Source organism: Panthera tigris, chromosome D2, assembly GCF_018350195.1.
Source record: "Panthera tigris isolate Pti1 chromosome D2, P.tigris_Pti1_mat1.1, whole genome shotgun sequence".
Lineage (NCBI taxonomy): Eukaryota > Metazoa > Chordata > Mammalia > Carnivora > Felidae > Panthera > Panthera tigris.
The window spans coordinates 21,943,063-22,013,634 of record NC_056670.1 but is presented as its reverse complement, the minus strand read 5'-3'; the positions used below and the strand labels follow the sequence as shown (position 1 = coordinate 22,013,634).

At 39.4% G+C, this 70,572-nt stretch overlaps 1 pseudogene; it reads right to left on the bottom strand.

The window, feature by feature from the left end:
* Positions 1 to 23,329: 23,329 nt before the first annotated feature.
* LOC122232179 lies at positions 23,330 to 23,496 on the bottom strand (annotated as a pseudogene).
* Between the last annotated feature and the right edge of the window lie 47,076 nt (positions 23,497 to 70,572).

Here is a 70,572-nt window from a genome sequence, read left to right as displayed (position 1 = left end):
CATGTTTGATGGACTGAAATTAATTCAGTATTGCTGGAACATAAATGGAGTTTAGGGGGTTGGAGAATAAGTCAGAAAAATGATGCTATGGAGTCAGGCAATATCCACACCTAGAAGGGTCTTTCAGGGTCCTGCTAAAGGATTTGGACAGAGGATGAAATTGAAAAAAACAAAATGTGAGTAGGGAGTGACATAGTCAGGATGAGGAACATGGGATTAGGAAGGAAAAAGTCACTGAAGAGGAGATCTGAGGAGGGACAATAAGGTAGCATCAGAACCAGACAAGTGGAGGCTCCACATCTATCCGAACAGGTGCTGAAACCAGGGGAGTGGTCAGTTTGAAGAGGTGGAAATAATGATGAGATACTGTAAGGAGCTAGGACAGTAAGACCTGAGGGATGAACTGGGTGTGTTGACCAAGGGAGAGAGGATCATCAGTGATGACCAGGGTATATGCTTGACAACGAGCTGAGCTGATGCCACTACCATTCTGGAGAGAGGCTAAGGGGCACTTACGGTTGGGGTAAGTGCTCATTTGGGCATGTTGATTATGAGATACCAATATGACATCCATGTAGCCTCAGATATCCAAAGGCAGATGCAAATTCCATGAGGCCTGAAGCAATATCATTTGGGGGAACTTTTAAAGGAAAAGAATGCTAGATTAAGTGTGATAGGGAATATTATGAGAATAAGAAACAGTAAAATTATAAAATTTTTAAAGTTTAAAAGTACCATAAAGTCACAAAATTCATAGAAAATTATATTTTTATTGATTGCCTGACACATCCTTATAATGCTTTTTGTCCTTACATTTCTGAGGGGCAACAATTTTTGGAATCCATATTTTCAACGTTTATTCATCCTTTCAGCTGGCAAATTCTTTATCTTTGTCTCTTTATACGAATCGCAATTTTGTAATATTTACTATGAACAGAAAGAAGATAACTCAGTCTCTCCTTTAACATGGTTAATCCAAACTGGCTTTTTATAATTAATTATTTCAAAATGGTTTTTATGACTTCTTATCTCATTATTGATAACATCATGTAGATTTTTAGACTTTCTATCAAATTTGAGAAAACACTTATCAAGTTTCTTTCACATCTGAGCTGTTCGTATGACTTCTCTAAGCTTATGCCCCACAAACACAAGTATTATGCTAAATTCTAATTTGCATGATTCTAAAGAATTCCAGATTCCAAAAACTTGTCTGATGCATTTATGATTGTTTATGCTGTGTTAATGAGTGTATTCCTGACACAAGGGAAGTTCCATTTGGATGACATAATGATGTAATTTTACAAATCTCCAGATTGGAAGAATTTCCCACAAGTTAGCTTCTCCTCTATGACCCGCTGCCCACTTACTTACCATTCTGACAAGATCTCTGACCCTATATCTTTATCTCCAGATGCCGACAGAGTCCACAGAAAGGGTAGAAGGAGTATTTCCAGAAGCTGTTGCTATGTTAGGATCGCTGGCAATGACTTGGAAGTGCTGGAGATAACTACATGCCCCTGAGCCTCAGCTAAATGTATCCTCCACTCAGCTTCCCCTGAGCTGAATCCCCATTATGTTCATGGTCCCGTCAGTGCTGCTGGCAGGTGGGGAGAAATGCAACTGGTGGGAGTTGAACTGGAAAGAAACAATAGCTTTACAGAACTGTGGCTAAACTACCTTATTCCATACATTTTTCAAAAACATATGATTATGTGAACACCCCTCTCAGAGCTCTGGGAAGGGCCTGTGCTAAGGCAGGATCTGAACACTTACGCTTCGTTAAATACATGGTGCGTCTGTTAAGCTGCAAACAATTTTAAACATAATTGGAGCCCAGAGAAGTGATCAGGGCTGTTGAAATGATCAGAGCAGTTGTTTTACTTGAACCTCTGAGGTGTTTTTAATATTTTTTTTATGGATTCTTTAAATTTTATCACAATACTGCTTATGCTTAAGATAGTCCCTTCTGCCAGAGGTAAAAGCTTACAGTACTTACAGTACTTCTTTAAATCTTTATCTTTTAAAATTATCCCCATGAACCAGGGCAATGGATTATGACTCGATGTCTAATCAGTAAGTTAAAGAATTAATACAAAAGTTTATTTTTTAATGGTGTTAAAAAATAGAACAGATGAAGTTCTATTTAAAAAAAATGTTTTTAGGGCGCCTGGGTGGCGCAGTCGGTTAAGCGTCCGACTTCAGCCAGGTCACGATCTCGCGGTCCGTGAGTTCGAGCCCCGCATCAGGCTCTGGGCTGATGGCTCGGAGCCTGGAGCCTGTTTCCGATTCTGTGTCTCCCTCTCTCTCTGCCCCTCCCCCGTTCATGCTCTGTCTCTCTCTGTCCCCAAAAAAAAAAAAAAAAAAAAAAGTAAAAAAAATGTTTTTAACGTTTATTTATTTTTGAGACAGAAAGAGTCAGAGCATGAATGGGGGGAGGGTCAGAGAGAGAGGGAGACACAGAATCAGAAACAGGCTCCAGGTTCTGAGCTGTCAGCACAGAGCCTGATGCGGGGCTCGAACTAACGGACCGCGAGATCACAACCTGAGCCGAAGTCGGACGCTCAACCGACTGAGCCACCCAGGCGCCCCTGAAGTTCTATTTTAATTCAATACACTGTCATCCAAAATTATACAGGTGTATAATGTGAAACCTGGGGTTTCACATTATAAAATACTCTGCTTCATTTTAAATGTTTCCTGTAATTGACAAATTCCAAAGAGCAGAGCTACAGTAACACACTGCTAATAGTAAAATAATACAGATGAAACGTAATTTACTCTTTCTTCAAAAACGAGACAGTCACTTTCAGGTACCACAGGAAATTAAGCTCTTTCGGTTCCACTCACCAAATACTTGAGTGTTTTCTGTTCACCTGACATGGTTTGGGGGCTACTAAAGACACAATGATGAATTAGACTATCTATCTTCCTTGAGCTTGAGAGGAGGGGTGAGATAAGAAAAATACACCAAATGACTATCCTTCCTTTAGGCTACCTAGTTAAATATCTTCCTTCAGCAGATACTTTGAACCAAGTACTAAGGGAATGCAAGTAAAGTGATGTCACATCCAGATAAGACAAAAAGGGAAAGATATCTGTTCTTCCCACATTTGATAACTTTATGGAGCCCTTATTTTATCCTAAGTACTGGCTCAAATAATGGGCAAACAAGAATGGGACCCAAGCCTGCCCTTCACAGTTTCAGAATGCAGATGGGGAAACATGGAAAAAGAAAACAAAAAAATTTCAAAGAGAAAAGTAGACCATTTTATTCAACAAGACAAAAGAAAAGCTTCTTCCTACTCCAGGGATCTTATTTGATTCTTTCCATGGCCAATTCCAAACCACGGATTCGAAATGAGAAGTGGGAGTGGAACCAATGAAGCCGCAAGGTCCCAACAAAAAGCCCACCAGGAATGGCTACACCATCACTGTAGGTAAAAGTTTAGGGAGGAGACTTCATGGCCTCTAAGCGTTTTAAATCCTGGTTCTCCCCCTTAATCTGTCTGTGGCTTCGGGCAAGTCACTTTATTTCTTTGTACCTCATTTACTCAAGTGCAGATGGTAATAGTACCTGGTTGTGTTAAAATGGGGGTAATCCATGCAACATCTCCTGAGATCCAGGCCTAACCTGCAGTAAAGCACTTCACATGTGTGATTTTCCCTAATCATACTGATCACTATCTCTCACAAGAATTGCTCTGGTGATGAGTAGTGGGACAGAGACTTGAATACATGGCTTGGGGTCACAAGAGAGGTGGGAGGGAAACTCTGGAGATGGCAGATAAGGCTTCATTAATGCTGTGACCTTTACATTGGGTTGGGAAGGGAAACTGATGTTTAAATGGGAATTGAAGGAGAGCAGCCTGGGCATATGCAATGGACAGCACAGTGTCAAAGAGGTATCTGGCGTGCAAGGGATTGACAGAGGGAGCTTGGTAAAGCTGAGCTAAGGGTGCATTTGAACCAGTTCTTGAAGTACAGGCCCAACTTTGGCAAAGGGAAATGAAAGAAGGGAGTTAGTGGGAATGACGGTGGGAAACGTTCTAGGCAGAAAGAGGAAAAATAGGGAGCCGATTTGGAGAACACCCAGCAGTGGGATTTGGCTGGAGGGATAGGAGGTAAAGGGATAGAAGAGGGGAAAGGAGAGTTGGATCCCTATTGTGAAGAGTTTTAGAAGTCACTGTGGGGAAGTTAACCTGCAGTATTTCAAACAGTCTAGAGGGAAGGACTAAAGGTTTTTTGGTTTAACTGAGCAGGGGAGTGATAGGATCCCATTTGCAATTGAAACAGATTAATCTGGCAGTACTGAGCAGAAAGGACTAGTGTGGCAAGAGAGAAGTGCAAGAATGCCAGCTGAAAGGTAATTACCTCCAGAAGTTGATTATATCTAATGCTGGGACCAACTCTATAAAGCTGAACTTTGTAAATCTCTATATACGTGGTGAATTTGTCATCTGGAGGCAATGCTGTAAAGACATTATGACTATGATTCCACTAGAGGGTAGTAGAGACAAATTGGTAAAATAGATGAAGTTGTTATCATTCCTACCTGCTATAAACCAAGTATTTTTCTTCTGGCCTATATTTTGTTATGGTTTCAGCTTAATTCAGTTAGCCCATGACTGAGAAAAATATGACAAGTACATTTAGTGGGTTGTAGTTCTAGGCAAGTTAATAAATTCAATGTATCCATTTTTAGAAGGCAAAAATAAAGCTACCTGGCCAGACCAAAAAACTAGTTGGCACTTAGACTTTTTACAATAACCAATATCTCATTATGGCCTTGATTGGAAACTCTTGTTTTGTTTATTTTTAATTTTTTTTAATGTTTATTTGTTTTTGAGAGAGAGAGCTGGGGAGGGGCAGAAAGAGAGGGAGACAGAATCTGAAGCAGACTCCAGGCTCTGAGCTGTCAGCACAGAGCCCAACTTGGGGCTCAAACCCATGAACCGTGAGATCATGATCTGAGTTGAAGTCAGACACTCAACCTACTGAGCCACCCAGGCACCCTGGAAACTCTTCTTTTAAACTGAATCCTGAACATTGCATCCAAGTTGATTGTGGTTTAAGAAAAAGATGACAATGGTAACAAAGACAAAAAAGTATGATTGGTAAAGTTAATTTGGATATGTACTCTTGGTTAGATAATTTAAGCTGAAAAGAAGCATATTTTTGGTATACTCATTTTCAGATAAAATCCTAAAATATTTTTCAGATAAAATCCTATATTTTATGCACACACACACACACACACACACACACACACACACACACACTTCCTTTTGGGAAGTAATTCAGTAAGGAAAAGTCATAATGTCCATACCATTTTTTTCTTATTCTTTATTTTTTTTAATTTTTTTTTAACGTTTATTTATTTTTGAGACAGAGAGAGAGCATGAACGGGGGAGGGTCAGAGAGAGGGAGACACAGAATGTGAAACAGGCTCCAGGCTCTGAGCTGTCAGCACAGAGCCCGACGCGGGGCTCGAACTCACAGGCTGCAAGATCATGACCTGAGCCGAAGTCGGAGGCTTAACCGACTGAGCCACCCAGGCGCCCCATATTTTTTTAAATGTTTATTTTTGAAACAGAGAGCACACACATGGATGGATGGGGGAGGGGCAGAGAGAGAGGGGACCAAGGATCTGAAGCAGGATCTGTGCTGACAACAGAGAGCTTGAAAGCAGAGCTGGATGCTGGGCTCAAACTCCCAAACTGTAAGATCATGACCTCAGCTGAAGTCAGCCGCTTAACCGAGTGAGCCACCCAGGTGCCCCCCAGTTTTTTAAACTTAATATTCCTCTAACGTTATTTTATCATAAGGAAATAATTCTATATGAATAAGTCATATACTTGAAAAACTTATTATGTTGTAATAACATTTTCTATAATAACAGAAATTTAGAGCCAACCTAGGAGTCTAACAGGAAAATGGTTAAATAGGTAAATTACGGTATTTCCCTTAATCAAATACCACATACTCAGACACATGCACTGTGATTGCAAATTTATAAGAGCGTGAACTTATACTAGAAGGAAATAGAAACAGATTGTTCTCTTAGTGTAATGGGATGTGTGGTCATTTAAAAGCATTTCCATTCAACTAGTTTTATGTTGTTTTTACAATCACCACACACCAAAAGGGAGAATATGCTGCCACTAACATTTTACTTATAATTTCAAGGTATTACCATTTAACTAATACTTTTCCAAGCTTCACAGTGTAAAGATCATTATATATTAAACCTTTAATCAGAATAACTCTCTTCAATTACCTTAAAAAAAAAAAAGGAAGGAAGGAAGAGAGGGAGAAAGGAGGGAACTAAAGTGAGATTTCTAGAATACACCTGCTAACATATTTACAAGCAAAATATCTCTGGAGTCAATTATAGTATTGTAAAAGATACATGAATACCTCCCTCAACAGCTTCAGAAAAGGAAAGCAAAGAGGCTAGCAGAGCAAACAAATTTTAAATGGAATTTGTCCATATTCCAAAGTCAGATAGACATGTTCAGTCATGAAAATGTCTAAGCTGAACCCCCTCTTCCATCTTTAAAAACATAAACTCCAAAACTAGAAATAAGCTCATCTTCACTTTAATGGCTTCTAAACACTTGGAAAGGCAATAATCAGAATTTATAAATTACACAGTGTTACAGTTGATGGAGCCTTAGAAATCATCTAATGAGAAATGAACAGTGTTAAAGCAATGTGTTTACATTTCCCCGATTTTCAGAGCTTCACATACTTATTTGTCTTGTTAAGTTCCTGATAATAAACAGTGCAACTTTGTCAGCATGTAGGAAATACATATATGTATAAATTAATAGATGTGTGTATAGATAAATAGAGAAAGTAAATCAATTTCAGTGTTTCAGTATGGTAATAACAGCTACTTTTTATAACATTCAGACATGTCATGAGCTGTGCTGAGAACTTTAAGGACTGTCTTTAAAGACGAAACAATGCTATTGTTCAGATGAGGAAACAGATCTAGAGGAGTTTAATAATCTGCCCAGTGTCAGACAGCTAATAAGAAGTGGAATGGAGCCTTGAACCCAGGATTTTCTGACTCCAAAGCCTAGCTTCTCTACCCCCATGCAATCTTCCACTTAGATGCAATAAAATAAATATATACTCTAACATGACAGATAATTGGAAATATTAACACTAATTTTGTTAAAAAGAAATTATATAGTCTTCTTATACTGTGTATCTTCATGACAATTTCATCCCCACTAGTGTCTTCTTAAAGAACAGAAGAAGTGTACCATTTTCTTTAAATAAGAATGTGATTAAACAAGTTTGAATCATTCACTAATGGTAGAGTATTCAAAATAGTTGTTCATTATTATTGGAACACCACAATTATTAGCTTCAGATGAAAGGGATGAAAACTTCAGAGCTCACTCTTGAATAGTTGTAGGTCTAGCTTTTCTCTCATCACTAGAATTTTCTGCTCGAGATAAATGGCTATTTTCAGTGTTTCCAGGGGAGCAGGCTGATGGTAGATTATGAACACAGAAGTGGAATAATGTAATCCTTGGTTCATGACAGTCTCACCCTTGGTGCATTTATGAGTACCTTTATTCATAGAATTATTAATTTATACAGTAATAATGTAATAAGCATCCATGAAAACCATAACTTTAAACCAAACTTTAAAACTGGGACCTTAACAATACTTTATATGGATGTGATCCTCTTTACACTCTTTTTTTTTTCTTCTACCAGTACTGAAAGCCTGGGTAACTGCTATCCTTTTTTTTTTTTTTTTTTTTAGTGTTTATTTATTTTTGACACAGAGAGACAGAGGGTGAGCAGGGGACGGACAGAGAGAGAGGGAGACAGAATCCAAAGCAGGCTCTAGGCTCTGAGCTGTCACTGCAGAGCCTGACGCGGGGCTCGAGCTCACAAACCGTGAGATCATGACCTGAGCCAAAGTCAGACGCTTAACTGACTGAGCCACCCAGGCACCACGGTAACTACTATCCTTAATCATCATTCCTTTGCTTGCATTTTTATTTGGTTTTATCTTCTCTATGTGGTGTTAAAAAGAATGTGTATGTGTGCTTCCCCCCAACTTCTTATTTAAAAATTTTAAACCTACAGGGGTGCCTGGGTGGCTCTCACAGCTGAGCATCTGACTCATGATTTCAGCTCAGGTCATGATCCCAGGGTTGTTGGATGGAGCCCCAAGTAGGGCTCTGTGCTAAGCGTGGAGCCTGCTTGGTATTCTCTCTGTTTCTGCCTCTGCCCCGCCTCTCTGCTCGTGCTCTGTCTCTCAAATAAAAATAAATAAATAATAAAAATTTTAAACCTACAAAAGAAGTTGAGAGTAGTAATAACAAAACCCATGAACCCTTCACCTAGATTCACCAATTGTTTTCATTTGGCCAAATTTGCTTTTCTTTTCTCTCTCTTCATCCCTCCCCCCCTTCCTGAATTATTCATTCTCTAGTAAATTACAGACACCATGACTTTACCCCAAATGCTTCACCATGCATCTAAGAATGACCTTTTCCTTCATAACCAAAACATCTAAAGAAAGTAACACTAATTCCATAATACTTTCTAATATTCTATATACTTTCAAATATCTGTAATTTTCCCCAAAATGTCTTTTCAAGATTTAAAACAAAAACCCTGAAATACAGTCAAAACATAGGAATTGTATTTATGTCTCTTTAGTCTATTTTAACACTGCTTTTTGTTTTGTTTTTGGTAATACTATTGTAAGCCACTTTTCCTGAGACAGTGTCCACATGGTACATGTGATTGGTTTTTCATGGTGTCGTTTACCTTGTTCCAATATTCCATGTACTATATACTTTCTTTAAATGTTAATTTATTTTTGAGAGAGACAGAGAGACAGAGTGTGAGAGGGGAAGGGACAGAAAGAGAGGAAGACATAGAATCAGAAGCAGGCTCCTGGCTCCAAGCTGTGAGCACAGAGCCCAACTCAGGGCTCAGACAGAGAAACTGAGCAATCATGACCTGAGCAGAAGTCGGACGCTTAACTGACTGAGCCACCCAAGCGTCCCTTCCCTGAATTATATAAAATACCTTCTGTCATTGGCAGTTAGGTCTAGAAGCTTGATTAAATTTGGGTGAAACGTTTTTGGCAAAGGATACTTCACAATGAGGTTGTGCACTTCACGCTGCATCAGGTCAAGAGGGACTTGGTGCAGGTTGCTTATTTCATTTAACCGGTAACTTCTAGCTGTTTCCATTTTAAAGATTTGTCCGCAAATTCTTTGATGCTCTTTTGCTCATGAGGTAGATCCTAATTCCCTGCCTCCAGCTGCTGTGCCATGGGGATATGGCTTACATACAACACCCAGTGCTCATCCCAACAAGTGACCTCCTCAATGCCCATCACCCACTTTCCCCTCTCTCCCACCACCCCCCCCCCAAACCCTCAGTTTGTTCTCTGTATTTAAGAGTCTCTTATGGTTTGCCTCTCTCTCTGTTTGAAACTTCCCTTCCCCCATGGTCCTCTGTTAAATTTCTCAAGTTCCACATATGAGTGAAAATACGTGATATCTGCCTTTCTCTGACTGATTTATTTCACTCAGCATAATACCTTCCAGTTCCATCCACATTGTTGCAAATGGCAGGATTTCATTCTTTGTCATTGCCAAGTAGTATTCCACTGTATATATAAACCACATCTTCTTTATCCACTCGTCAGTTGATGGACATTTAGGGTCTTTCCATACTTTGGCTTTTGTTGAAAGTGCTGCTATAAACATTGGGATACAAGTGCCCCTATGCACCAGCACTCCTGTATTCTTTGGATAAATTCCTAGTAGTGCTTTTTCTGGGTCATAAAGTAGTTCTGTTTTTAACTTTTTGAAGAACCTCCACACCGTTTTCCAGAGTGGCTGCACCAGTTTGCATTCCCACCTATTTTATTTGTTTTTGAAGAACTGATGTTTGGCATTCTATTTTTTTAAGTAATCTTTATACCCAATGTAGGACTCGAACTCAAGAGTCACATGCTCTACAGACTGAGCCAGCCAGGTGGCCTTGGCTTTAACATTCTTTATTAATTTTTGCTTTATTTTTTATTTTTGCTCTTATATTATTTTTTTCTTACTAACTCATTAAGTTTTAGCACCTGGCCTTTTTTTGTCTGTTTGTTTTTTAGAGATTGAGTGAGAGCACACAAGCAGGGGAGGGGCAGAGGGAGAAGGAGAGAATCTTAAGCAGGCCCCACACTGGGCTCAGTCTCACAACTGTGAGATCATGACCTGAGTCAAAATCAAGAGTCAGACATCCAGCCTCCTGAGCCACCCAGGCCCCCACACCTGATCTTTCCAATCCAAAAATTAATATCTAAAATGTCCCTCATAGGCGCCTGGCTAGCTCAGTCGGTAGAGCATGAGACTCTTAAAATGTCCCTCATATTGTATACCTGAAACTAATATAACACTGTATGTTAATTATACTGGAATTAAAAAAACAAAACAAAACAAAAAATCATCTCTCATGATATCATTATTTCTGTATCCTATAAACTTTGATTATAGTGTTTTAACTTTTTGAATATATGGAATACATTAAAAATAAGAACTTAAATGTCATTGTCTGCTAATTCTAATATCTGTGTCTGTCCTACTTTGTTTTCAGTTCATTTTTTTCTTCAATATTGGTTGTATTTTCCTGTTTCTTTGCCTGCTTGGTAATTTTTTACTATGTCAGACATTACGAATTTTACACTGCTAGGGCCTAGATATTTTTGTATTCCTATAACTATTTCTAAGCTTTGTTCTAGGGTGCAGGTAAGTTCCTTGGAAACGATTTAATCCTCTCTAGGACTGCTTTTATGATTTGTTAGGCAGGACCAGAGAAGTGCTTAGTCTAGGGCTAATTATTCCCTACTGCTGTGGCAAGGTCCCTCTGAGTATTCTTCCTGTTGTCCTAGAAATTATGAGGTTTTCTAGTCTGGCAGGGCCTGGGTGAGCACCTTTAACTCTAATCCTTTTGGGTGGTTGTGTTAGAGTTCTCCAGAGAGACAGAACCAATAGACTGTATGTATGTGTTATTGGACCCAATAATAATACAATTATATAATATAGAGTAATAATGTAATGATACTAGAACCAATAGAATGTGTATATGTACTATTATATATATTATTATTGTCAGGAATTATAACTATATTATTTAACTACATCATTATACTACATAACTATATTATTAATGTAAGGAATTGGCTCACATGATTATGGACACTGAGTAGCCTCAAGAGCTGTAGTCAGCAAGCTGGAGGCCCAGGAGATCCAATGGTGTAAATTCTAGTCTGAAAGCTGGCAAGCTCAAGACCCAAGGAGAGCCAGTGTTTCAGTTTGAGTCCAAAGCCAGAAGACCAATAGCTTGAAGGAAGTCAGACAATATGAATTTTCCCTTGGGGGAGGGTCCGACTTTTGTTCCATTCAGGCCTTCAACTGATTATGTGGTGTCCAATCACATTGGGGAGGACAATCTGCTTTATTTAGTCTACTGATTCAAATGTTAATCTCACCCAGAAACACCCTCACAGACACACCCAGAACAATGTTGTTTTTTTTAATTTAATTTTTTTTTTTAATTTACATCCAAGTAAGTTACCATATAGTGCAATAATGATTTCAGGCGTAGATTCCTTAATGCCCCTTACCCATTTAGCCCATTCCCCCCTCCCACAACCCTTACAGTAACCCTCTGTTTGTTCTCCATATTTAAGAGTCTCTTATGTTTTGTCCCCCTCCCTGTTTTTATGTTCTTTTTGCTTCCCTTCACTTGTGTTCATCTGTTCTGTGTCTTAAAGTCCTCATATGAAGTCATATGATATTTGTTTTTCTCTGACTAATTTTGCTTAGCATAATACCCTGCAGTTCCATCCACATAGTTGCAAATGGCAAGATTTCATTCTTTTTGATTGCCGAGTAATACTCCATTGTGTATGTATGTGTGTATATATATATATATATATATATATATATACCACATCTTCTTTATCCGTTCATCCATCGATGGACATTTGGGCTCTTTCCATACTTTGGCTATTGTCGATAGTGCTGTTATAAACATGGGGATGCACGTGTCCCTTCAAAACAACACACCTGTATCCCTTGGATAAATGCCTAGTGCAATTGCCAGGTCGTATGGTAGTTCTAATTTTAGTTTTTTGAGGAACCTCCATACTGTTTTCCAGAGTGGCTGTGCCAGTGTGCATCCCACCAAGAATTCAAAAGAGATCCTCTTTCTCCGCATCCTTGCCAGCATCTGTTGTTGCCTGAGTTGTTAATATTAGCCATTCTGATAAGCATGAGGTAGTATCTCATTTTGGTTTTGATTTGTATTTCCCTGATGATGAGTGATGTTGTGCATTTTTTCATGTGTCAGTTGGCCATCTGGATGTCTTCTTTGGAGAAGGGTCTATTCATGTCTTTCACCCATTTCTTCACTGGATTATTTGTTTTTCGGGTGTGGAGTTTGGTGAGTTCTTCATAGATTTTGGATACTAACCTTTTGTCTGATGTGTCATTTGCAAATATCTTCTCCCATTCCGTCAGTTGCCTTTTAGTTTTGCTGACTGTTTCCTTTGCTGTGCAGAAGCTTTTTATTTTGATGAGGTCCCAATAGTTCACTTTTGCTTTTAGAATAATGTTTGATCCAATACTGGCTACACACTCGTGCAGTCAAGTTAACACATGAAGTTAGCCATCATAGTGGTTCTTGTCCTGCCCTCTTAACGGTTTCCACACATGCATGAGCTGTCAAAACCCTCCTGAATCCTTCAGGGGGACCCTTTGCAGATTTCCAGGCTTCTCTGTGCATTTCTCCCCACCCTAGGATTCTGTCCTGTGAATGTTAGTTTGATTCCCTGGACCCTCAGCTTTGCATCTTCAGTTTGGGGAGTCCACCAGGCTCTACCTGTGTCTCCCCTCTCCTCACCACAGACTAGAAACTCAAGGCAGCAAACTGGAGCAATCATTCAATTCATCCCATTTGATTCCAGTCTCTCATGGATCACTGTCCTACGTTGCCTGATGGCCGGTGTTTTGAAAACTGGTGTTTCACGTATTTCATTTGTCTTATTATTCTTTTGGTGTTTGAGGTGGGAGAATAAATTCAGTGCCTTTTACTCCAAGTTTCAAAGCAGAAGGTCCTATAGTGTTCTAGGTTTTATTTTTAAATTTCCTGTGTGATTTTTCTGTTTAACCCAGGGTTATTTAAAACTATGTTCTTGGGGCACCTGGGTGGCTTAGTCGGTTGGGCATCCGACTTCGGCTCAGGTCACGATCTCGCAGTCCATGAGTTTGACCCCCGCGTCAGGCTCTGTGCTGACAGCTCAAAGCCTGGAGCCTGCTTCGGATTCTGTGTCTCCCTCTCTCTGCCCCTTCCCCACTCATGCTCTATTTCTCTCTCAAAAATGAATAAATGTTAAAAAAAGATTTAAATATGTTCTTAAAAATTTAAATATATAGGACTTTTCATTTATCATTTTCAAAGTAAATTTTTTTTTGACGTTTATTCATTTTTGAAAGACAGAGAGAGACAGAGCACAAGCAGGGGTGGGGTGGAGAGTGGGGGGGAGGGATGCAGAATCTGAAGCAGGCTCCAGGCTCTGAGCTGTCAGCACGGAGCCCAACGCAGGGCTCGAACTCACGAACCATGAGATCATGACCTGAGGTGAAGTCGGATGCTCAACCGACTGAACCACCCAGGCACCCCTCAAAGTAAATTTTTTAACAAAACAGAAAACTTCTTTTTAAATGATATTTGATCTTTGAGATTTATTGATGTTTGCTTTATTGGCCTGGTACAGGATCAATTCTGTAAATATTCCATGTGAATTAGAGGAAACTGGGTATTCTCTAATCTTAGATGTGGATTTATATATGCATTCATTAATTCAGACTCATTAATTATGGTTTTTATCAGACTTTTTTTTTTAATTTTTTTTTTAACGTTTATTCATTTTTTGAGACAGAGAGAGACAGAGCATGAACGGGGGAGGGTCAGAGAGAGGGAGACACAGAATCTGAAACAGGCTCCAGGCTCTGAGCCGTCAGCACGGAGCCCGACGCAGGGCTCGAACTCACGGACCTCGAGATCATGACCTGAGCTGAAGTCGGACGCTTAAGGACTGAGCCACCCAGGCGCCCCTTTATCAGACTTTTTAATCGCTGTTAAATTTTTGACAGCCACACCTATCAATAGTTGAGACAAATGTGTTGAAATCTTTCTTTGGTACAATAGCTGGATTTATCAATATCCACCTGTAATTCTATCAAATTTTGCTTCATTTTATTTGAGGATATTTTATTATATACTTAAATATTTGGTTGTACTATATCTCCTTGGTTAATTAAAACTTTCATCATTATATAGTAACCATGCCATTTCCTAACAATGCTTTTCTCCTAAAGTCTATTATCAGAATTTTCTGATGGAAATTTTATGTGAGAAATACATGCACTTTCAAATTTTCTAGTGGCCGCGTTGAAAAGGTAAAAAGAAAAGAAAGAAAAAGAAAAAAAAACAAGGATAAGAAAATAAAATATATAAAAAGGTAAAAAGAAACGGTGAAATCAATTTCAAAAATACATTTATTTAACCCAATGTATTGAAAATATAAACAATTAGGGACGCCTGGGTGGCTCAGTCAAAGAACCAACTCTTGATTTTGGCTCAGGTCATAATCTCACAGTTCATGAGATTGATCCCCACATTGGGCTCTGTGCTGACAAAGCAGGGCCTGCTTGGGATTCTCTCTCTCCCTCTCTCTCTCTGCCCTTCCCCTGCTCACACGCACGTACGCACATTCTCTCTCAAAACAAATAAACGTGTTTTCAAAGTTACCAATGAAACGTAGTAGAAATAATTATCAGTGAGATATCATACATTCTTTTTTTTTTTGTGGCAAATCTTTGAAATCTGGTGTGTAAAAAACACTTATGGCACATCTCAATTCAGACTAACCAAATTTGAAGTGCTCAGTAACCACACGTAGCTGGTGGCTACTGTATTGGACAATGTAGGTCTACATAAGAGTACCAGCCTGCATTTGGTTACTATTTGTCTCTAGCTTCTTTTTTCATTCTTTCACTTTAAAACATTCTGTAGTCATAAGCCCTATGTCCTTGTAAAAGATATACGCATCGTTTTATGGAGTTTAAGATGTATATGAAATCTGGCATGTAAACTGCTTTGAAATCAGGATTCACTTTATAATCAATCAATGTAGTGTTAACAATTTCTGTCATCTAGGTGGTATTTGCACCATAGTTGTCATTGCCTGAACATGCACAAGAATCAAAAGTACCCTTATTGGGGTGCCTGGCTGGTTCAGTTGGTGGAGTATGCAACTCTCGATCTTGGGGTCCTGAGTTCAAGCCCAACGCTGGGCCTAGAGGTTACTTTAAAAAAAAAAAAAAGTACCGTGTCAAAACTTGAAAAATGGATGTCAGTGACTCAGAATGCAATCCCAAGAGAACACAGTGGGACTCTCTTTTAGCCCCTAAGAACCGTGTGGTTGTGGAAAAGGAGTGGAGAAAGTATGAATCAAACATGTTTGGCAATATTCACAAAATAAGAGTAAACAAAATAGACTTAGTTCTGCATAATTGTAAAGCTGTCCTAAGAGCCCAGAACCAGTGGCTTTCAGTTCTTTTTTGAATTATTTTAGGCAGTGCTGACTCACCAATGCTCTTGAGCCACAAACCATGATATTGTAATGGATATCGATAAATGAAAAGGTGATTCATGAGGTTTGGGTGACTGTGATGAAATTTTAGAAACACTTTAATCAATTTATTTTGCTTTTATTTTACTTTTTTATGCACATATTAGCTATGTATGATAAATTACATGTCTAAATAAATCTAAAAGAGCTCTTTAAATTAACATAAAATAAAATCTAAGAGATCAGAAAGCTTTTGTCATAATTTAATTGATAGCGTTTCTTTTTTTTACTTAGATTTACATAATAAAATGTACATTTTAGATTCAATGGCATGTTAGATTTGATTAGACAAGGTGTCTAGATTTCAGTTTTGCTTTTATACAATATGACAATCTCTTTTAACTGCCAAGTTCTGTTTACTTATATTTATTATAATTATTAATTATTAAAATGATCTCTTTCTGTAATCATATTTTATTATTTCAAAGTGTACTCCATTTTCTGTGCTTCTTTTAATCCTCTCATTACATAGCTTGCCATTTTGGCATGCTGTCGCATGCCTTTAATGTCTAGAATATTCAATTTGGGGTATTTATGGATATTCTGCTTTCTCTACTATATGGATATTATGGTGGGCAGAATAATGGCCTCCCAAGATGTCTACATACTAATCCCTGAAACCTGTGAATGTGCTTTGCTCTTACGTGGTAATGGGGACTTTGCAAATGTGATTAAATTTAAAGGACCTTGTTATTTGGGAAATTATCCTGGATTATCCAGGTTGGCTCAATCTAACTGTCAGTCTAACTGTCAAACTGTCCTTAATAAATGTCCTTAAAAGTGGAAGAAGGAGTCTGAGAGTCGTAGGAAAATATGACAGTCTGGAAGGATGGTTAGAGGGATGCAAGATTGCTGGCTTTGAAGATGGTCTACAAGCCAAGGAATGCAGTAGCACCTTCTAGAAGCTGGAAAAGACAAGGAAATGGATTCTCCCCTGGAACTTCCAGAAAGGAACACAGCTTTGCTCACACCTTGATTTCATCCCAGTGAGACTTGTGCTGTACTGTTAATGGATAGAACTATGAGGTGATAAATTTGTGTTATTATAGGCCACTACATTTGTGCTAATTTGTTACAGTAGCAAGAGAAGACTAATGCAGTTATTTTAAGGTAAACACAAACTTTACCAAGTATTTGAAGATCTTTACATATCTTGCATACTTTTTAGACTTGTTTGCTCTTATTTGTATTTTATCGAAAATGGTTTTCAGGATGGGCCTTTGTGTTGCAAATATTCTAAACCCTTAAGTATCTGAGAATATTTTTACCAAGCCCTATATTTCAGCTGTTAAAAAATTCTAGATCCCTAATGTTTTTCCTTTAAAAAAAATACATATTTACTCTTTCTGCAAGATTTAGACTATGTTTTGCCTTTGCCTTTTAAAATTTCAAAGAGATCCAGGTGAAGTTTTTTTCTTCTTCTTTTGGGGCTTTATGAGACTTTTGATTCTAGGTCTCTCATCCTTCTTTACTTTCAATATTTTGTCTCCATTATTGCTTCAAATATTTGTTCCTCCCTATTTCTATTTTTCTCTTTTTTTACCAATTTTTTTAGCAATTATATTCTTTTTCTAAAGTTTTTTCGAGGTTAATTTATTTATTTTTAAATTTTTTTTAATGTTTATTTATTGTTAAGAGACAGAGACAGAGTGCGAGCAGGGGAGGGATGGAGAAAGAGGGAGACACAGAATCCAAAGCAAGCTCCAGGCTCTGAGCTGTCAGCACAGAGCCTGATGTGGAGCTTGAACCCACCAGTCATGAGATCATGACCTGAGCCCAAGTTGTACGCTTAACCAACTGAGACACCCAGGTGCCCCTATTCATTTATTTATTTTGAGAGAGAGAGAGAGAGAGAGAGAAAGAGCGCACGCACGCAAGTGGGGGAAGGGCAGAGAGAGAAAGACAGCGTGAGTGAACGAGTGAACGCAAGTTGGGGAGGGGGAGGGGGGAGGGAGAGAATCCCAAGCAGGCTCCATGCTGTCAGTGCCAACACAGGGCTCAAACTCACGAACTGTGAGATCATGGCCTGAGCCAAAATCAAGAGTCACTGACTCTTAACTGACTGAGCCACCCAGGCACCCAAAAGATTTTTATTTTTTAGAAATTTTTAAAAAGTTGTTTCTACACCCAACATGAGGCTCAAACTCACAACCCTGAGATCAAGAGTCACATGCTCCACCGACTGAGCCAGCCAAGCGCCCCACAATTACACGTTTTCATACCATCTGGCTTTATTTTTATGTTTTCTTTTGCTTTTTTCTCTCCTTCTTCCTTTGTTGAGAATGACTCAATATGATCTTCCAATATGCTAATTTCCTCAGCTGGATCCTCTTAATGTTTATCCCATCTAGTATGTTATTTATCTCATCTATTGTATTTCCCATAACAATTTTTGCCCTTGTTTTTCTTTTATACTGTTAATATTTTTTCTTCCTTTTTAAAATATTATTTATTATTTATTTTTTAAAAATCTTTTAAATGTTTATTTATTTTTGAGTGAGCAGGGGAAAGGCAGAGAGAGAGGGAGACACAGAATCCGAAGCAGGCTCTAAGCAGGCACAGAACCCGATGAAGGGCTCAAACTCACAGACCACAAGATCATGACCTGAGCTGAAGTCGAATGTTTAACTGACTGAGCCACCCCCGGTGACCCATTTGTTTAGTGTATGTTTTAGACATATTTTACATTCTTTGTTGTTGTAGCACATGCTTTTGAGGAAATCTGTAGTCACTTGTGATTTTTCATTCTAAGTAGGTATCCGGTTAGTTTAGCCTATGAACTCTGACTCTCTGGGAAGTATTGCTTCACATGCTGGGAAATGCCAAAGTCCATTCCTGACTAGGTGCTGGGAAGTGGGATCTGCCCCAGAGGGGATAGCCCAGGCACCAGAAAGTCACAATTATATTTCTCTCCCCATGAGAGGCAGGATGAATCTGTTTTCCATGGAAGTAGTCCTAGACTGGGTCATTGAGCCTGGGGAGTATTGGTGGGGAGACTGGGTCACTGAGTATAGATGGGGAGGACTAGGGAAGCAATTGCTCCAGACAGGTCGGTTCTCACTGTTTTCGCTGCTCTTCACCTGCATGGCCCCTGGGCACTGCCCTTTGGTCCCACATTTCCCCTTGGTTTAAGATGACAAGAGTGGATGACAATCATACAAACTATGTCAGCCTGGAGACAGAGACTATTTATCTCTGAATCCACAGTGACAGGACAGGGACATGAGGGGCCAATAGATAATTATTTTATAGTGAAATAGTGATAAATTGGATTCAGGTTGCTCAAGGGTGGTATTTACATATTGATTACAAATACATATTAGGTAGTTAACAGAGATTGCAGATAGAAAGAAAGGCTATACAGGGAATTTGAAAAAGAAATTAAGTTCATTAGGTTATTCTACAGAAAGAAAAATTATTTGGTTTGTTATTCATACACACAGAAAAGTCAGACAAAAAGTACTTACTTCCCAAACATCTACATAATTTTATGTGACGTCTATGAGGCATTTGATATTGTTGGCAAAACTTTTTCTTTTGAAACTGTCTTACAAGATGCACCCTTCCCGACACTAGCCTCCTTGTGGTAAGTGGTTTTCCTCTTACCCAGTGGTTTCTGTTTCCCCTTGTCTTTTATTGGCTGTTTCTTTCTCTCCGTCATGGTTCCCACAATTTGATCCTGGGGACTCTCTTCTCCCTTTATGTTCTTTCCTTGCATGGTCTTGTTGAACCCTGAGGTCACAGCTACCACCTATAGAATGGTGATGTCCACATGCACATTTCTAATCTGCATCTGTCCTTTGAGCTCCAGGCTTACTACTCACTGGAGAAGCCCCACCTGGAGTTCCTGCTGGCACCTTAACCTCAGCGATGCACAGTCTCTCCACTTCTGCCCACTCCACAAGTTTCAATGTTGATCTTAATTGACCGTTTTCCTCCCCAGCCACACCTAATTCAACATGTCCTTTTACTTTTTCCTTTATTTCCATTGTCACTGCTACTTCCTTAGTTTGGGCTCTCATCAATTGCTAAGTCCACCATTTCAATAACTGCCTAGCTATTTATCTGTCCTCTAGTCTCTCCTCAAGCTCCACAGCCATGTGATGACTTTCCTTAAAATTATTCAGGAGCTCTCCATCCCAGTGACAATAAAGCCTCAACCTATTGGTATACTACTCCACTTTTGTCACAATATAGTTCTAGTCTGTCTGATCTATCACATCTCCTGACATCCCCCATGCTTCATTCTGTGGTCCTGGAGGTTCAAATAAACTGCAATTCTTCAAAACACATTAATATTGCATTCTCTCTATCTGAAATAACTACCTGCTTTGTCTATACTTTGTTGAGTGAGATGGGCCAGCCAAGGTACTGGTTAAGAAGAGAAGAAAGGCCTCAAGTTTAGCTGGTAGAAATGAAAGCAATAAATTCAGTAATTTCAAGAGAAACTGAAGGTCATTCAGAACATGAGGGAGAGAGAGCCCAGGAGTACAGTTTTGGGGGTGGGAGGCAAGGAGAGGAAATAGAGCTATTAGTTCAAGTTTCATTACCTATTATCCAGTTCTTGTTGACCTGGCAATGGAATCATCATCTTATGGTAATTGTACCATAATGAGAAAGCCAACATGTGAATAAAATAAACAGTGATTAGGGATCTTGAGCTACTTACCATTTCTTGGAAGCAAGTCGGGGGATGATTTTGAGAAAGGTCTGTGCTGTAAATAAAGAATGAAGTCATGGAGGCAAAGAAAATGGTTTATGTATATACAAGAGTAACTTGATGCTGCACTTGGGAGAGCTTTCTGGTACCATACACCTGTGTTTTCCTGACAATTTTTGGTCAGAGTCAGTGTAAACTCATAAAGTGTGTGGTTATAAGTGTCTTTCATAGCCTAATCACATGTTTCTGTTTGGAGGGAAACCCCAGAAATCAAGAACCTAGGCAGGAAGTGGTAGACACTCACTGTGTCCCATGGGTTAGGAACGATCCAGGTGGTTTACTCTCCCCATCCTTTCATTACTCAATGCGGAGGGGATTGTGGGGTGCAGAGGACAGGGTCAAATTTATCCAAACCTATCCTGGGGGTTAGAGCAAGGAGCCAACGTATAATAAACTTGTTTCAATGATATCTCCTCAAAATGTAATCCATGGTACAGTTTAAAAAAAAAACAGCTGGAGGAAAGGAAAAAGAAAGAAAAAATTTTTTATGTACGAAAATGGTATCGTCTCCAATTGTCTGTTAAATAGAAAAAAATAAAATAAAATGCAGAACATGAGTATACCAAGCTAGCTTTTGTGTAAGAAATGGGAAAAATGAGAATATATATGGAGTATTTGCTAATATTTGCGTAACACTAAAAATTTACATAATAACCTAATTAAAATTGTTTCCTGTGATGGAAGAAAATAGGAAACAAGATAAATGGATACAGAGAGTTAGCAAGATATCTTAATTATTTTTTATATTGTTTTGATATTTGAAATATGCAAATGTTTTATCTATTGAAAAAGTAAAATAAATTTAATTGTAGCTGTATATTTGCTACCTTCTAGAAATAAGTCAGAAAGAAATTATCAGACAATTAATTATCAGACTACTTGGGGACAGGGAGGCAGGAGAGACAGAGAGGAAAACGTTCATTATAGTGTTGTTTCTAATAGAACAAAGAAAACTAACCCAGATAGACTAGTAACTGCATATAAGAATACACGATTTGGGGCGCCTGGGTGGCTCAGTCGGTTAAATGTCCGACTTCGGCTCAGGTCATGATCTCGCGGTTCGTGAGTTCAAGCCCCGTGTCAGGCTCTGTGCTGATGGCTCAGAGCCTGGAGCCTGTTTTGGATTCTGTGTCTCCCTCTCTCTCTGACCCTCCCCTGTTCATGCTCTGTCTCTCTCTGTCTCAAAAATAAATAAACGTTAAAAAAAAATTAAAAAAAAAAAAGAATACACGATTATACAATGAACACAGGGAACTGTTAATGATTATGATGCAAATACATATTTATTGACAGTAAGAGTGGGAAAACATGATACAAAATGGTATGCATACTATGATCTCCATATGCGGAAATAAAACATTGTGGAACAACGTGTACCAAAATATTCATTTGAGAATACAGGAGATTTTACTTTAAACTTTGCTTTCTAATGTGGTGAAGTAATAAGGATTTTTTTTTATGTATTAAATAAATAAAAGTTAAAAAAAAAAAACTCACCTCTCCTGGTCCCTCTTTCTCCTCATTGACCTTCTGTATTTTATACTATCAAAGTAGTGGCAGCAGCAGAAGCAGTGACCTTCATCTCGCCCCAAGGGTTGTTGTAAGTGCTTTAGAAGGATTAGTTAACAATCAGAACAACGATTGGAGGGAGGAGTTATTATATTTCCATTCTGTAGGTAAGGATCCCGAGGCTTTCTGGAGTCAGTACCTGGCCACATGGATAATCATCAGCGGTGATAGTCAAGAGCCAAAACACTCTGTGTCTGGAGCTTGTGATCTCATCACTGTGTAATCATCTCATGCCTTTATTGGATTTTCTCTCACTTCATTATAACTGTACGGTTTTGGCACCCTTGACACCCTCTTTAATCTTTGGTTCCCTGCAAAGTAGTTCAGCACCTGGCTTTTAACACACACCAAGTGTTTATTGGATGAATGAAAGGATTTATTTTAAGCTGGAGTAGTTGTTTAACGTTAGCAGCTCTCTGGATATTATCTGTTGTGGCAGTTTCTAATCACGTTGTTTGGTCCCCTTCGATGTTGCTACAGTGAATTCCATGTTTTTGATAGTTACACATTCCTATGCTGTAGGACTGAGGAATAATTTTTATTCTATCACTCAGCCTGTAAAAGAAAAATTTATAAAACATGTATTGGTACCTAGCATGTGGTAGGATCTGTCCTAGGCACTGGCTGTACAAAGATTAAAAAAAGACAGTTGTGAGGAGCTCAGAGGCTGGGGCAAACGGCAAGGAAGTTGGTGTCCCCAGTATTCACACCTTTACAAGGGAAATGGAGGGATACACAAGTCGCCAGAGAGCCCACAGGAAGTACAACTCCCTTCAACTGTGGACTATCCTGAAAGACTTCCCAGAGGAGGTGGCAGTGACTGAGCAGAGTTTTAAAGGATAAGTAAGAATGAAGCTAACAATAAGTTGTGGACAGAAGCAGTATAAGCCAAGCAATACTTTTAGGAGCTTGATGTCAAGGCAACCCCTTTACAATTTTGAGAAAAGACTTCCCTGATAGGAAACCTAATAATTTATATGTGGATGGATCAATTAATTTAGTCAGGAGAATGGGGATTTAGAAATTATGTGTAAGGAGAAGCGTATGTGTATGTGCAGACATGCAAGCCTGTATGATTGTGTAACATCAGAGAAAAAAGGAATAGTTCCATTTAGTAGAAAATTAAGTCTTATTTCAGATCACATCTTTGTTTTCTGACATTCTTAACAGTAATTGCATTAATTGTGACCAGGCCAGTCCCCTCTGTGCTGGCTTAGGTACATGAATTCCTTTCCTTGACTCTAGGAGCCTTGTGCAGTCAGAGTAATTTCCTCATTATTACTTATTACTCAGTGACCAGGAAAAAAAATTAACAAGCTTCAAAGTATGTTTATTTTTTATCCAGAGAGAATTTTAGCCCTTCTGATTTTATCAGACCAAATAAATATATAACCAAGTATATTCATGGCATTTCTTCTTTCCAATTCTACACTTGATCTTAGCCAAAAGGCCGAGAAGCGATCTTCTTTCCAATTCTAAAAATTTCTTTAAAAACAAAGGGAGTAAGTTGTCTCATCCTTCATGGTCTCCAGAGGTCTAGAGGCCAAAGCAAAATTTCCACCAAGTGCTCTTCTAGGTGGGCAGGTGGGGACCCAAGAAAAAATGTCCCAGAGGAAGACAATAAAATCTAGTCTTCTAGTCAAATCACCCAATTAAAAAAAATAACAAACCTACAGCTGCTATAATTATAATTTACACATTGAACACCATACCTCAAATTTCTTTTTCTTGACCACTTTGTGAAGTGGGGTGATTAATTAAAAGTTAATTAAATCACAGGCAATTTTAATTAAGTGGTTAAAAAACAATTAAGACAAACTTAGAAATGTTACAAAACTCTAATTAGAAGAGCAGTAAAAAACCAACAAAGTAATCCAATAAACTTACATTTTATCTGCAAATCAACAAAAAAATCCAACAAACTTCTATTTTATCTGCAAATTTTTACATCACCACTACCTAATTAAGTGGACCCAAAAAGGTGGGGTCAGATATTGAAGTATGAGCAATTTGGAGGAAAGATGCCAGAGATGGGTAAAATCAGATTTTTATGTCTTCTGTACCTTTATTGAATTATATTCAAATTTCTCTTAATTGAACATCTGGTAGCCTTGGGTGATTCTGGACGGGAAGTAGATGGATCTTTGTGTTTAATACACAGTGCATTCTTGGCACACATTAAGTGCAAAATAGTAGCCTCTTGGATCACTCATCACACAAGGTCATGGAGAAATTCATTACAGGGCTCCTTTTATAATGAATAAGTTTGACTTTCACTGGTTAAATGATGAAACAGTACTGGTGATTCAGGATGGGTGTAATTTGTGTTTGGTGTTCTGAGTGCATAAATAGCACATTTCCCATCCCAAAGTTATATGTATCCTCTGCTCCCACCCCCTTGCAAGCCCAGAGTTACTGATGTGAAGACAGCCTTTGCCCACACACAGGGAAAGGACTAGGAGAAGGTGACTTCCAGATGGAGAAGATCGGGGGTTGTCTCGCTGACCTGTTGACTTGATTTTCTCCTCTTTGAGTCCATCTGACAGTCTTTACCTCTGTCTCTGTCGCTACCCCCAGCTCTCTCAACCACTACTAATTGTTCTCAGTCAGTTTGACTCGGTCTAAATACTCAAAGGTACAACTTTTGTTGCTTGAAAACATGAGTTTTTCACTAGGAAGACAGATAGCCAGTGCGTGTGTGACTGGGATGGGGTCTCCTGGAGTATCTCACCCTGGAGCAGGGTTTCCTGATCTTGGCCCTGTTGACTTTGGAGCAGAATAACTGTAGAGGGCTGTCCTGTGCTGTGTAGGCTGCAGCATCCCTTGCCTTTACTCATTAGATGCCACTAGCAATCCCTCATGCTGTGACTGTTAAAAATGTCTCCGTATTGTCGGGATGCCTGGGTAGCTCAGTATCTGACTCTTGATTTTCGGCTCAGATCATGATCTCATGGTTCATGAGATTGAGCCCTGCGCTGGGCTGTGCACTGATGGCATGGATCCTGCTCAGGATTCTCTCTCCTTCTCTTTGCCCCACTTGCTCTCTCTCTGTCTCAAAAGAAATAAACATTAAAAAAAAGTCTCCATGTGAAATGTGCCCCTGGCTGAGAGCTACTGCCCTGGATTTATGTCCCTTCAGGTATAAGAAGTGTTACATTTTATCTCTTCACATCTCACGCCTGACCTAAAGAGGAGAAAGGAATCCCCCTGGCCTTCACACCCTGCTATAACTGAACCAAACAAAAGCTGCTTCCAAATGGAGGCTCCCAAATTGTTTTCCAGCGAAAGAAATTTCTGCTGGTGTCATCCAGTTAATTGTCACTGTTTCTTGTAATGATTTTGCTGCCAGGAATCCATCTTTCTTTCCTTACACTTTTGTTCAAAGACAGAACTTAAAAAAAATGTTCAGATCTCTGGGCTACTTGGAAGCAAGACTTTTTCTATGTACTCCAAGTTTCCCTGTCATACTGATTGAAAATGTTCTTGCTGTCACCCAAAACCATACTCTTGAGTCTTTCCACACTGTTGTCCATACTATTTAATCCTTTGTCAATTCCTTTTGTCTGGTAAATCACTGTGAAGGTCAGAGTTCTCCACTCCAATACACCTGTGAAGAAAACACATCCTTAACTGTAATAATTTCCATGGTCATTCTCTACATGGGAAGCAAGCCCTGCTCTCACTCTTTTCTCCTACCCACCACCGTCTTCACCCAGAGAAGTCTGGCTTTCTCTTAAGAAAGTGGTTCTTGGGGTGCCTGGGTAGCTCAGTCTACTGAGAGTCCGACTTCGGCTCAGGTCATGATCTCACCATCTGTGAGTTCGAGCCCTGCATCAGGCTCTGTGCTGACAGCTCAGAGCCTGAAGTCTGCTTCAGATTCTGGGTCTCCCTCTCTCTCTAACCCCTTCCCTGCTCATGCTCTGTCTCTCTCTCTCTCTCTCTCTCTCTCTCTGTCAAAAATAAATAAACATTAAAAAAAAAGAAGAAAGTGGTTCTTACTTTAGCTTACATCAGAATCACCTGGAGGGCCTGTTGAATCATAGATTTCTGAACCCCAGCCCCAGGTTTCTGATCTGATCTGGGGTGAGGCTCAATAATTTGCATTTCTAACAAATTCCAGTGATACTGATGTTCTTTCTCCAGACACTGCACACGTTGAGAATTGCTGCCATTGGTGTGATGGCAGAAGAAAAAGCCCTCCAAGTGACTCTGATAGGGGTAGGGTGCCTGCTTAGTGCAGAGCCACTGGCCCCCACCCCTCCACTCCAACAAAGATCAGTGTTTCTTGACAAGTTCCATCCCACCAGCAATGCCATCTAAGCTTGAAAAGGACCATGAGAAAGTTCCAGACCTCAGGGAACAAAGGTGGGCTCAAAAACAAACAAACAAACAAACAAACAAACAAACAAACAACAGCACTGCAATTCATATGCATTTCAGGTGCTCAGACAGGTGAATTTCCACCTGGGTTGGCTTTTCAGACGAATGTTTTGCCATACTCCTTCCATGAAAGAAATAACATTTGCTAGCTTGAAAACTTAGGGACATTTATAAGTAAACTAATTACGTGCAGAGTTCTCTCAAGAAATAAAGGAGAGAGCATGAGGCTTGGAGTATGAACATCTGGGCTCTAGTCTGGTTGAATAATTTGGGCAGGTTACCTCTTGGCATTTTGCAAATAGTCTTCTCGTCTAAGACAAAGGCCCTAGATCTGTTCTGAGAGGGCCCTTTCAGTGCTGTGATTCCAGAAACACCTCCCTAGGAAGGGACCTTTTAAGATCCTGGCCCTAAGAGCTGGAAAAGGTAAGGAACAGGTTCTCCCCTAGAACATCTGGAAGGAACCTGCCTGCAGACACCTTGATGTTAGCCCCAAAGGACTCATTTCACATCTGCCCTTTGAAACTGTAAGAGAACAAACTGATGCTCTTTTAAACCATTAAGTTTGTGGTCATTTGTTAGAGCAGCCACAGGAGACTAATATACCAAACTTAGACCAGCATGCCGCTCTCCTAGTTCCCAAATTGGAAGCTTTTGACAGAGTTGGCCACAAGTGGTAACTTGCAAGCTTGTTCCAATGAATCGCATTGCCTGCCTTTCGACATTAAAGCTGCCTTTCTTTAGTTAATACGGTTTCATGATTCTCTATTCAAATTGCAATATCTCTGACAGGCACTCTGCCTTAGTCACTAATAGGTATAGACCTAGACTTGGCAGACTGTGGTTACTTCCTAAATATTATTATAGTTGACTGCCAGCTGAGTGCAAAGCATCATGAGAACAGGACCTAGAGCTGGGGGGAGGGAGAGGGAGCTGTTCAGAAGGAAGTACAGTATTCATTCAAGCTTACTTCCTCGGGTCTCTGTGTTCCTGGGGAGTCCACTGTAGGACCAGATATATATCATCTCATCAAGGCCCTGGAAAGACATTTTTGTTGCTCTTGCAAGGGAAACTGCACAGTCATTCATTCCTGACTCTGCCATCGTTCCTGTTGCCACAGTAATCCACCATCACTTCCAAATACAGCCTGTGTCCATAATGTTCTCAGACCTTCTTAGGCCCTGTGTCCCTGGCAGATGACAACCATCTTCCCCAGGAGTTCATGATGATAATAATAATCAATAAAATCAATAATCAATAATCATAAAATCATTATGGAGGGCCTACTATGTGACAGTATATCTGACTCCTTCAGCAACAATGCAATATGGGTATTACACTATCTTATCTGACTCCTACCCAATATGGGTATTACACTATCTTCTTTTACACAAATTTACTGAGACTCAAAAATGAATTATTTTAACTCAAAACATACAGGTGATCACTGATGGAGCCCAGGTTCAAATCCAGAAGCCAAAGTCCTCCCATTTTGTTACACTGTTTCTGACTGCAAGAAAAGGGACCCCAAGTACTTAGCACAGTGTTTGGCATATTGTAAGTTACCAGCACAGCAACCCCAGACGCGGGTGGCCTAGGATCCAGCAGATGAGGGGGCTTCCTTGGTACTCCCAGAAGAGCTTCAAAGCCACACAGATGCTCTTCTCATTCTTCTCCCACATTCCATTTAGCCCACTGTTTCCATCTTTATTTTATTTTTTTATTTCTTCTTTTCTAATTTAATGTTTATTTATTTTTGAGAGAGTGAGACAGAGTGTGAGCCAGGGAGTGACAGAGAGAGAGGGAGACACAGAATCTGAAGCAGTCTCCAGACTCTGAGCTGTCAGCACAGGGCCTGATGCAGGGCTGGAACCCACAAACTGTGAGATCATGACCTGAGGTGAAGTTGGATGCTCAGCTGAGCCATCCAGGCACCCCTATTATTTCTTTTTTGAGAGAAAGAGAGGCAGAGAGAGATGGGGAGAGAGGATCTTAAGCAGGCTTCATGTTCAGTACAGAGCTAGACATGGGGCTCAATCCCACGACCCCAGACCCCATGACTGTGGGATCATGACCTGAGCTGAAATCAAGAGTCAGATGCTCGGGGCGCCTGGGTGGCTCAGGGGGTTGAGCATCCAGCTTTGGCTCAGGTCATGATCTCACACCTTGTGAGTCCGAGCCCTGCGTTGGGCTCTGTGCTGACATTTGGAGCCTGGAGCTTGCTTCGGATTCTGTTCTCCTTCTCTGTCCCTGCCCCACTCGTGTTCTGTCTGCTTCTCTCTCTCAAAAATAAATAAACACTAACAATTAAAAAAAAAAAAGTCAGATGCTCAACTGACTGAGACACCAGTTCCACTGTTTCTAGGAGCTACCGCTCAAAGGGAAATGAGTGGGGAAAAAATGTAGGCACAGAGGCTGAGCACCTCTTCACCTGGCATCCTGCCAAATTGATTCCCTCTCTTCTTTCAATGGCTGCCGATAGGCCTCTATGCCTGCATTAGAGGCATAATGTCAAAATTTTCCACATTCTCACCTTCAGCACATACGTTCTGCTGTCTGGGAAGCAGAGAAGGTAAAGAGCAGTGGAATTTGGGAAGAACCTGAGAGAATTCTTTCCTGAAAACAATTATCTCTTCTTATTTTTTATCCCATCTTGGTACTAGAACACCTCGGCATTGGTATAACTTAAGGAGAAGGTATTTTCACATGAAGATACATAAAATTTTAATTGGGACCAAAATGTTCTCATTGCAATGTGGAAAAACAGGTCCTGAGAGATCTGAGCAAAGCCAAGCATGTGGCCCACATGGTCCCTTTACCCCCATCTCTGATAGTGGCAGGCTTCACCAGCTGATCACAGCACTTTTCTCCACTAAACCCAGACTAATAAACAGGAGATGAACTTTGGAGGGCAATCATTTGGCATGCCTAGAATATGCCATGACTTTGAAGATGGGGTGCTCTGTGATTTCTTCCTGAGTTGTGAATTCACTTAACAGTTTCTGAATTCTATTCATCCTTTAAAGCCAACACCCCCATCCTACCCACTCTGGGAAGCCTTCCCTAAATTCCTCCCCGACTGATAAATCCTGGGGAGAATCCAGATTTTGTGGGGCCTGAACTTTGGCAACAGCTTTATAATTTTTTCTATAGAGAAGATGGAAAGAATTCAGTTGATCTGAATTTGTTTATAAAAGTTTGTTTTGGGGGCGGCTGGGTGGCTCAGTCGGTTGGGCACCTGACTTCAGCTCAGGTCATGATCTCGCTGTTTGTGAGTTAGAGCCCCTCGTGGGCTCTCTGCAGTCAGCACGTGGAACCTGCTTTGGAACTTCTGTCCCCCTCTTTCTCTGTCCCTACCTCACTTGTTCTCTCTCTCTCTCAAAATAAATTTAAAAAAAAAGTTTGTGTTGGTTTCATATGAATTATTGATAATGTCCTGTAAATTTTCAGGATGTTCTCTACTTTGGGAAAACCACTACCAATTTTCTTTTATATATTAACTCTAATATTTCAGGGTGTTTCAAGTTTCCTGTGCAGTGTCTAATTGGAAATAATCTTATAACTGATGACACTCATTGACTAGATTGTCCTCAATGTCCTCATATCATTAAATTTTATTTCTAGGAAGGATGCTTCAAATATCCAAAATTGTTGTGGCTGACCCATCATGTCCTGGCAAAGGAAACTGGGCAGATTCCATGGAGTATCAAGTTAGGAATGTTTCTTTCTGAGCAATATGGACTAGAACCAGATATATATACTCCAAGCCTTGTGCTCTCTTTCCTGTCTGCTTAGAGAGCTTAAAATGCATTAGGTATTTAAAAAATATCTCTAGGATTAATCTAGTAAAATATCTGTGAGAATTCAAAAATGTATTTTTTAAAAATTTATTTGTTTTGAGAGAAAGGGGGAGGGGTAGAGCAGCAGAGACAGGAAGAGAGAGAATCCTAAGCAGGCTCCACAATGTCAGCGCAGAGCCTGACATGGGGCTGGAGCCCAAGAACCATGAGATCATGACCTGAACCAAAACCAAGAGTTGGATGTTTAATTGACTGAGCCACCCAGGTGCCCCTCATAAATGTATTTTTAAATGAATGCATGTAAAAATGAGTGAATGAAGAATGTAGGTCCAAGCATCTTCACATATTCTGGTTGCTCTTTTCTTCTATATTTCTTGTACTAATGTGTTAATGCCTCAATTTGTCTTATTTAACTGAGTTTCAGGCTTATCTTTTCAGCTGCTGGGATTAAAGTCTTGGTGAACTCACAGAATGCTAACATTGGAAGGGACCCTAAATATTCATAGTTTAAACCTTTTTCATTTTTAAAGGAGGCAACCAAGGCTGAAAAAGTTGAAGTTATTTTCCAGGGAGTCAGAGTTGGGAAGGGTTCAGGACAGACTCCTCCACCCCCTCTCCCCTTGTCCTGGGAATGTGCCACTTTGGCATGTGGATTATTTTGAGCTAAAGGCACTTGAGACCGTGTGGGCTCAAGAAAAACTTTGGTCTCTCCCTTAACCACACAGAAGAAACTAAACTGGGGCTCTTTCCCAGAATAAGGGCTATTAACAGAGATGTATTTTATCTGAGTGATCCATCTGTATGGCAGGGCAAACATCTAATTACCAAACATCTGGTCTTCTTACCACCCTGTGAAATGCATTCCTTTGCTCTGACATACCAGATCCCCACCCCCCTCTCTTTCAGAATGACATATATATCTCATTCTGTCTGCCTGTCTTTGGCATTTCCATGTCTATGTGGATTCCCTATACGTATGCCTCTTAAATTTGATTTTTTCTTGTTAATGTGTCTTCCGTCAATTTGATTCTTAGTGCAACCAGAAGGCCCTTTGAGAGGACAGGAATTCTTGCTCCCAACAGTTGGCGTGGTTGGCAAGATAACTCATTGGACGTTGCATGGCTGGACAGTGCTGCAGCAGACAGATCCTGGGACACCTGACGTATAGTCAGCAGAAGGTGAGATTTCTTAACCATAGACACCTCCTGGAATCTCTGTCTGCAGAGTCTAATGGAGCAAGAGTGGTAAGAGTCTTTTCTCTCTTTCTAAATTTAGATTAGCAGGAAGAAACATTTGTGGTACTAGCCTGGTGACACTTTGGTTAAATTTGGCAGCGTAGTCTTTGGTTACTGATCCATTTCCTCCCAGAGATTGTCTTTGCTTTCCTTTTTCTGTCTTCTATGTTGTTTGTCATCTGTTGCAAAGCTGCAAAATTGGTGGGCACAAGGTGACCACTTAAAAGCTCTTAGAGCACTTGCCACCTCAATAAGACTCCTGTGATAGGACAATTTGGTCACAGGATTGGTTGGATTGATGCTAGGTCATCTGCCCACCTTAAGAAAACTTCCATGAAGTGAGGTCCACTGTAAAACAAAACACTGTAGCATATCCCTCTTAGGTATTATTGTGGCTCCAAGAGACCCAAGGCTTATATAAAGCTGTTAGAGTTTTCCTCTTGTCTTGTGCTGTGTCCTAAGAGTTTGGCTTTGTGACCAATGAGAATCTTCGTTTTGGTCTCCACCATTTAGAGAGTGGACATTGGGTACACATTGGTGGCCAATCAAATAGACTGGGGATCTTAGTTTCTGTCTGTGTTTGGCTGTGCCAGTTCTCAGGGCATCTGACATGAGAGTTTCCAGCCCATAGGAACCTTTGTTGTCTCAACTCTCGTTGTTTGTTAGTGCTAGAAAGTTCCAGAAGTACCTGCCTGGTGTCACAGATTAGTGAGTCTGTGACTAAAGGCACCTCACATTTTTGTGGGAGACTGGAGACACCATTTTCACTGCACCGTCCTTACCACCTGTGCAACAAAAGCTCTTTGCTTTCTTGGACTAATGTTGGAAGCAAACTTTTGGATCATGGGGATGTATTATCTATGTCCTCTCTAGACACCTCTTGCGTCTTTGGTTAAGCCATGAAAAGGCTTCTTGGGCACCTGGGTGGCTCAGTCAGTTAAGCATCCGACTTTGGCTTAGGTCATGATCTCATGGTTCATGAGTTCAAGTCCCGTGTCCGGCTCTGTGCCAACAGCTCAGAGCCTGGAGCCTGCTTGGGATTCTGTGAGTCCCTCTCTCTCTGCCTCTCCCCTGCTTGCACTCTGTCTCTCTGTCTCTCTTTCAAAAATAAACATTTAAATAATATAAAAATAAAAGGCTTCTTGGTTTTAGTCACTATTAAGAGATCCTGCTTGTCAATGGCCAGACAACGGATTCTTTAAATTAGCTATTTAAAAAAATTTTTTTTTAATGTTTATTTTATTATTTTTGAGACAGAGAGAGACAGAGCATGAACGGGGGAGGGGCAGAGAGAGAGGGAGACACGGAATCGGAAGCAGGCTCCAGGCTCTGAGCCATCAGCCCAGAGCCCGACGCAGGGCTCGAACTCACGGACCGCGAGATGGTGACCTGAGCCGAAGTCGGACGCTTAACTGACTGAGCCACCCAGGCACCCCTAAATTAGCTATATTTTAAAAATATATATTATAAAGAGCTCTCAATTGTCTTATTAGTATAACAGCTAGTTTCAGGGACTCCCTTGACAAGATAAAAGGACAGAAAGTAGACATAGACAAGAAAGAAATGTCCACATCCAGTATAAATTCCCCTCTTAAAATCTGGTTGCATGTGTCTGCTTTAACTTCCCTTTCCCTGACAGATTTACAGAGATCACTCTGGCTTAATCTCTAGGTTCAAAGTGTACACGTTGCTCACATAACTGATAAAAGCCAGAAAATGAATTTAACAAAAGCACATGAGATTCTCTCACTTTGCTCCTAGCTTCTGGGGCTTGAAGACATTCCTGTACAACATCCTTTGCAGGAGTATCCTAGACCCCCACTACAAAAAAATTTGTGTCCCCTGGATAACAGCAGAGCTTTTAAATTATAAAGCCCTTTTACCTCTACTTTCAAAAGGTCCCACCAAATTTAGAGAGTAATTAGAAAGATTATTTTGCCATATTCATGACCTTCCCTTCTGAGGAAATAGATGATGAAAATTCCTCCTAGGCTCTCCTACAACTGATTTGCAAAAGGCCAATATTCAGGGCCTAAACAGTAGTCAAGGTTAAAGGAGTTTGTTAAAATACTTTATACAGACTTTACAAAGGCATAAATCTTTTGGTTCCCATTTTAGTTAAAATTCTCCCTGATATAAAGAAGTAAACTTAGTTAAAAAGATAGGGTAACCCTTTGATATTTAAGGTATAATCCAGTTCTTTGGGGGAGTTAGAAACAACTGTCCTTATCTTATAAATCTCTATAAAACCAGAACTATAGGCCTAGAAATAAGTTGAAGCCCACCCATCTTTACCAACTCTAAATCTTGACTATTTCTTTCAAAATGTTTGTGGACATTATTAAAAATAATCAGGATATTGAATCAAAATTGTTCTGTACTTTTTTTGAAAAGGGTAAATTTTTAACTTTTTAAAAAGTTTATTGATATATTTTGGGAGAGAGAGAGAAACAGAGATAGAGTGAGCAGGGCGAGAGAGCAGGCAGAGAGAGAGAGAGGGAGAGAGAGAATCCCAAGCAGGCTCTGCACTGTCAGCACAGAGCCCCACTCAGGGCTCAAACCCATGTGCCATGAGATCATGACCTGAGCTGAAACCAAGAGTTAGATGCTTAACCCACTGAGCCACCCAGGTGCCCCAAGGGTAAATTTTAAATAGCAGTTACCTAAAAATTCTAAAAATTTTTTTTCTTTACACTCTTCTCTGACCCTGAAATTATAAATCTTATCACATTTTGATAAGCAAGTCTGTATGCAGGGAAAATTAGATGTGTTTTTGAAAAGTATGAGGAATAGGAATACATTTTTATTGAGGGAAAAGAAAGTAATTTTGTCCTAAAATGAGACTGGTTACTTAGAAGTCTTAGGACAGAATCTGAATGAAAAAGAAATTGTGGATGGTTTGTGAAGGGAAATCTTTGAAAAAGAATTGTACACATGCTCAGGACTTAACTAAGATTGGAATGAATGAGTTCTAAAAGTATGCTGGGGGGACACCTGGGTGGCTTAGTCTGTAGAGCATTGGCTCTTGATGTCAGCTCAGGTCATGATCCCAGGGTCGTGAGATCAAGCCCCATGTTTTGTGCTCTGCACTGAGCATGGAGTGGAGCCTGTTTAGGATGCTCTCTTTCCCTCTCTCTGCCTCTGTCTCCTGCTCTCTCTAAAATAAAATAAAATAAAATAAAATTTTTTAAATAAAAAATAAAAGTACTCAGGTATTAGATTGAGAGTCAGCTTTTTCTTTGTTAGAAGTACAAAGTTTTCTTGAACTATTGGTCTGCTCTTCACAAACAATTGTAAACAAGGGGCACCTGGGGGGCTTAGTCAGTTAAGTTTCTGACTCTTGATTTAAGTAGGTGAGTTTGAGAGTTCAAGCCCCGAGTCAGGCTCCAAGCTGACAGCAAGGAGCCTGCTTGGCATTCTCTCTCTCTCTCTCTCTCTCTCTCTCTCTCAAAAAAAAAAATGTAAATAAATGCTTTTCTTTACCTTTAAGTAATCTGCCAAAAAAACCAATGATTCCAGATTTGCCAAAATAATTTCCAATGTTTATCAGGTCTTTGATTACTTAAGGAAACTAAGTCTTAATATTAAAAGACCTAAATTTTACTCGCAATGATGTGACTTTCTGTATTTGCCTTTGACATCTTTTATTGTCACTTTGATGAAATGGATCATTAAATACTGTTTTCACAATGATTGTGATTCTATTTAATCAAATATTCACACTTCTGATATTTTTTTGGACTTAGTTTTCAAAACCAAATTCTAAAATAAAGTCTTTTGACCATAATCTAACTGAAATTTTCCAGCGGGCCCCTGGAACATTTTAAGAGAAAAAAATTTGTGAGAAATTAAGTTAATTAGACTTGTTTGGTATGTCAAATTATGTGGGACGCATTGTCAAATAAGTGTTATTAAACACTATTATGTTATATTTATATAGACATGTTATTGAAACTAGAGTTCTAAAATTATGTGAAACTCCTAGAAATGTGACGTCCTGGTATATTATTGTCTTGAAGTGTTGTGTATCACAAAAATGACCCTATTTCCTTGTCAACTGCATTATAATGAATTCAAATGAGGTGTGTGTGTGTGTGTGCGCGTGTGTTGTATTTGCGCTTTATGTAGGGAGAGCGCATGGTATATACATAAATTGTGTGTGTAGTTTGTGCAGTGTAAATGTGGTATATGTGTGTTTTTTTAAGTTTTTTATTTTCATTCCAGTATAGTTAGAGTACAATGTTGCATTAGTTTCAGGTACAGTATAGTCAAATCAGATCATTAACCATGGCTATTTTAAGTCTTTTATCATTTACAGACACTCATGCTTGTACTCAGATGCTTTATGAAAGTTTCCTGCAAATGTGCTTCATCTTCAGTGAGACTCATGGAAAAAACTCTGAGTACAGGTTTCTGATAAGCTTAAGATCATAAAACTGAACTAGATAAAAATTTCCAGAACTAGTGGAAAAATTGGATTCAGGAAGAACAAGAATTAATAATATGAGACTGAATGATTTGAGGAAGAGGATTATACTTTTAATGACTTTTTGTTTGAAACATTGTTGACTTTTTAAAATGTTTTTTTCCCCAGAGTTAAGAAAACTTTTTCTCTTAAGCTGACTTATAGCAATTTGATAAAATTATACCTTTGTGAACAAATTAAAACATTTATCTTTTCTCTTTACCAGAACCCTCCAGAATTCAGAAAATCTCAGTAAGTATTCTTATATTTTTGTGGCAATATATTTATTTGCATAAGTTCAATAAGAATCTGTTATTCTTATGACAAGATACAAATAAAAACACTGGTTATATTACCAAGGCTTTGACTGGAATGTCATATATGACCAACATAAACTCAGATATGACCAGATAGCCTGAAGGAACTAAGGCTGGCTTTATGGAGCTAATAAAGCCCTCTTGGAAATGTCAGCCTGATACCTTGCTTACAGAGGTCACTTCCTGGCGGGTGCAGGAACCTCAGAATATTTTGGGGACCTCAGGAAGAGAGGAATTGACCACAATTTATGGGCTTGTCTTCTGGCCCTGAGAGACTAAGGCTATTAGAAGTTAAATCTAGAGATTCCTTATGAAAAGTTCCAACAAAGCAAGTTTTAAAGAGTTTGCACGGTCAATCACTATTCTTGCTGCACTTATGTAAATAATTAGGTTGAGGTTTTTTTGAAACGAGTTATTTTTCCAAGCAAATTAGTGTTATTTTGGTTATCTTTGGTAAAAATGAGGGTGATTATGTAGAGAAATTATGTTTCAATAGCACATCTTTGTATGTATTAGATTTTAATACTATTCATTATAAAATGGACTAGATCCTGTTTTCTTCTCATGTCCTCCAATGCAAAAATCACCAGAGATGTTTGAACTGCAAACCAGGAAGATTTGTGAGATTGCACTACCTATCCTCACTCTATCTGAAGATACTTCAAGTGTGACATTGGAAGTCTTCTCAACTGGCTACCCTCAGCACTCAGAACCTGGCTTAACATTTGGTCCAATTAACCATTGTTTTTCTTTTGTTTCCATAGAAACCCCTTTTATTTAATATCTGATTACTTGAAACATAGGTCTAACTTTGAGAACATACCTGTATCATGCCCCCCTGAAATGAGTTTGACTGAAATTACCTATTGTCAGGACTAAGAGACTGGATCAGTGAGATGAAACAACTTGTTAGCTCAATTTTTTAATATGTGAAACTCCCACGGAAGTTTCAGATGGGGGAGTGGGAGAGGTTTAGGGCAGACTCCCTGACCATCTGAATGTGCCACTTTAGCACGTAGATTATTTTGAGCTAAAGGCACTTGAGACCCAGTGGGCTCAAGAGAAACTTTGTCCCTCATTTAGCCACACAGAAGAATCCAAATTGGAGGTCTTTCCCATAATAAGTGTTATTAGCAGAGATAAATTTTATCTGAGTGACCCATCTGTATGGCAGGGCAAACATCTAATTACCAAACATCTGTTCTTCTTTTCACCCTGGAAATGTATTTCTTTGCTGTGAAATCCCAGACCCCTATTCCCCTCTTGTTCAGAATGACATATATACCTCATTCTGTCTGCCTGTCTTTGGCATTTCCATGTCTATGTGTATTCCCTATACATATGCCTATTATATTTGATTTTCTCCTGTTAATCTATTTCATATTAATTTGATTTTTAGTCCAGCCAAAAAGACCTTGAGCGGGCAGGAGTTCTTGCCTCCTGAGAGTAGTCCTTCTAAATCCTGATCCAGACTTTTTTACCACAACTAAGCTCTTCAGTATTGCAAATCAAATGCCTATTGCTTCCTTTTACCAATCTGGGAATTCAGAAGGCTTTCAACTGCCTTGAAATCAATCATTTCCACTGTTTCTTTCCTTTCCTTATTTTTGATTTAAGACATTGAGTATATATTAAATGTCTGTGTGTTCATCATGATGGGAATGCAAATAAACATGTTCCCTACTCATGAAGCACTTACAAGTGTTAGTTGAGAGTAGAAATACATATGATCATATTCATGGCAAGACATAATTATGGGAAAAATCCTGTGGATTTCCCCTGAAGTTGGTGTGTAACAAAAGTTTATTCCCTTGTAGACCATAATTTTTTCATTTTTCAGTGAGACCTTTGAAGAATCCTTTAGCAAGGCTGCTTATCTAAAGAACAGAATTTTAGCCGTATTAAGATGGGGCTGTCATTTTCAGTGGTATTGTTCTTTAAATGGAGCATAGCATCATCTTTGCATTGAACTAACTGGCCAACATAATTGGTGTAGTTTGTTTTTGTCTCTTTATGTCTTTGGAGTTATAATATAAGTTAAGGAATATGGATGGAACAACACAAACCAAATGGTTTTCCAACCAACTGTTCTGATGTGATGCACGAGAAATAGCCTCAGCCAGTCCTGGGAAGTGGTAAACTGTGATGAAGAGCATGGGATTTTTGTTAATAACCATTCATTAAGCAGATACCTATAAATATTTCTTGAGTCCTTACTATATACAATGCACTATTGAATACTCTGATGATATAGCAGTGAATAAAAGGGAAAGTGAATATAGAGCTTATGTTCCAGTGGGGCAGACAGGCAATGACCAATCACTTAGAAAGTTCACATAGTAATGAGTGCTGTGCAAAGAAAAACGTGATTGATGATGAAGCACAGATGGGAGGATCCATGAAGCCTTCTGGGGAAATATGACCTTCAGGGTAAGACCCAAATGATAAGAAGGAGGTGGCAGGAAGACCTGGAGGAAGGGCAGGGAAGATGCTTCAGGCAGAAGGAGCATCAGGTGGAGAAGCCATGAGATCAGATGGTCTGGGCACATTTCAGAAACAGAATTTAGGCTGGTGTGGCAAGAGCCTGCAGGAGAAGAGTTATAGGGCAGGGGGTGAGATCAGAGAGGCAGGCAGGGGCCTGACCATGGCAGACTTTTTTGGCAGAATAAGAAGTTTGGTTTTAACTCCAAAGGCAATAGAAGCCACTGGAGGATTTTAAGCAGGGGAGTCATATGATCTAATTTGCATTTTAAAAAGCATACTCTTGATGCTGTGACAAAAGTGAATTATAGGAAGGAGGGAGAGAAGCAAGGAGACCAGTTAGGATGCATGGGAGTATTCCAGATCAGAGATGGTGGTCTCTGAACAGGAGCAGAATGATAATACAGACAGACCTGATTACTTGACTCACTAGCAAGGAGAAACTGGTAAACTCTGGTTGCTAAGCCCTAATTTCCTCACCCATAAAAAGCAGATAGTAATATCCATCTTGCAGATTTGTTTGGGGGATTGCCTGAGATAAAACAGAGTGCCTGCTACAAAGCCAAAGGATAGCATGCTGGCAATCTAGATTGGGAGTCAGCAAACTGGCTCATTTGGTCCACCATTTGTTTTTGCTAATAAGTTTTATGTGAACATGACCATGCCCATTTGTTAGGCATGATCATTCTCATTGTACAACAGTGAAGTTGAGTAGTTGTAACAGAAACCATAGGGTCTGTAAAATCGAAAATACTTCATCTCTGACCCTTTATAGAAAGAGTTTGCTGACTGCGACCAAGACTGTAACAAAGAGTAGAAAGAATGTAAGACAGATGTACTATATCTATATACCTAGGAAGTGGTGCATTCAGAGAAATATTGGTGGCATGTCATGCAGTATATTTTTCAAGTGGTCTGTGAAAGAGAAGGCCCAGCTATAAAGAGGCGATCAATAAAAGCATTTGAAATAAACTTAAAATGTCATTGTCATATAAACCAACAAATAATACCATGTAACATTCATATAATGTCTCTATCTTTCCATTCTGTTCATCAATAGTTTTATTAAAATCACTCACTATAGATCTATAAATTCAATGTAAAAGAGGATAAGTGATGGAGAGGATAAGCAATATATTTCAATTAATTGGAAGACCCATACATACCTAAAAGACAGAGTTCAGTCAGGCCGTCAACAAGTATTAATTTAGCATTAAGTACGTGCTAGGTCCAGTGTTAGGTGCTGGGATATATGGTGGTAGGCATATACTACTTCCAGCTTTCACGGTACTTTGAGTTTAATGTTTCCTTTTAGGGAAGACCTATAGGACAGTGTGTGAGCATCTTTGTGAGAAGAAAGTAAGACCCTCTCCTTCTTCAAGATACTTTATCTCCATCTATAGTAAATATTTTTAAAATATTGTTTTTCTTGCTCATCATCAGGGAAATACAAATCAAAACCACAATGAGATACCAGCTCACACCGATCAGAATGGCTAAAATTAACAACTCAGATGTTGGCAAGGATGTGGAGAAAGAGCAACCCTATTGCACTGTTGTTGGGAATACAAACTGGTCCGGCCACTCTGGAAAACAGTGTGGAGGTTCCTCAAAATATTAAAAATAGAACTACCCTACAACCCAGCAATCGCACTACAAGGTATTTACCCAAAAAATACAAAAATGCTGATTTGAAGGGGCATGTGCACCCCAATGTTTATAGCAGTACTATCAACAATAGCCAAGTTATGGAAAGAGCCCACACGTCCATCAACCGATGAATGGATTAAGAAGATGTGGTATACAATGGAATACTGCTTGGCGATGAAAAGGGATGAAGTCTTGACAATTGCAACAATGTGGATGGAACTGGAGGGTATTGTGCTAAGTGAAATAAGTCAGAGAAAGGCAGATACATGATTTCACTCATATGTGGAATTTGGGAAGCTTAACAGGTGATCACAGGGGAAGGGAAGGAAAAAAAAAGATAAAAACAGAGAGGGAGGTAAACCACAAGAGACTCTCAAATACAGAGAACAAATTGAGGGTTGATGAGGGGTGGGGGAGGGGAAGGGTTAAATAGTTGATGGGCATTAAGGAGGGCACTTTTTGGGATGAGCACTGGGTGTTATATGTAAGTGATGAGTCACTGGGTTCTACCCCTGAAGCCATGCATGCTAACTAAGTCGAGAATAAAAAAATATATATAGTGGTTTTCTTAGGGCTATCTGCCAAAAACATGTAATATAAATATTCAACTCTACAGTAACTGCAATGTGAATGGCACCTGGGTGTGGCGCCCTTTTGCAGTACAGAAACTTGCTCAATTATATGCAGAAGTACAAGTATTTAGATGAGAAAGTGACTATAATATTATAAAGAAGGGACAGCCCTGGACTGAGGAGTGTGAAGACTGTTTCACTGGTTGTCAGTTTTAACTAAGTCGGTGATCCCTAAGTTGGATTGTATCAGTATCCTAAGAGTGTCCACAAGAATTTCATATGACTCTCTAAACCTTTTAATGTAAAATTTGAACAAGCTACACACTGTTCTTGAAAGAGTGGACAAGGGGAAGAGCGGGCAAAATAAAACCATCAGTTATAGGATGTCTTTGTGACTGGAAAGTTGATGCTCTTGGAGGGCACAGCTGGTTTGGGGGCAGCGTTGGTGAGTTGTGCTGTTGTGTTTCAATTTTCATCAAGTTGAACTTATTTATTTACTTATTTTCCAGTTTGAATTTAAAAACTCAGATTGGAAGTTCAAGGTTTTATATCACACAGTGATATACAATTAGAATCCCTAGATGCAGGAGTCCTGCAGAAGGCTACTCGAAACAGCTGTATAAAACACAAAGGCTGAAACTAGGCGATTCCATGGGAGCTGGGAGCAAAGCATGTAAGGAGTAGGTCAAGGAGCTTCATGGTTATTATTTCCCTTGGCTCAGGCCAAAGATGCAAACACCTGAATTAAAAGATCTTGGTTCTGGTTTATCAGAACTAAAAGGAAGAGAGCAAAAGAAGCAACAGGGAACTAAAAGGAGTATGTGGGGAAAAAGAAAACATTTTAAAGGAAAATCTGTTCCTTTTTAATCTCCCAATCCCGTTCTCAAGGTGTCATTTTCTTTCACTCCTTTCCTCTTGTGTCCTAGGTGCCATGTCAATGAACAACTCAAAGTGCCTCTTTCCTTTACTTTCCTAAGCACCCTCAATCAGAATCATGCAGCTTATTTCAGTGGGAATTCAGCCAAGGGTAATAAGGGAAGTTTGCTTTTCCTTCTTACTATGAGGCTGAAATTTATCAATTTATTTCTCATTGCTAATTACTTTTGCTTTATGGTAACTTTTTATATGTATTTTTAAGGATTGATATTACTATTATTCATACTATCATCACTTTATGTGTTTTTCAAATTCCAGACCAAAGTACGGGGAAGTGATAAATCATGTTAATTGGAATATGGAAATAGAGTTTACCACACTGATCTTTTCTATAACTCTACTATGAAGTTTATTACGATTCTGATTCTGATTATTACCCTTTTTTGTAAACTATTTTGTGATTGGGTTTTTTTTTTAAGTTTTATTTTTAAGTAAGTAGTATCTACATTCAACGTGGGGCTCAAACTCATGATCCCGAGATCAAGAGTCACATGCTCTACCAACTGAACCAGTCAGGTGCCCCATGTGATTGGGTTTTTAAAATATGTTGAGTTAAGGGGTGCCTGGGTGGCTCAGTCGGTTGAGCGTCCGACTTTGGCTCAGGTCATGATCTCCCAGTTTGTGAGTTTGAGCCCTGCGTCGGGCTCTGTGCTGACACCTTGGAGCCTGGAGCCTGCTTTGGATTCTGTGTCTCCTTCTCTCTCTGCCCTTCCCCCACTTGTGCCCTGTCTATCAAAAATAAATAAAATATAAAATATGTTGAGTCAGACAATGTTTCTCATTCCATAGGAGATACCTGAATAATCCCTATTTCCTTTGAAACGTTGAAGAAATTTAAGGAACTAAGTGATGGAAGTAGACACTAAAATATGTTATTTAACCATATTCTAAATGGGATTGTAAAAACTTACTCAATACACAAACATTGTCTTCTCATTCCAGTTGACTTTGATAAAAATTTTGCTAAGCCATGATCTTTACTGTATATTTAGAAGTATGAGTTTCTACCCAGTAGAGACCATAAATGGGGAGAAAGGCCAAAAGCCACAAGAGAAAAAACATTTTGGTTCAACTTTGTGCTTGGTGAGCTGTTTTCTCTCATAAAATTTACAAATTAAGGGACATATTCCTATACACATTCATAGTCCCCATGGGTAGTGGTAACCAAATATGTTTCTTTTGAGAAATGTTTTTTTGTTACTTGCTTATCTTGTGAAACAAATACACATTCACTAACCATAATCTCCTGAACTTAGAAAAAATTTTTTTTCTCACAGGCAAAGACTTTCTGTAGTAACTCTTATTTCCCTGCTAATTACAGATTCCATAGACATCATGCAAAAAATAAACTTTTCTCATTTGCTAATGTCCAGGTGGGAAATTCCTACTGTTTAAACACACTTGTGAGTTAGAGTCTGATTATAGTATAAATTACTCTGGAAGGAATAGAGTGTCTAATTGAAGTTGTGGGGAAATATATAAATGTAGAAGCAGCAAAGGTATGACAGGGTAAGAGCCCTTCTAGTGGTGGTTCTTGAAGTAACATTAGGTGACTTAAGGACAAGGTATTCACTACTTCTGTTAACACTGAGGAAAATGTTTACATCTATTGCCAGTGCTTGTATCCTCTAAACCCTTGTTAATTTTTTTTTTTTATTGAAGAGAGAGGGTTCAGGCAGAATACAGAATAAATCAAGAAATTTACAATAATTTGTTTTCATCATATCTGTTGGGTGCAAGTGAAAGTGGTTTTCCACTAACATAGTAAGATAATATTTCTTTTAAAAATAAATAAGCTAAGAGTAAGTTAATGTAAATGAAAATATTAAGTAATAAAGGTGATACACAAATATGGCAAGTATTGTGAAGTGATAGAGTTCAGAATATTCCATTAGAGTTCTCTTAAAAGAGGTTAAATCGTCTTCAACCCAGACTTCTTCCAACTTCTTTTTTATCTTTCCTTCTTTCCTCTTTCCTCCTCTGATATGTTCTACTCTCAATGATTCAACAGCATGTACTGAGCCCATGTGTAGTGTCTGACATTGTGCTGGTTACTGTGAACACAGAAATACAGAGATTAATACATCATCATCTTCACTTTCAACCTGCTCAGTCTCACTGCAGACACAGTTATGCAAACAATTATTATACAATGAGAAATCTGATGTGCATGCACGGTATAGTGTAGCCCAGAGGAGGGACAGCCGTGCAGGAAGCAGGGAAAGGTATCGGGTTTCGACCTTGGGAATCAGTCCGATGAAATAATAGTCCAAGTTCATAAATATATCCTTAATCTATTCAGCAAACCTCTGTTGAGCCTGATGTGTTAAATACTGGGGATTTGGACATGAAAAAGATACAGTTGACACTTCAAGACGCTTTTGATTATAAGGGGAGACAGATAAGGAAAACAATGGTTATATAGATCTATATACCTTATCTGAAACTTTTGAAGGCAGATGAGTGTCACAATCCTGAATTTTTAGAATGTTAGTAAGGTGCACATACTGTATACTGCATAACAGCCATAAAAGCGTATGGAGCAGTACCCCACAATGAAAACATGTGACTACTCACACTAAATGGAATAAAGACTAAATGGAATAAATAGCCTCACATCAATTTGGTGTAGGTTATTAGTTATTGTAACATTTAAGATTTCTGAATTCAGAAGAGGGTGGATCTGTTCTTTAAAATAACCACAGTTATGTTGCCAGTTGTTTTGGAAGAACAAAGAAAGGGTGATGAAACACATTAAAAAATTTTTTTAAGTCATCTCTAAAACCAACATGGGGCTCAAACTCATGACCCCGACCGAGATCAAGAGTCACAAGCTATACCAACTGAGTCAGCCTGGTGCCCCGAACCACATTCTAATTGAAAAGTTGTTAGGGAAGCCTTCCTTAAAGATGTATTTTCTGAATGGGATCTTGCTGGATGAATAGGAGTTAACCCCACAGAGACAATGGAGAAGACAAAGGAGGCTTTGGGGCGAAGGGTTTTCTAGGCAGTAGGGACAGCCTGTAGAAAGACAATGGACTTAGTGTTTGGGGGGAAATGATTCAGAATGGCCAGGTGAAGGTGTGTCTGAGACAGAGACAGAGAAGGGCATGGAGATGGAAATGCTGATGGAGAACAGCTGAGATCAGGTAGATGCAGTGGTCAGGGCCCCTTGCTAAATCTCACCTTTATCCTGAAGCATAAAGAGAGCTAGTATGATATTTTAACAGCATGTAGTCATGTGAACAGATTTGAAATTATAGAAAAATCATAATATTGGATGACAGAGCTGAACCACTACACAAATTCAGGCTTCTGTGGTTGTCTAATTAGAGATGAACAGAAAATGCAAGTTGACATGGTTTGCATATAGCAATTGCTCAATAACTTGTAGCGATTGGAAGGGCAAAGGCAAGGGTGTAGTGGGGAAGACTTAGAGATATTTCAGGGAATTATGTAGGACTCAGTATCTGATTGGACTAGGAGAGAGGGAGTGCAGAGCCTCCTTCCCTCCAAGACCTGCAAGTCTCCTCTCCTGGTTTCAGGGTCCCTGTTGCTTGGCATTCCATTTTGGACATGATGAAGTATGGGTTTGGGGATTAGGGAAATTATCTCCATTGGATTAGGGAGTCATCATGTAGAAGCTGAAGCCTTGATGTGGATGGGATCACAGAGAGACAGTGCCTGTATGAGAAGAAAGGAAGACTGAGGTCAAAGTCCAAGAAAATACTTAAGGAGAAGGAAAAGAAACTGTTGACCACGTTAATTGCCCTAGAAAGATCAACTGAGACAAAGTCTGGAAAACTCCACAATGGACATGACCAATAGGATGTCAAATGTGATTTTAAAAGAGCAGTTTCAGTCACTGAAGAGGGGCAGAGAGCGACTCTGACAGAGGACTGTGCAAGGGACCACCGTCCTTTTAAGACACCTGGCTGTGATGGGAGGGACAGAGAGCAGAAGGCCAAAATTAGAAGCGGTCATGGGGTGGTATGGAAAGATTTAGGTTTAATTTTAGTTTTTAAAGGTAGGAGTGCTGCCAGACGCCCAGCTTTTCCAGTGGTGTCACAGCCTGCCTCTGGGTGAGAAGTGTGTTTAAGCTGAACACGAGTGTTTCTCAGAAGCAGACGGACCGATAAACAGACTGGACTGGAAGAGCTCTGCAAGAGAGCACAACTTTCTAGGCTCGGCTCTTGGGCTAACTTGTTGTGCTGACTTCCTGCTGGGCTTTTGCACCTTCCTCCCTCCTTTGTCTATCTGGTTGGCTCCTTGCTACTTGTTTAAGATGGCTTTTATGGCTGTAAGGGTGCCTGGGAGCTGGCTTGTAAAATACCTATGTTTGTGCAGGATTTACCAAAGAGATGCTCTTCCCAAGCTACCCCATTCGTTTAGCCTGAATTGTGTGTTTCCTACATTTGACTGAGCCCAACCGATTCCTGAGCAGCTGAGGGCATTAACGCACCAGGCTGGGCACAGTAAAGATGTAAGGAGACAGAGCATTTGCCTCTCTGGAACTTATAATCCAAGATATGGGAGTGTTTTGTAAATAATGGTAGCACTGGCTCTTAAAACTTTTGGAGGATATGTAGATCTCTTTGAAAAGTTGAATTTAATATAAAATTTCAGAGTGTGTGTGGACATGCTAAATTCTGAAGTGGTTTTTATTTATTTAATAAGGATTTTTAAAAATGTTTATTTATTTTTGAGAGAAAGAAACAGAGTGCAAGTGGGGGAGGTGCAGAGACAGAGGGAGACACAGAATCTGAAGCAGGCTCCAGGCTCTGAGCTGTCAGCACAGAGCCCCATGCTGTGCTTGGACTCACACACCATGAGATCATGACCTGAGCCAAAGTTGGACGCTTAACTGACTGAGCCAACCAGGTGCCTCTGAAGTGGTTTTTAAAACTCAAGTTAAGAATGTCCAAACTATAGAGTTGTTAGTGCTCTATTGGTTTGTAACCTTGGCCAAAATAATCTTTCTGAGACTCAATTTCCAGATTGTACTGCCTGTCTTGCAAAGATTTGGGGAGGACTAAATGTGATATTATGAGTATGATGCTTAGCATAGAGCCCAACATAAAGCTGGTGCAAATAAATGTTATTTCAGCTTTATGTGCGTTACGAAGGAAGTGAGCTAGGTGTTAAAATAGAGGCACAGCTAACTCACTACTTTCTGGTTAAGGAGTTATTCTGGCATCTAGTTGATGAAAACATTGTGCATTTCAATCATCTCATACCTACCTCTAGAATTTTATCTCAGTCCCACCTGAATTATTACTATCTTTATTTACATAATTTAAAAACACTTACATATACTTGCTTAAAAAGGAAACTGGATCCCTACCATAAATAGAAAACCACTTTCACTTGTCATAAATAGAAAGTAACAGTAACAATAAACAATGAAACTAAACAATGAAAATTTAACAATGCTATAAATTCTAGATACCAGTGCTCCCCTAGGGCTTTGAGCTTGGGACCTGCTCTTTGATAAATAGTTTAGTGTCAGAACACTTTCTTCTGGTTATAATCAGAAGAACTGGAAGAGAATTGAAAAGGAAATAACTTTCCCGCCAGTGTGATTCGCTGTTCTTTAATGCCCCGGCCCTGCTCGGTGCACGGACTGAACGCATCTCCCCTGACTCCAGTGACAGGCTCTCCCCCTTTGAGAGACATTGCTTCACACCCCGATCTGAATCTGAATAATAAATGTTGTGGGGGGAAGCCTCCTGAATCCAACTGTCCCTCGGCCTGGTCCAGGACAGGAGCTCTGCAAGCCCGGCTATTTAAGCCTCTAGAAACAAGGCCACTCAGAGGTCCTGTCCCCTATTTCTTTGCTAGATCAGGCTCAGCGCCTACCTATCCCGGACGGCTCTGGAATTTTATTTTTTAACTGGACAAGTAGCCGAAGCATTCTGTGTGCTGCCGGCACCCCGGTGGGGAGGACGGGAGGCTGTGGACACTGTTTTGAAGCTGTCTGCCTGGCAGACTCGGCTTCTGTATGGGTTATATGCTATAGATTGATAATAATAAAAAAGCAAAAGCAGCATTGCTCAATGATTTTACTCACTTGAGCTTCAATAAGCACCAATTAATCAAAGAATCAGAGACTTTTATTACTATTTTGTTACAATGGACGTGGCTAGGGGAACTGTATTCAGCAGCCCGCGAGAACCAGGACTTGCCCTCCTTCCCTTCCCGGAGCTACCTCGGCTCCCCTCCTCCCCAGGTAAGGCGCCGCACCCCACAGTCCCGCTCCGCGCCTGCGGCCGCTCCGACCCCCGAGCGCCCGCCGACTGGGCATGCTCGCCCGGACCGGGCTGCCAGCGGGGCGCGGGCTCGGCCCTCCGCCGCGCCCCTACCTGAGGCGAGGCCCGCCCCCCGCACACCGGCCCGGGCGGGCACCTGGCGGGCGCTGCGGACAAGGCAGGGGGAGGAGACAGCCGCGGGGCGGGCGCCGCGGGGCCGCGCGTGGCGTTGCCGAGCCGCAGCCGAACTTTCTCCCCAGAAGTCCCGCTTTTGGGGTCAGGAGGAGCGGGGCGGGGAGCGGAGAGCGGAGTTCCTGGAAGGAGCGGCGGCCGCGGCTGGGCAACATGGCCTCCTCCACCTCCTCCTCTCCGGCCGGGGCCGAGAGCACCCCTCCTGCGCAGGTGAGCGCCGCCCCGCCCCCCCTACCTGTGGCTTCCTTCGCGGCGGGGGCGCGCGGGCGGCCGGGGGCTGGGGGCTGGGGGCGGCGGGGGCCGCGGGGCGCCGGGGTCTGCCTGGACTCCTGCGCACCGGGGTGCGCCGGGCGGCCCCGGCCAGGCGAGCGGAGGGGGAGCGGATCCCCGCGGGTCGTGGGGTTCTGGCTGCGCCGAACTGAAGCCGCGGCCCGGGGCGGAGGCGTGAGCAGTGCTGGTGTGCCCCGGCGCTCGAGCATCCCCGGGAAGGACGGAGGAGGGCCCGAGGGTCTCGGGCTTCTGCTTCGAAACGTTTGCCGCTTAGAAAAGCGCGGCCCAGGGCTCGGGACGCGCTCATCTCTTGGGCTTCCAGTCTCTGGGCTTTTCTGGTCTGGGCTCGCCCCTCCAACTCCGTGCCAGGCTGAACGCTTCGTAGGGACAAGACCGAAGTAGGCTGCGGGTTTGGCCGGCAGGAAATCACCTAGTGCTGAAAGTTACCTTCAGAATTAGTCTGCCCTTTTTTTTTTTTTTTTTTTTTTTAAGGTGAGTCAAGATACTTTGTTTTAACCCAGTAAGAATACAAAATATACCTAAAGGTTGGGACGTAGATGAAAGGCAGACCTGTACGGATGTAGTGGCAGTGCCTGGGGATGGCTTGGGGTGGGATTACCTCCTCCTCTAATCTTCGACTGCCTGCCATAGGCATGCAAGTGAAACACGAGGTAAAAACCGGGTGCGTGATGTGCAAAACCACAGCTTCCAGATAAGTCTCCTTCCTCCCACCCCACACTCCCGAGCGGATTGCCACCTTTTAGCCCAGAGGCGTTCAGCGGCAATTTTGCAGCTGCCATTGGGTGTATAATATAGGATAATTGGTTTAAAACACTTGCGTATGTTTTCACGTTCATAGAGTGCCGACGGAAGTGGCCTCGAGAAACAGTAGTTGTCTTTGGGGAGGACCCGGGGAGGGGGTAAGGGGGTAAGGGAGACTTAATTTCACGTACCTTTGGGGACTTTTTCTTTTTTAACCATGTGCATGCAAGATCTATTTTAGAAAAATGAGAACTACCACCTTAAAAAAAATGAGGTATGTGTGAGTAGCCTTGAAGGCAATAGTTTACTTAGTTTCAGATTACGTAGAATTTCGCTTGAAACATACAAATCTTCTAGCCCTTATCATGTCTCCTTTAGTTGCCAAAATCCTCAGGGAATCAAGGGGACGTCTTCAAAAGAAGACTCTTAAGTCTTGGCAAAGTTAATAGGTGGTTTCTATTGCTAATTTGATTCTGAATTTTAATTTTGCTTGTTTGAAAATTAAGTGTGGCTTGTCTAATTTTGGAAGAGACCACTTTCCATTTAAACGCACGTTTGGGAGTCATCCTAAGGTTGTAACCAGACCTTATTCCAGGAGGGTAGGCCACGCAGATAGGCTGGAGTAGGAAAATTGGAGGGAGACGGTCTCAGAGTGGACACGGATTGCTGCTTTAGCAGTTCTGGCATCCTTATAATCTGCTGACCTGGGCTCAGTCGGGAGCATCTTGAAGGCAGCAGATTCTCAATATTGAAAGTGGATGTAAAATTAAAATCACAGCTCTGAAATGAAAACTGAAAATAAAGCAATCTATTGAGCATCTTCAACACAGCCACTAATATCTAGAGGGCCCATTTCTCTTAGTTCTCAAATCAGTGGAGGATGAATAAGTGAGTTGTGAATCTGAGCTGTAGTTAAGTCAATGATGAACCATTTATGATGGTTCTCAGTGTTCTTTTTGTTAAAGCATAAATAAATATCTGTTTTGTAATCTACACAGTGATATGTCAGGCTCCATAGCAGAGAATGTGGCTCAATGTCCTTCAGACAATATAAAGACCAGTCAGGGTGTTTTGGAATCCAAGGAAACACCGTGGATTCTGAATTTGTTTGCATTTTTGTGGTGGTGGTTACATTAGGACTGTGGTTTTCCTTTATTCAGTATTAAAAAAAGTTTTTTTTCCTTCTACGGTGTTAATGGAGCAAGTGAGTCTGCTTAATTCTAGATTAATATTTTGGTAATTGAAAATAATATAATTTCTCTGGACTCTCAGGGTTGTTCTTAGCTTGATTTCTGATTAGTAACTTGTTTGTTTCAAATTTTTTTGTAGAATGTGTTACTATAATTATAGGAAATCAGTATAATCCAACTTAGAGAGCCTGTGAAATTCTAGCCTATGCAAGTGGCATTTTTACTTTTTTGAATAAACTAAAAACTTGAAATTAATGATACCAATTAACCTGACACTTTTATAACCGAGTGTTTATGAGTTAATAAATTTTAATTGAAATGTTTAGCCTTGCTACACTGTCTCCAAAGTTACTAAAGTCTACCCTTCTGAGAAGATCAAGGTTACTAATAATCTAATCAGATCTGAAGTAACCTTTCCCTGTATATATTGACGGGTCTGTTCATATAACTCTACCCTTGGATCTTACAGTGTGAATGCCAGGGAGGTGTTGGGTTAATGCCGGAACAATAAAAGTATCTGGAATAGGGCCATTTAATTTTGATTTTTCATTTCATCCTCTGTCAACAGTTTAAATTTGTGAAAACAGCTTACATTTTTTAAATTGCCTTCTATCCATGATATAATTTTTAAGATTAATTTGATATTACCTACTTTCTTTTAGACATTTAAAAATCTTATTATTATTACTTTTAATTAAAAAATTTTATTTATTGGGGCTGCGTGGCTCAGTTGGTTAAGCGTCTGACTCTTGGTTTCAACTCAGGTCATGATCTCACGGTTTTGTGAGTTCAAGCTCCACATCAGGCTCTGCGCTGACCCTGTGGAGCTGCTTGGGATTCTCTCTCTCTGCCCCTCCCCTACTCACACTGTCTCTGGCTCTCAAAATAAATAAGTAAACTTAAAAAATAAAACAAAATTAAATTTATTATTATTTTTACCTACAAGACTTTTTTTTTTAAGTACTAGAAGCCCAACTGGTTAGTTACAAATTGAAAGTTCCTACAAAGTTAAGTGCAGTCTCTGAGTATGTTTTTTTTCTGACTGGACCCTAAAGGATGTGGTAACATCTTCAAAATCTATAGTCACGGTTGAAGTACTCCTGGACACTTGTCTCAGTGTGTTTGAAAGTGGGCAGACTTTCAAACAGATTTATCTTCCAATTGATTTGTGTCTTCCATATCTTCCAATGGATTTATATTCAAAAGGACAAAGATATTTCCAGGAACCAATCAGGTTCCTGTTTGGAGTGAGATAAATGGCACCAAAATAGAATCGATTCTTCCATGTTTTATAGAAATTACTCCTGAATTTCCTCTTTGGGAAAGTCCCATATGGATTGATTAGCAAGTATCTTATATTGGGCAGGAAGAAAGCAGGTACATGAAAGTTATGTGCTTTCAGATCTAAGTAGATGGTAGTATTTTTTTGGGATAAACTGTCTTTAGTACTTCATAATGTATATTATTAATAAGCAGAGATTAAGTGAACTAGCGTTTGGAGTTAGAAAAGAGAAATATTGAAAAATTGGCCCTAGCATGCATTTTGTTTTCTGGGTAGGGCATGAATATTCAGAAGTGGCCTGGTAGATGAAAGAGGCAGAATTGAAGTTAATTGAAATGCCATTGTAGAATAAAGAATTGTGTGTTGCTGAATTGGAAAGGCTGTTTCCTAAAGTGTTTTAGAGATAGCTACAGTGATTCATTAGTAGCTATTTTGTCCCTCTAGCACCGACTGCATTCTTGCCCAATGCAGTTCCTCTGGGTAATGTGAAGACTTCATGCCAATAGTCTGCCATGCAAGAGTCTGCTGCTGTTCTCCCCTTTGTTCATGTCATGACATTTTATGTGGAACCTTGGCAAAAAGCAGCTCTGCGACTGCAGCTTTGCTCGTTAGCATCGAACATAGGGCTTGACACACAGTAGGCCTTCAGTGAATGTTTGTCGAATGAATGATAGAATAAATGATGAAAAGGATCTGGCATTCAGATTCAGGAACAGATTTAGCCATTTGAACAATACTTTGGAGCTCCTATCAAGTGAAAAGCACGCCGTGTTGCACAGTTTTGGTTTTTACTCTCAAGAAGTTCATAATCCAACTTACTTACATTTGCATAGGACAAGACCTACACAGAGCCAGTACTGGAAATTTTTCCATGCATAGATTTTTTATTTAATCGTGTGCCATGTGCCTGATTTTAGTTTGGGCTTTAGTGTATAATCAAGAAGGGGAAATGTAGACAAAAGCACCTAAGAGTTTTAGGATGGCATCAGGAATGGAGAGACTTTATATTTCCTAGTTTCTGCACTGAAAAAATGCTGCAGAATAGAAATGTGTGAAAAGCCACAGAGAACTATATGGAAGGGTGCTCTAACTTTTTCTTGTTAATGGCTGTCTAATATCCACAGTGTGGATAGGCCATAATTTATTTACTGTTTTACCTATTAATAAACATTTACCTTGCTTCCAGTTTTTTGACCTCAATACACAGTGCTGAAAATAAATATCCTTACACATAAAAAAAATTTTGTAATCCAATTGGATGGAGAAGACATATGCATCTTTAATAATACCAGCCATGATTTCTTGTGCCTCTCATGGTGGATACTGTATACCTTAGCACAAACATTAGGGTAGGGTTTATTACCTCACCCCATTTTCAACACAAAGAAACTGAGCTTTCATAGTTTCACAGAAAGGCTGTGCAAGTTGTAATTTGGTAAGGGCCGAAACTGGATTGGAACTCCTGTCTGCTTGAGCAATGGGCAGAGCAGTGATGATGCAACCAGGAAGCCAGGAATGGAGTCCCCATAATCCAGCTAACTAGCACTGTGACCTCAGAATCTTATCACCTCTTTGGCTTTGCTTTCTGTCCTGGAAGGAGAGCTGGAATAAATGGTTTCAAAGCTGTAGTCCAGCTCAATTAGTCTATGATTTAAAAAAAAAAAATGCTAAGAGAGAGGTGTAGATAATTAGTAATAAAGTGATATATTTCCTTGTTTCTCGGAAGCATTTTCCCTTCATATTTTGGCATTCCTGATGTTAAGATAATTGCCTGAATGTTGAGAGCTTTTAAGTTTATTATATATTGTTTATTTTAAATGATTATTTTTCTCAGAAAATCAGATTTTAAAGAAATAGTGCTTTTTTGCAATTGATGATATCTTGCAGCATAAGGCATTTAATAGTTCCAGGGAGGAAATAGAAAGATTATCTCAGTGAGTTTGGGCTGATAATTGAACACTCACCAAGGACAAGGGATTTGAATGGAGTATAAAAGAAGAGGAATACTTCATATGTAGGTGGAAAGCAGTTGGGATAGCTGCTTGGACTCTGTGGGTCCTTTAGGTTTCCTCCCTTCCTTCCTTCTTTTCTTCCTTCCTCCCTCCCTCCTTTCCGCCCATTCTTCCTTCAATTTGAGAGGTAATCAGTGGTATACTGGTAAACTGCCTCTCAAAAAAAAAAAAAAAAAAAAAAAAAAAAGCCCTGATTTATAGCGTTTGTCCATTTCTGTGACGTAAATATAAGAATTCTGGTCGCCAATCCCGACGTGTGTGGGGAGTGGGGTTTCCCCTATGCAAACAAGCAATGCAGCAGGGTGTCCATTCAACTAATTTCCCACATTGTCTACCCAGACGTAGCATCAGATCCCACAGGTTAAAGGCTCAGTCACAGGTTACCCACTGCACCACTACCTCCCACATCAGTTTAAGCCTGAGTTACCAACTGTGCTTCTGACCAACTGGCTATAAACGGGAGGGTCTCATAACTCCCTCTTTGGGTTTGATTAACTTGCTAGAGCAGCTCACAGAACTTGGAAAAACATTTTATTTACTGGATTACTGGTACACCAGTCGATTACTGGTATCAGGATGTAGCTCAGGAACAGCCAGATGGGAGACATGCATAGGGCAGGGTGTGGGAAGAAGGCTCAGAGCTTTCATGCTCTCTCTCTGAATGCCACTCTTACAGTATCTCCATGTGTTCACCATCCTTGAAGCTCTCGGTACCCCCTCCTTTTGGGTTTGAATGGAGGCCTCATTACACAGGCAGGATTGAGTAAGTTATTGGCCATTGGTGATTGATTCAACTTGTAGTACCTTTCCCATCCCTGGAGATTAGTGTGTGGGACTGAAAGTCCGAACCCTCTGATCCCATAGTCAACTCCACCGGCAACCAGTCCCTGTCCTTAAGAGTTTTCTAAAAGTCACCTCATAACGTAACAAGATACTTTTACTCCTCTCATCACTTAGGAAATTATAAGGGTTTTGGGAGCTTCATGCCAAGAAATAGGGTCAAAGACCAAATATATATTTCTTAAAAATTATAGAATACTTCCACCATGACTGATTTCAAGCTGCCAGTGGGAGGTAAACATGGAGTTGGGAAGACATGTGCACAAGTGACTGGCAAGCTGGCATTAGCCAGCTGCAGCACACCAGTTACATATGGTAAAAGGCACTGAAATTTTTTGGTTGAATCAATGATTTGTTTACTATATATTTGGCACTTACCGGATACGAGGCACATATGGGGATACGTGGATAAATAAGAGCTAGTTTTTACTCTTCATGATGTCTTAGTGTAGCTGGCCACTTAAATGAATGAAAAAAATTGTTATTTATTTATTTATTTATTTATTTATTTAAATTCAAGTTAGTTAACTTACAGTGTAGTATTGGTTTCAGGAGTAGAACCCTGTGATTCATCACTTACATATAACACCCAGTGCTCATTCCAAAAAGTAACTTCCTTAATGCCCATCACCCATTTAACCCTTCCCCCTAACTACCTCCCTTCCAGCAACCCTCAGTTTATTCTCTGTGTTTAAGAGCCTGTTACGGTTTGCCTCCCTCCTAAGGGAGGATTTTTTTAAGAAAAAATCTTAATTTTTCCTTCCCTCCCCCCATGTTCATCTATTGTATTTCTTAAATTCTATATATGAATGAAATCATATGATATTTGTCTTTCTCTGACTATTTTGCTTAGCATAATATAATCTAGTACCATCCACGTTGTTGCAAATGGCAAGATTTCATTCTTTTTGATTGTTGAGTAGTATTCCATTGTGTGTGTGTGTGTGTGTTAATGCCACATCTTCTTTATCCATTCATCAGTTGATGGACATTTGGGCTCTTTCCATAATTTGTCTATTGTTAATGCTGCTATAAAGATTGGGGTACCTGTGCCCCTTCGAATCAGCATTTTTGTATCCTTTGGATAAATACCTTCTAGTGCAATTGCTGGATCTTAGGGTAGTTCTATTTTTAATTTTTAAGGAACCTCCATAGTCTTTCCCAGAGTGGCTGCACCAGTTTTCATTCCCACCAACGATGTAAAAGGGTTTCCCTTTCTTTGCACCTCGCCAATGTCTGTTTTTTCTTGAGTTGTTCATTTTAGCCATTCTGACAGGTCTGATGTGGTGTCTCGTGGTTTTGACCTGTATTTCTCTGATGATGAGTGACGTTGAGCACCTTTTCATGTGTCTGTTAACGATCTGGCTGCCTTCTTTGGAAAAATGGCAATTGATGTCTTCTGCCCATTTCTTCACTGAAGAAAACTGTTTTTTTGGGTGTTGACTTTGAGAAATTCGGTACAGATTTTGGATACTAACCATTTATCCAGTATGTCATTGGCAAACATCTGCCATTCTGTCGGTTGCGTTTTAGTTTTGTTGATTCTTTCCTTCACTCCAGAAGCTTTTTATTTTGATGAGGTCCCAATAGTTTATTTTTGCTTTTATTTCCCTTGCCTTTGGAGACATGTCTTGTAAGAAGTTGCTTCAGCTGAGGTCAAAGAGGTTGCTTCTTGTGTTCTCTTCGAGGATTTTGGTGACTTCCTGTCTCACATTTGGGTCTTTCATCCATTTTGAGTTTATTTTTGTGTATGGCATAGGAAAGTGGTCCAGCTTCATTCTCCTACATGTCGCCATCCAGTTTTCCCAGCACCATTTGCTGAAAAGACTGTCTTTTTTCCATTGGATACTCTTTCATGCTTTGTTGAAGATTAGTTGGCCATGCATTTGTGGGTCCATTTCTGGGTTCTCTATTCTGTTCCATTGATCTACATATCTGTTTTTGTGCCAGTACCATGGAACCAGAAAAGACCCCAAATAGCCAAAGTAATGTTGAAAAAGAAAAGCAAAGCTGGAGGCATCACAGTTCTGGACTTTAAGCTGTATTAAATGAATTTTTAAGTAAAGGAAGGACTCTTACACTGAGAATGGTTGATTAGCTCTCTGTTTTCCACTGAGAATAAAATAAATACCAAGTAGATCCTCAGATATCTAAGTTAGAAATGAGAGAACTGAGGTTTATAACTAGATTATTAGATGTTAGAGTGGTGAAACGTGACTTTTAAGACCTTGTTTCTTTGGAAGTCAAATTAAGCCTAATAGATTTTTCTTCCCCTTGTGTATGTGTTGGTGACTGTGCATGTTTATTAATTGCATTTATTGAGATACAATTTACAATTTGAGATTTACAATTTATAATTTGTGATATAAAATTCACCATATTAAATGTATAGTTAAGTGTACAAATATTATACTCCAGCCATGACAAAATATTTATCATCCTATGTTTGCTTGTGTTCTTTCCCAATTAAATTCTCTGCAATCCTCCAGGCAAATACTGTTCTGATTTCTTTCACCATGGATTCATTTTGCCTATATGTTTTTTGTTTGTTTTTTGTACCTGACTTCTTTCCCTAGCATAATGTTTTTTTTTGCTGTTATCTTTTCATGCTGTTGTCAGTATTAGTAGATTATTCCATTTTATTGCTGAGTAGCATTTCAATGTATAGAATGTACCACAAATTGTTCGTCCATTCATCATTTGAATTGTCTTCAGCTTTTGTCTATTATGGATAAAACTGCTATAAACATTTTCGTATATATCTTTTTGTTGACATATATATCCCCCCCCCAACCTTTTTGTGTATGTGTGAATGAGGTTAAATAACTAGGATTAGGATTGTAGAGTTGAAAGGTCATATATGATTGACTGTACAAGAAACAACTCATGTCTTTCTTCATATCTGTAGAGAATGAATGATCTCAGATCAGAATGGGAGGGAAGGGGAAAACCCATGGAGAAATTATTCCTTTGGCATGTGCTTAATATGAGAATTTTTGAAAAATATGATTTTAACAATGGAAGAAAGATGGATATTGAGAAAAAATTGATGTTAACTAAGACTTTACAAGCTTGTAAACTATAAGTTTAATAGTTTTATTGAGATATAATTTATATACATAAAATTAATCCACTTACTGCGTACATGTCAATAAATCTTAATATATTTACAGAGTTGGAAAATCATTGCCACAATCTGATTTTAGAATATTTATTACCCTCTAAGAAGTGCTGACTTATGGTTAAAAAAAAAAAACCCAAAAACAAAAAAAACACATGGTTTTGGAGTTAAGTAAGACCTGTGTTTTCGCCTGTATTTTACTAGTTAGCAACTGCGTGACCTTGGTAAGACAAATCTCAGTTTCTACATCTTTGAAACAGATGAAGACACCTCCTTTACTATGTATATACATATATATGTGTATATATATATATTTTTTAATGTTTATTCTCGAGAGATAGAGAGAGACTGAGCATGAGCAGGGGAGGGGCAGAGAGAGGGAGACAAAGAATCCGAAACAGGCTCCAGGCTCTGAGCTGTCAGCACAGAGCCCAACACGGGGCTTGAATCCATGAACCGTGAGATCATGACCTGATCCGAAGTCGGATGCTTAACCGACTGAGCCACCCAGGCACCCCTACAATATTTTTTATAAAGATTATAAGTAATGCACACAAAGCACTTGGTACATAATAAATATTGAATAAATGGTAGTGTTTATTATTAAACTGTGTCTGCATTTTTGTAATTTCTGTGGTATTTTGTTCATATCCTTATAACTGCTTCAGTAGTCTCTCTGCTAAGGATGTCTTTGAACATATCTTTTAAATGTTTATTTATTTTTGAGAGGAGGGAGGGGCAGAGAAAGAGGGAGACAGAGGATCTGAAGCAGGCTCTGTGCTGACAGCAGAGAGCCCCGTGCAGGGCTCAGACTTACAAACTGTGAGAGCATGACCTGAGCTGAAGTCAGATGCTCAACCCACTGAACCACCCAGGTGCCTCCTTTGAACATATCTTTTAAGAGGAAGTGAGGTAGAGTGGGAAGAGGACTTTAGATAAACGTACTGAGATGTTCCAGCTCTTCCATTTAATTGCTCTATTGGACAAGTCACTTAACTGTGTCTGTTTCCTTCTATGAGGAATTATAGTAATATCATCCACCTTGCAAGATTGTTCTGAGTGGTTGAGGAAATACACATGGCATGTTGATATAGTAGGTGCTCAGTAAATAGGAAGTGTTATTCTATGATATCAGAAGCCATCATCTTTAAAAAAATTTTTTTTAATGTTTACTTTTTTTTGACAGAGCATGAGTGGGGAAGGAGCAGAGAAAGAGGGAGACACAGAATCCAAAGCAGGCTCCAGGCTCCAGGCTCCGAGCTGTCAGTACAGAACTCCACATGGGCTCGAACTCACAGGGCTAGAACTCACAAACTGTGAGATCATGAAGTGAGCTGAAGTTGGTGCTTAACCGACTGAGCCACCCAGTCGCCCCTAGAAGCCACCATCTTTGAAGTGTTCACATCTAGGAATAAAATTTATGTACAAAATTCAAGGCATAGATGGAAAATTAGCTTATGTGTGCCTATTTGCTATATAAATGTTTATATTTTAGTACTAGTGGAGTGTAAGGACAAAGCCCTTAATAAAATATTTGATTAAATGAATGCATAGATGAGTAAATAAAGAAGAAAAAGCATTTTGTGTATATGGTTTTAGTCTCCCTCAGTGTTTAGGTATCTAAGAGAAAATTTCATTTTCCAAGCTTCAAGTTTATTTGCTTATCCCCTTCTATTTGGCAGGACAGGCTAGAGGGTGGGGAGCAGGATAATTAGAAATTAGAGTAAGAACAAGAATTATAATTTTTTAAAAAAAGGATTATAATTGCTGACATTTGTAAACAGCTGTTTATATTTTAAAATAACTTTAATGTTATTTTTTTAAATTTGTATGTCAACAACCATATAAGGCAGTTGGAGCAAATAGTCTCATTTTAGGAGAAAGAAAGACAAGGTTCAGAGGTGTACTTGTTCCTGATCTTTATGGAACTAACAAGTGGCAAAGCAAATGAGGGAAGGGGGCAATAAATAAGAAAGCTTGTGTGCTGCTGGTGGGAGCTTAGACTGAGGCAGTCCTTCTGGAAAGCATCTGGCATTACTTAAGCAAATTAGCTAGTTATTTACTCTTAACAATTTAATTCCTACAGGTGGACACTGGTCCCCAAAGAATGTGTCCAAGGTTATTCACTGCTGTGTTATTAGCGGTAGGGGGAATGGGAGGTAACTGGGGACCACTGCTGGGAGAGGGAGTGGTAGAGTGGTGTGTATGCATCATGGAATTGTCTGTAGCCATTAGAAGCAACAGATTAGGTAAACAAAATCAACATGAATGGATCTGAAGAATGGAGTGCTTGGGGGGCACCTGGGTGGCTCAATTGGTTGAGCATCCAACTGTTAATTTTGGCTCAGGTCATGATCTCGTTCATGGGATTGAGCCCACATCGGGCTCTGCACTGACAGTGTGGAGCACGCTTGGGATTCTCTCTCTCTCTCTCTCTCTCTCTCTCTCTCTCTCTCTCTGCCCTTTACCAGCTCCTGCTCTCTCAAAACAGACAAATAAACAAACAAACAAAAAAAACCTTAAAAAAGAAAAGAATAGAGTGCTTGGTGAAAAATGTAAGAGTGAGAGACATATTAATTGTTTATGTGAATTAAAAATTCATAAGCATAAGCACAGTAGGCATTTCATAAGAAACTTACATAAAGTACTCATTAAGTACATTAGAATAACTGCTGGTGGGACCCAGTGAATAGAAGTAGGCTATGTAGATAAAAAAGAATTAATAAAGAGAATAATGATAAGGTGCTATGAACCATTACATATGGCTCACTCAGCCTGCTGAATGATGAAGTTAAAAACAAAAAAGCCCAGCATATTGATATAGTTTGAATACCTTTTATGTGATCTCTGTTACCACTAGGCTTAACCAGGGAGAACCTGCTATCATTATACTGTATGGAATGGATATTCCAAGTGAAATAAAATTTGGATTGGTTTCTGAAGTTACAAGTAAAACTTCTCAAAGAGAGCAGCACTATTTTTGTTGTTGTTGTTGTTATTGTTTTGTTTTTTTTAAATAAAGATTTATAAGGGGCGCTTGGGTAGCTCAGTTGGTTAAGCGTCTGACTTTGGCTCAGGTTATGATCTCGTCGTCCATCAGTTTGAGCCCCGCTTTGGGTTGTGTACTGACAGCTCAGAGCCTGGAACCTGCTTTGGATTCTGTGTCTCCCTCTCTCTCTGCCCCTCCCCAACTTGTGCTCTGTTTCTCTTAAAAATAAATAAATATTAAAAATTTTTTAAAAGATTTATAATATGGTACACTTGAGTTGGTATAATTTAAAAATTAAATTCCTTTTAAATTTTATATTTGGGATAATAGAGACAGATGTGTCATATGGTACAGTTTTTATGGAGTTAGAATGTAATATACTAAATATTTAATTATAAAATGATAAACTCCTTATTCTTCATGAATTCAAAACATACTCAGTATCCTGTTATATCTAGATGTAGTTGTCTTCGTGTATATTATTTTTAAAGGATATAAGTGTGATTTTTTTGGACAGATACATCCCCTTCTATTGTATTATTTGTTTTCCAAGTTAAATTTGAAGTGATACATCACTTTTTTGGTGGTATGGGGTGGCTTTAAGAAGTGCAGATTTATTATGTTGCAGTTCTGGAGGTCAGAAGTCCAAAACGGGTTGGTAGGACTTCCTTCCTTCTAGAGGCTCCAGGGGAGAATCCTTTTCTTTATTTTTTTTCAGCTTCTAGCGTCCACATGAGACACTTGGCTTTGTATCACTTTAACCTCTGCTTTTATCATCATTTGGAATAGGTTGCTTTTTAGTTTACCTTGCCTTTCTATTCGCTATTTGCCATACCTCTGAAAGATAGTTATATAAAATGATTATAATTATGTTTTGTACATGTTGTACAATTTCTTAACAACTATTCTGACTGTTGAAAAAGCCATAATGGTTAAAAATTCAGCTGAGAATTCGCAGCCTTTCAAAGTGTTCATCTATCACTACTCTGGAGGTGTTGCTGGTATTCTGTAGGCAAACTGCTGAGACCAGAAGGGCACCCAATTATTTTAATGATAGGTGTAGAAGCTGGAGAGAAATTGATTACATCCTTGGTGCTCCCAGCGTCCACCTGTTTGTGAGTGGTATGCAGAGTTTCAGGTTTGCCTGTAATATGCAGAAAAAGACCTAATTCTTGGGTGAGAGTTTCATCTACAACAGCATGCAATAAAACGTTGACAACAAAGAACTGGTTTTAATGCTGTTTTGTCTTTCTCAACTACATAAATAAAACAGTAAGAAAGGGGAGACATTGTTGTCCTGTAGAAGGGAAACAAGCTCAATGTCAGGATATTTGAAAATGAGATTTGTAAGTGTGATGCTGAGCCGTCCTGCAGTTGTTTCCTCATCTACAAAAATGGGGTTAATGATAATGCCTGCTTTATCCATCTCAGAGCTGTAAGGATCACGTTGTATGATTAGGTAACTTATTTAGTTCAATTGCTTAGTGCCATATGAACATATTGGTGTGGTTTTTTACATTTTTTTTTCACTGTGCTGCTTTTCATTATGATAGCTTTAGCATCCTGCAAAATGTGATAAGTGATAGAGAATAATATCTCAGTGATAATTGGGTACTTTAAAGTTGATTTCTTTTTTTTTATTTTTTTAAATTTATTTTTGAGAGAGAGAGAGAATGTGTGTGCATGCACACACTAGTGGGGGAGGGGCAGAGAGAGGGGGAGAGAAAATCCCCCAAGCAGGTTCTGTACTCTTAGCACAGAGCCCGACCTGGGGCTCAAACCCACAAACTGTGAGATCATGATCTGAGCTGAACCGGACGCTTAACTGACTGAGCCACCCAGGTGTCCCTAAAGTTGATTTCTTAAGAAATTTGGAATTTTTAGCATATTTTTGAGATTTTGGCAATTTTTAATCTTATTAAAGCATTAAGTATGCCAGGAAACTGCTATTTTAGTTTGCTGATCCAGAAGAACAGATATATACACTATAATTAAAATCTTGGAGCTCCATGCTGCATTTCCCAAAGTCTGGTTAGATTGCAAAGCTGTTACTGAGTATGAAATGGCATGGCTTTGATTGGTGTGGATATCTACTTAAGTCTCCATTGAATATTTCAATATGTGGTACCTAGCAGCTTGAAATTCTCTGGGTGTTTGAAGAACCAATGTAATGAATTGCCCTCTAAGTTGGGAAATTTGGGTTTGGTCTGTTATTCAGTGTATATGTGTTTGGTCAAATCACTTCATTTCTATAGAGTATCCTCTTAACTGGTAAGATTTCTACCTGCTTAGGGGTGCCTGGGTGGTTTAGTTAAGTGTCTGACTTCAGCTCAGGTTGATCTCATGGCTCATGGGTTCAAGCCCCACGTTGGGCTATGTGCTGACAGCTCAGAGCTTGGAGCCTGCTTCAGATTCTGTGTCTCTCTTCTGGTCCTCCCCAGCATGCTCTGTCTCTCTCTGTCTCTCAAAGAAAAAAAATAAGATTTCTACCTGCTTAATTTCCATGTTCTGAAATCCAGACTGTGATGAGGCTCTCAAACAAAACTAGTACATGCTGTTTTACAGAACCTCCCAGGGAGCTAATTCTCAGCTGTAGGTTTGCCCAGAAATTGGTGTCTTCTCTGGAAGGGTAAGTAAATACCTAAATGTACATGGATTCCTAAAGAAGCCTTTTATGTGTTTGTGATCATTGCTTAGGTTAGAAAGCTGAGTCATTAATGAGACCTTTCTCTCTTTCTCATGTAATGTGGTACAAATACTCTTAGTTCTGCTCCATACATGGCTTTTGAATCCCACCCCCTCTCCAACTCTGTGCCACTGCTTTAGTTCTGGCCCTCGTCATCTTTCACCTGGGCCATTTGAACAAGTTGCCTAAACTGTCTCCTTGCCTCCAACTGTCTTCCAGTGGACAGTTGGCATCCTGACTCATCTTTATAAAATAAGGATACAGTGTCATTCCCTTGTTTAAAAACCTTTTATAGTTACCCGGTATAAGTAGGATAAAGTCCAAATATCTTAGGGTTGCACAGAAGATCTTTTACCATCTTGTCCCAATACAACTTACCATTTTTACTCTTTGTTTTTTTTTTCTGAAACATCTGACATTGTGACCAGGCTAAATAATTATATTTCCAACTTTCTCCAAATGGACTGTACCTTTGCGTTCTTCCATGTTCTGTCTGCTAGTTTGTGCCATCCTCATTTTTCTCTTCCTGGAAAATCCCTACAAATCCTTCTGTATCTAGTTCCAGCATCCCCTCTTCTAGGCAACCTTCCTAGACTTCTATAGACAGTGACAGTCACCCTTACTTCCATAGTGTTATAGCCCTTTGTGTACAGTTGGCTGTAATGGAAAGTATCACATTTTGTTGGAAGTATTTATTGTCTTCTGTAACTAACTGAACAGTGGGCTCCTCGAGGGCATATTTATGCTTTTTTCCATTTTCATGTATGCCTTTCTCTATCTAGGATCTAGCACATCTTGTGCTCGTTGATGATTATTGAACAAAAAGATAGTTTGCAGTTGGACAGTGTTTTCCATCATGGTCTCCTGAAGGACCATGTTGAGGATACTTTGCCCTAAGTCAGATATATAAGATTTTAGAAATGTGTCAGAAATCTGGCAAGGGTATATGTGTATACTAATATGTAATGATATTTTTATCTTTTGGAAGGTTTGACCTTACAACCATTTGCTGCTAAATAGCGTAATGTAGTGTTTGGATCTTGTAGTATCTGTGTGCCTTGGGCAAATGAAATTAACTTCTCTGAGACTCATTTCCTCATTTTTAAATGGGGGTGCCTATCTCATAGGGTTGTTGACAGAATTACATGAGCTGCTCCATGGAAAGCTGTTAGCACAGCACCTGGCACTTAGCTACTATCATTTGGGCATCTACCAATAATATTGAATTTACTGTGTCTGTGTTAATATATGTTAATAATATGCATTTTCTACTGTTTCTTATCCTAGTAAAGAAGGGACTGTTCTCATATATTCTCTTTTGCAAAAGAACATTACATTCTTTTGCTTAAACTTCCTATTTTCCTTTCCTCTTACCGTAAAATGGTGGGAAATTGTCCACCCTTTTGCTTCAAAGTGATTTTTTAAAGAAGAGATTATTGATAGAATCAATTGATGATAAAATTAATTTGTCTTTCTTGTTTATGATAGGTAGCAGCTAAAAATCTGTGAAGAAGACAGATCACATGCATAAAACAAAAAGCACCACTGTCTGCTTCTAATAGTCCCCAATCCAATGTATATTCTTTTGATTGCTTTGTAAAATTTATAACCAAGTGATAAACCGAATGGCATCACAATTAAAATCAGAAGAAAGGTTAGGAGAAAATTTTTATTATAATATAACAAATCAGTTGTGAAGAACATGACAAAGTACCAAAAGGAAAAATGGTCAAGGGGTATGAACAGACAACTGATACAAGAGAAAAAAAAAAAAAGGAGAGAGAAAAGAAAGAAGAGGAAATGCAAAACAACTGGCCAATAAACAAATGAAAAGATGTTAAATTCACAAGTCTTAAGAGATTAAAAGGACTGCTTTCTATACTATTTGATAACATTTTATGTACTAGATTGGCCAAAAAAAAAAAATCCTCTTTGGGGTATTGAGGATACGATTTGAGTGTCAGTTGTATAACTTTTTTGGTGTGGGGAGAACTTAGGTACACTACTTATCTGTTAAAATAAAATAAAAGCATGCTTACCCTTTGCTTATCTAGCAACCCAGTTTTGGCAAGTTCTGCTGTATAGAAGTTAAAACATCGAAAACAAAACACCAAAAAAAAAAAAAAACTACATCCATATGTAAGGGCATATTTACAGGGATGTTTATTACAACAATGTTTGTAAAGCAACAGCACTGGAAACAAACAGAATTTAACCCTTAATGGGACTGGCTGAATGTATTAGGGTTTCTCTATTATATAGAATGTATTTAAGACAATTTAACAATAAAAGCTACACACAGTAAACTGGAAGGCTGTGCATTTAAAAATTTGTTTATTTTTTAATGTTTATTTTTGAGGGAGAGAGAATGTTAGAGCATGAGCAGGGGAGGGGCAGAGAGAGAGAGGGAGACAGAATCTGAAGCAGGCTCCAGGCTCTGAGCTGTCAGCACGAGGAGCCCAACGCGGGGCTCAAACCCAACGCGGGGCTCAAACCCACGAGTTGTGAGATCATGACCTGAGCCGAAGTCGGACGCTTAACGACTGGGCCACCCAGGCGCCCCAGATGTGCATTATTTATTGAGACTGTAGCATGATCCAATTTTGAAAACAAAAAGAAAGAAAAAGGACTGTCATAATGTTTGAGTATAGGTTGTTGATGGATTTTGAGGGGAGGGGGAATTATTAAATTTTCTTTTCACTTGATATGTTAAAATGAGCATATATTTAATAATGAAAGTATCCAATAAAGCAAAAAACCAAATCAAGGAAAGAAAAATTTAAGTTAAAGAAAAAGCAGAAAGACTTGTTCTCTTGGACATCTTTTACATGCATACATTTTTATACCGTCATGTATTGTACATTTTATCTTAGGATTTGTTCCTTATTCATAGTTATAGAACTCCCCTCTCTAAAATGGCTTGGTATCTGTGCTTGTGGAAATTTTTTCATTGCTAATTAAGATTTGTGGTCCCTTTGCACAGGTCTACTGTTTAGAAATTACATTTGGAACTGAGGTGGAGCTATACAAAATTTTTGCTTGGATGTTGATATCATAATCATATTTTTAGAGAGTGGAATTAAGAATATTTAGGGGCGCCTGGGTGGCTCAGTTGGTTAAGCGTCCGACTTCGGCTCAGGTCATGATCTCATGGTCCGTGAGTTCGAGCCTCGTGTCGGGCTCTGTGCTGACAGCTCAGAGCCTGGAGCCTGTTTCAGATTCTGTGTCTCCCTCTCTCTGACCCTCCCCCGTTCATGCTCTGTCTCTCTCTGTCTCAAAAATAAATAAACGTTTAAAAAAATTTTTTTTTAAAAAAAAGAATGTTTATTTTCCTCTTTCATGCCTCAAAGTGAGATAGTTCTACCCTCATCCTTTTTATTTCCAGGTGAGTAGAGTCCTTGCCTCATTTGATCCTTTCAGTTACTGAGTTTCTTTTGATTAAAGTTTAAATTCTTTAAAAAAAAACTTTTTTTTAGTTACAAGAACAAGTGTTATTCATTCCTGAAAAATCAGAAAACACAGTCAAGTAAAAGCAAACAAACCCAACCCCTCTCCTCCAAGGCAAAAAATGGTGTGAATCCCACTCATTTGGTATCAATACCTCAATCCCTTGGTAACTTTATTTTAAACTCTCATTGCAAATATTTTCTATCAAGTAACAATGAGGGTCAGACTGTGTTGCAAGGAACAATTATGTTACTTATGAATGGTTGTTTTTGATGATCAGTTGGGTGCCGGTGTGGAGTAACACCACAGAGAGAGACCTGTGAAAAGATTTATTACACGCACAGGCCCCTAGGACACAGAACCACATGCAGGGGCATGTGTGGAAGAAGCTTCAAGGGATCAGGTGGAGTACACAAGCGAGAGACAGGAGAGGATTTCATTTTTGCATTTGAATATCACTAGTTCACAGTTAAGAGTGGACCTGAAGGGGAACTTGTACCTAGTCGCCTGGGTGGGGTATTCATGGCTTGTTTGTGAGGATGTCAGGGCATCAGGTAAAAATAAAGTTTTAAAACATTTGCAGTGCACAGACAAATCTGAATTTCCATCTCTACAGCTTGTTGATTTATATCTTTTCTTACCTGGAAAATGGGCATAATAAATAGTACTAACCTGCCATAGGGTTGTTGTAAGCACAAAATTGTAAAGCTCACTGCTTGGTTCATAGTAAGTTCTTTTTCTTGCTATTTTTAAAGGTTTCATGTGTAGTATTGTTTTTACTGAGCAGGTAATGCACGTTCTCTATAGAGAAGTAAGTCACTGTGCTCCTGAACCTTATTTTATAACACGGCACACTGGGGTCAAAGGACCAGGCTGCTCCCTGATGCAGGTGGCGCTGTGGGGCTGTGGCCACACTAGGCCCCTTTTCCTTGCCCTAAAGACTGAGGGATCAATAACCTCCTACTTCCAGGACACATGTAAGGATTATAGTATGTTATTAGAAGTGGAACATGTACAAAGGATGTGGACATTTTTATGTCCCTTTTGTTTTTGGAGTACAGCCATATCCCCCTTCAGATGATAGATTATACCAATTCATATCCCACCAAAGTATGTAACTTCCTGAGTGCCTACTTCCTGAACTTCCTACCGCACAGTATTATTTTTTTTTCTTTACCTTTACGAATGTGATTAATGAAAAGTGGCCCAACATTGTTTTACTTTGTGGTTATAAATTTTTGATCAATGTAAAAGTAAAATATGGAATATTAGCTTTCAGAAAAGATCCTCAGGGGATGAAGTGTGTAGGCAGTAATACCTGACAGTCTTCTACATCACTGGCTCTGCGAGAAGCTTCTGTTAGTCTCTGCTCTTTGCACTTGTCCCAGCAGCTCAGCTACTCACATTACACTGCTACACCTTGTGCTTCTGGTGACAGTGTGCAATCTGTTATTAAATTGAGATTCAACCTGGAAATCTCCATTCTGAAAGTTCTTTCCCTTTAACATTGATGAGAGTGAAATTGCAAGAGAATATGGAGGACTATCCATGACTTGAGTGGAAAGGACTTATTTTCCTGGCTAGAGATCCTGGCTAAAGACAAAAATTTGTCCTTACTATGTTCAACATTTTCTTTCTTAGCAGTATTTAATCACATAGTTTACTTTGGCAATACAAAGTTTGTTTCTCCAAATGCTTGCTTTGTTTATGAGAAGCTGTACTTTGATTGCAGCACTTTTTTTTCACACATTTTTTTGTTTGTTTTTCCTCAGTTTCCCTGAAGAGGTGGCAAGAAAATGAGTAAAAATGTGAATTCAAAGCTTAGAATAACACTTTTCTAACTTTCTTGGATTTTGGTGTTAAAATTTTTGTGGGGTATGGTATTAGTGATTCTTGACAGATTGTTATTTTCATGTCATATTCATGTCTTGTAATGGGTGCGCAAAAAAATCGAATATGTGTATTATATGTAGCAATGGTGTATGATTCTTCAGAGGAAAATATGACATTCCTAACCATCTGAAGTAGATTTGCTAATATTGGAGCTAGATTTATTTTAATTTGTACGTACACTTCTCTAGTTTTTCTTGTACTAGGGATGGTTCTTTGTTAAAGGGTAGAGGTGCACTGACGTGGTCAACATCGTCCTCAAATTTCAAACCTCTGATCTTCAGATCAGAATTTTAATATCTTTTGACTGAGAGCCATTGCAAAGCTTGAATTAAAAAAGAAAAAAATCATGAAAACAAATATAACATTCATACTGGAGCAGAGTTGTAAATATTCAAAACTGCCATTTAAGAATAAATTTCATAAACTCTTGTTCATCTTAAGAAGTAAAACTCATTTTGCAGCAACAATGGGCTTACTCAAGACTAACATAGAATTGCAATTTGGGTCATGCAAGTTACAGCAAAACTATGGCAGGTCTAACAGGAGACAAGAGAAGCAGGAGAGGGCGATGATGGTTTCTCATTGGCTGAGTTGCAGGAGTAGTTGATTTCTTGTAGAAGATGCAATGTACATCTTTCCCTGTTGGGGCCTGTAATTAGTGATTCTTTTATGTTGACTATTCTTCTGTTGGGCTCTGTAATTGACAGCTCTTCCTGTAATTGACATTGAGCGGTGCAGGCTCCCTCTGCTAGCCTCCTGACTCCACTTCAGTGAGAGACTTCAGTCTTTATCAATGTTCACGTTTTCAATGTAGCTCTTTAATTATAGTAGCTAAAATGACTTTTTTCTGGCTTTAGAAGGAAATCCAAACAAAAACTCCCCAGAGTTTACCCTCTTGCCATTGTCCAAATACACACCCTCTCCTAGTATATGTGCTTTTGTTGGAATCCTTCTCTGTGTATTCTCCTACCCTTATGTACCTGGGAAAGGTCTCTTGTGCTTTATGCCCATCTTTTTTTTTTTTTTAAGTTTTATTTATTTGTTTTGAGAGAGAGGTGAGCAGGGGTGGGGCAGAGAGAGAGGAGGGAGATTCCCAAGCAGGCTCTGACCCATCAGCATGGAGCCCAACGTGGAGTTTGATCCCACGAACAGTGAGATTATGATCTGAGCTGAAATCAAGACTTGGATGCTCAACCGGCTGAGCCACTCAGCTGCCCCTAAGCCCATCCTTTGAATATCACTTCTTTTGTAAAGACTTCTTGAACTGCATCTCTGTCTCTCCTGCCACCAGATGTGTGTGCATATGTGTTTTCAGGGCTTGCATGCCTTTATGCCTTATACCTTTAATTTGTCTGATACTGATACACTTCTTTGGGCCAGGCACTCTGCTGAGACTGGATTTACAATGGCAAATATAACACTGTCTTTGCTCTGAAGTACTAGACTTTAATTAATAGATGTTAATTAATAGGCTTTAATTAATAGACTTTATTAATAGACTTTAATTAATAGATGTTATTTTCTAGAGCAGTTAGGTTTACAGGAAAATAGTACAGTAGAAAGTACAAAGATCTCCCATATACCACCCTCTTCTCCAACTCCACACACAGTTTCTTCTATTATGTTAGTTAGTATGGTACATTTGTTACAATTGGTGAATGATATTGATACATTATTATTAACTAAAACCCATAGACTACATTAGTGTTCAGGATTTATGTTGTATAGTTCTATAGGTTTTGACAAACATTTGCTGTCTGTATCCTCCATTAC